Genomic DNA, 67,037 nt, shown 5'->3' on the forward strand with positions numbered 1-67,037 from the left:
AAACAGTTACATACAAAGGAAACTGCATAAGGTTATCAGCTGATTATTCAGCAGAAACTTTGTAGGCCAAGAGATAGTGCCATGATAAATTCAAAATGCTGAAGAAAGAATCTGCAGCAAAGAATACCCTATCCACCATAGCTATCATTCAGAATAGAAGGAAAGATAAAGAGTTTCTCAGACAAACAAAAGTTAAAGGAATTCAGGACCACTAAGCTAGCTCTACCAGAAATGTTAAAAGAGATACTTTAGGTAGAAAAGAAAGACCATAGGTAGGAATCAGAAAAATAGGAAGCACAAAAGCAGTAAAATCAAGTATATCTACAAAAATCAGTCAAGAGGTTCAGAAAATGAAAGGATATAAAGTATGACACCATATACTTAAAATGTATGAGGAAAAGAAGTAAAGAATGGGTTCAAACTTAACTGACTATCAACTTAATATAGACTACTACATTATATTATAGATATTATATACAAATCTAATGGCAACTATGAATTTAAAACCAGCAATATATAAGCAAAAATAAAGAGAAAGAAATCCAAGTACCTCACTAAAGAAAACCACCAAACTGTGAGAGAAGTGAACAAGAAAGGAACAGAGAAGAACCACAAAAACAACCATAAAAAAGTGAAAAAAAATGGCAATAAGTACATACCTATCAATAATTACTTTGAATACAAATGGACTATATACTTTTATCAAAAACATAGGGTAATGGAATAGATAAAAAAAGAAAGACCTATCTACTCTACTCATAAGAGACTCATTTCAGACCTAAAGACACATGCAGATTCAAAGTAGAGGGATGGAAAAGCATTTTTCATGCAAGTGGAAGTGGAAAGAAAGCTGGAGTAGCAATACTTATATTAGACAAAATGGACTTTAAAACAAAGATTGTAACAAGAGACAAAGGACACTATACAATTATAAGGAAGACAATCCAACCAGAAGACATAATAATTGTAAATACTTATACACCCAACATGAGAGCCCCCAAATATGTAAAGCAGTTAATAACAAACATAAAAGAAGTCATTGATAGTAATACAATAATAGTAGGGGACTTTAACACCCCACTTACATCAATGGTTGGACGATCCAAACAGAAAATCAACATGGAAACAATGACTTCGATGACACATTAAACCAGATGGATCTAACAGATATATTCCAAATGTTCCAACCCAAAACAGCAGAATACATACTTTTTTCAAATGCATATGGAACATTCTCTAGAATAGATCATGTATTAGGCCACAAAATGAATCTCAACAAATTCAAAAAGATAGAAGTCATATCATACATCTTTTCTAACCACATGCTATGAAACTAGAAATGAACCACCAGGAAAAATCTAGGAAAGCCATAAATACATGAAGGTCAAATAACATGTTACTAAACAATGAATAGGTCAACCAAGATATCAAAGAGGGAATCAAAAAATACATGGAGGCAAATGAAAATGAAAACATAATGGTCCAAAATTTGGGGGACACAACAAAAGTTGTTCTAATAGGGAAGTTTATACCAATACAGGCCTACCTCAGGAAGCAAGAAAAATCTCAAAAAAAAAAAAAAACCTAACCTTATACATAAAGGAGCCAGTAAAAGAAAAACAAACAAAACCCAAAGCTAGTAGAAGGAAGAAAATAATAAAGATTAAAACGGGAATAAATGAAATAGAAACTAAAAAAATAAAACATTAAAAAATCAGGAGCTGGTTCTTTGAAACAATCAACAAAATTGATAAATCTTTAACCAAACTTATCGAAAGAGAGAGAGAGAGAGAGAGAGAAGACTCAAACAAAATCAGACATGAAAGAAGAAAAATAACCAACACCATGGAAGAACAAAGTTTTATAAGAGAATATTATGAAAAATTATATGCCAACAAATTGAACAACCTAGAAGAGATGGATAAATCCTTAGAAACATATAATCTTTCAAAGCTGAATCAGGAAGGAATAGATTTGAACAGACCAATTACCAGCAATGAAATTGAATCAATAATCAAAAAACTCCCAACAAAGAAAAGTTCAGGATCAAATGGCTTCACAGCTGAATTCTACCAAACACTTAAGAAAAAGTCAATACTTATTCTTCTCAAAATATTTCAAAAAATAGAAGAGGAAGGAAAGTTTCCAAATTCATTCTAGGAGACCAGCATTATCCTGATACCAAAACTGGATAAAGACACTACAAAAAAAAGAGAACTATAGATCAATATCTTTAATGAGCATAGATGTAAAAATCTTCAACAAAATATTAACAAACCAAATCCAATGATACATTAAACAAACTCATTCATCATGATCAAGTGGGATTTATTCCTTGGATGCAAGGGTAGTTCAATATTTGCAAATCAATGAACATGATACATCACATCAACAAGAGAAAGGGTAAAAAAAAAAAAAAACACAAGAGAAAGGGTAAAAGCCATATGATCATTTCAATAGATGCAAAAAAAAGCATTTGACAAAGTGCAACATCCATGTAAGAAAGTAGTTTTAGAGAGAACATACCCAACAAAGTAAAGGCCACATATGAAATTCACAACTAAAATCATGTGGTGAAAAACAGAGCTTTTCTCCTAATATCAAGAATAAGACAAGGATGTTCACACTTAAACCACTTTTATTCAACATAGTACTGGGAGTGCTAACCATTAGCAATTAGACACAGAAGGAAATAAAAGGCATCCAAATAATTAAGGAAGAAGTAAAATTTTCACTATTTGCAGATGACATACCATATATAGAAGACACTAATAGCCACCAAAAACTACTAGAACTGATAAATGAATTCAGTAATGTTGCAAGATACAAAATTGCTACACAGAAAATTGTTGCATTTCTATATACTAATAATGAAGTAACAGTGAAATTAGGAAAGCAATCTCATTTACAATTGGACCAAAAATAATAAAATACATAGGAATAAACTTAACTAAGGAGGTGAATGACCTATACTCTAGAAACTATGAAACATTAATGAAAGAAATTGAAGATGACACAAAGAAATGGAAAGATATTCTATGCTTATTGATTGGAAGGACAAATATTGTTAAAATGTCCATACTACCCTAAGCAATCTACAGATCCAATGCAGTCTCTATCAAAATACCAACAGCATTTTTCGCAGAATTAGAACAAATAATCCTAAAATTTGTATGGAACTACAAAAGACCTCAAATAGAGCAATCTTGAAACAGAACAAAACTGGAAGTATCACAGTCCCATATTTCAAGATGCATTACAGAGTTGTAATAATCAAATTTTTGTACTGGCACAAAAATAGACACATAGATCAATGGAACAGGATAGCAACCCCAGAAATAAACCCACATATATATGGTCAATTAATCTTTGACAGAGGAGGCAAGAATATGCAATAAGAAAGACCGTTTCGTCAACAAATGGTGTTGGGAACCATGGACAGCTACTTGCAAAAGAATGAAACTGGACTACTTTCTTACATCAAAAACAAAAATAAACTCAAAATGGATCAAGGATCTAAATGTGAGACCTCCAACAACAAAAATCCTGGAAAAGAGGACAGGCAGTAATTTCTTTGACATTGACTGTAGCAACATTTTTCTAGGTATGTCTCCTGAGCAAGGGAATCAAAAGCAAAAGTAAACTACTGGGACTACATTAAAACAAAAGGCTTTTGCACAGCAATAGAAACAATCAACAAAACTAAAAGAAAACCTACAGAATGGGAGAAGATATTTGCAAATGACATATCTGATAAAGAGTTAGTATCCAAAATATACAAAGAACTTATACAATTCAACACCAAGAAAACCAAAACCACAACCAAACAAAAATAATCCAATTAAGTGACTATATAGATAGATAGAGATGTAGATATATAATAGGATATTACTCAGCCATCAGAAAGGATGAAATCTTACCATTTACATTGACATGGATGGAGCTGGAGGTTACTAGACTGAGCGAAATAAGTCAGTCAGAGAAAGACAATTATCTTATGATATCACTCATATGAGGAATATAAGAAACAGAGCAGAGAATCACAAGGGACGGGAGGGAAAACTGGGAAAAAATCAGAGAAACTCTTAACTATGAGAAAGAAACTGAGGGTTGCTGGAGGATAAGTGGGTGGGGGAATAGGGTGACTGGGTGATGAGCATTAAGGAGGGCACATAATATGATGAGTACTGTGTGTTATATGCAACTGATGAATTACTGAACTTTATATCTGAAACTAACAATGTTCTATATGTTGGCTAATTGAATTTAAATTTTAAAAAGAATAAAAATCCAATTAAAAAATGATCAGAAGACATGAACAGATATTTCTCTAAAGAAGAGATTCAGAGGGCCAACAGACACATGAAAAGATGGTCAACATCACCCATCATCAGGAAAATGCAAATCAAAACTAACTACAAGGAGATATTACCTCAGATGTCAAAAGGCTAAAATCAAAAACACAAGAAACAACAAATGTTGGTGAGGATGTGGAGAAAAAGGAATACTTGTGATTTGTTGGTGGGAATGTAAACTAGTGCAGCCCCTGTGGAAAACAGTATGGAAGTTCCTCAAAAAATTAAAAGTAGAACTACCATATGATCCAGTAATTCCACTACTAGGTATTTATCCAAAGCAAACAAAACACTAATTCAAATAGATATATGCACTGCTATGTTCATTGCAGCATTATTTACAATAGCTAAATTCTGAAAGCAATGCAAGTATCCATTGATAGATAGATGGATAAAGAAGATGTGGTACATCTATACAATGGAATATTAGCCATAAAGATGAATGAAATGTTGCCATTTGGAACAATATGGAAAGATCTAGAGTATAATGCTAAGTGAAATAATTTGTCAGGGAAAGACAAATACCATATGATTTCACTTGAACAATAAAAAAGAGATAAACCAAAAAAACTGACTCTTAACTATAGAGAACTTATGGTTATCAGAGGGGAGGTGGGTAGGAGGATTGGTGAAATAGATGAAGGGGATTAACAGTACACTTATCATGATGAACACTGAGTAATGTATAAAATTATTGAATCAATATATTGTACAGGCAAAACTAACATAACGGTGCATGTTAACTATAGTGGAATTAAAATTTTCTTTTAAAAATAACAGCAAGTTGAAAAGTACTTAGACTACATGTGAAAAATATTCATTGGTTTATCCTAAAGTGTCTGCCACAGGAACAAGTGTCTGTTGGAACTCTTTCTGAGGATGGAGGCACTGGCAATTGCCATTTTTGCACTCTCCTTTTACCTCTATACCCCTCACTCCAACCTTGAGCTCTTCTGCAGCCCCACCCTGCTAAAATTGGGTAAAACGTCCCCCAATCTGGTACTCCCCAGTAACCCCACACATCTGGTGGGTATACACAGACCACATAGGTAATGTCCCTTGAATGCCTAGTTCTGGTGACCAGGGGGCTTGTATTTCTGGACCCTGCAATGCTAAAACAATTGGAGAGATAGTTCTTGGCAGGCTACGAATCCCAGAGCACTGCACAGACAGCAGACTGAAACACACCCCCAGTCATTTTGTGACATTTTTTCATGACTGGGAGAGGTGGCTGTTTAGCTTAATAAATAGAAGCAAACAAACAAAATGAGGAAAGAGGGGAATATGTTCCAAATGAAAGAACAAGATGAAAGCCCAGGGAAAAAAATGATGAAACAGATAAGTAAATTACTTGATAATAGAGTTCAAAGTAATGATCATATAGATGCTCACCAATCTAGGATGAACAAAGTGAGAATTTCAACAAAGAGATAGAAAATATAAGAAAGAACCAAGCAAAAGTCACAAAGCTGAAGAAGAAGAAGAAAGAAGAAGAAGAAAGAAGAAGAAGAAGAAGAAGAAGAAGAAGAAGAAGAAGAAGAAGAAGAAGAAGAAGAAGAAGAAGAAGAAGAAGAAGAAGAAGAAGAAGAAGAAGAAGAAGAAGAAGAAGAAGAAGAAGGAGACTAGATGAAACAGGAGAAAGAAAGGAAGACAGGGCAGTGGATTTTGTTTCTAAACTAAGAAAAATGGTGGCCAGGGAAGAAACAAAAGATTCTTTTTTTTAAGATTTTATTTATTTGTTCATGAGAGACAGAGAGAGAGAGAGACAGAATGGCAGAGACACAGGCAGAGGGAGAAGCAGGCTTCATGCAGAGAGCCCGATGTGAGACTCAATCCAGGGACTCCAGGATCACCCCCTGAGCTGAAGACAGGCACTCAACCACTGAGCCACCCAGATGTCACAAAACAAAAGATTCTGGTTTATCAAAGCTCAACTTCTAATCTTGCTGTCACAACTTCGAAATTATTAAAAGCAGAACTGATGAAACAAAGTATGTCAGCAAAAACTTGAGATTTTTTAACAATGCTCTTGGAGCAAAGGAGACTCAGATGAGTAAAGCTCCCTAGAATATTCCAAGGAAAAACTCCTAAAAGTACAATCTCCTTTATAATGCCCTTGAACCTCTATTAAGTACAAGCAATGGCCTGAGCTTGGAATGTCCCAGGGTTCTGTGGAATGTTGGAGAATGAGCTGAAGCTCATGGGATTATGATACACCTTTGGATCCTTGTACAGAATATAGAGGAAATTCTCAAAAGAGGCAGCAGTTCTCTGGGCTCCCTGGGAGTAAGTATGCTTGGTACCAAGGGAGGTTGGCCTACTCCACCCACATTCCCTCAGGCTCTAAGAAGGTATATGTCGGGCCTGGGTGGTTCAGTCAGTTAAGTGTCTGACTCTTGGTTTCAACTCAGATCATGATCTCAGGGTCCTGAGATTGAGAATCGAGCTCTATGCTCAGCCTGGAGTCTACTTGTCCCTCTGCTCTTCTCCCGACTTTCTGTGTGTATCCAAAATAAATAAATAAAATCTTTTTAAAAAGGTACATAGAAAGCAACCTTATGTCCCTACATTGATCAGAGGGAGAAAGACTGAAAAATGGAGAAAAATAATGTCAAAGAAAAGTCAAAGTAAATTAAGAACTAGACTGAGCTTGACACTTGAAGCTTGAGTAATTTGAAAAGAAATTATATGACAACTTTGTAATAATACTACAGAAAAAGAATTTTCAAAAGTATCAGGTATCCCAGGGAGTAAAAGCCTGATGAAGAACTCAGAAAATATTATCAAAGTACAAGATACCCAAGACAGCTTTATCTACAAAAGAACTTAAAAGAATATCTATTCAAAGGTGGAATGGTACAACGTAATTAAACACAGAGAAGTACTAGATGAACAGATTAAGAAGCAAATAACAACTTTGAAGCTCTAATAAATTAAAAACAATAAGCTTATGGCAAAATATATCAAATTAATGTAAAGAAGAAGGGCTTGGGATGTTACATATAAAGGAAATATATGTATATGTTATACTATATAAAATACGTATTTTTTAAATGTAAAAGGAAAAAGACAAGCTATTAAAGCAATTACAAAGAAACCGTTAGATGTGAAGGAGAGATAAAACCTTTGCCACATAATGATAATTGGTGCCCTTCTATCAGAGAACTTAACCAAAAGAACAGAAACAAGTCAGCAATATGTAGGAATACTAACATGAAAGAATGAAATATGAAGATCAAAAGGACATATCATATTCCAGGAAAAATTGACACAAAACCATCTACATAAAGACAAATCCTGATTAAGTTATTGAACTTTAAGGATAAAGAAAGAATCCTTATCACAGAAAAATTAAGTCACCTCTAAGAAGAAAAATACCAACCTATCCTCTGACATCTATGCAACATCATCCAATGACTGAATTCAAAATTTTTCCCCTAAAAAGTAGAAGGGAAAAAATATCTGTGATCAAGAATATTATATCCATCATGTTGCCATTCAAAGAGAAAGGCAATAGATCAAATATATTTAAATTTTAAAGAACTTAGGAAATAAAATACTTACAATACTATGTGAAACCTAAATGAAGAAATCATTACATAAGATATGGTAAAGGGATTTATGGTGACATTTTAACCCATTTAAATATATACCAAAAACTATTCCTTGGGAAAAAGCTGGCTACAGAATAAAATGTATTCTGTACATTTTACAGAGCTCACTGAGAGAAAAACTACTAAAAAAAAATTAGTAAGAACATAAAAATGCTGAACAACACTATTACCTGCTTTGACCTAATGACATTTATGGAACAGCCCCAAATTTCAGAATATATACTCTTTTCAAGTACACATAGAATATTTACCAAATAATCTCTATATGCTGAAACATAACATAACTAAAATTAATAGCACAGGAAACAACAGGTGTTGTTGAGGATGTGGAGAAAAGGGAGCCCTCTTGCCCTGTTGGTGGGAATGCAAACTGGTGCAGTCACTCTGGAGAACAGTTTGGGCACTTGTTGCGATGAGCACTGGGTTTTGTATGTAAATGTTGAATTATTGAACTCTACTCCAGAAACCAATATTGCACTGCATGTTAACTAACAAAATTTAAATTTAAAAAAGTAAATTGAAGGATTAAAAAATATATCTTACTACTATTGATTTCTAACTTCTTTTATGGTTAGAGGATATGCCCTGTAAAGTTTTAAACTTTTGAAATGTATTGAGACATGTTATGTTTCAGCATATAGAGATTATTTTGGTAAATATTCTATGTGTACTTGAAAAGAGTATATATTCTGAAATTTGGGGCTGTTCCATAAATGTCATTAGGTCAAAGCAGGTAATAGTGTTGTTCAGCATTTTTATGTTCTTACTAATTTTTTATACCTCAGCCTAACTTGGTTAAATCTGCAAAAAAAAAACCTCAGCCTAACTTGGTTAAATCTGCAAAATCTTATTTCCAAATAAAGTCACATTCTTAGGTACTGGGGGTTAGAACTTCAACATTTCTTTGCAGGGTGGTGAGGGAGAAACAATTTAATCCATATAAGTGCAAACTGCAATGAAAAAATAAGTAAATGGTGGATGAAATAAAATTCTTCTTTGTAATAGAAAGCTAACTAATATAGAAGAAATGATAAAAATAGAAAATCATCAACAGATGCTAAAACTAATGGGCAAAATTTTGATGCCCTGGGATATTAAATAGTGTGAGAATATCTCTGATTACTTCACTCACAATTAAAAAGAGAGAAATTCCTTACAGAAGACAAATCTGGTGGATACCACTTTAATCATGTGATCAACATTATCATTACCAAAGTTGGGACAAACAGACAACTTGTGCCTCCTAATATAATGCACTGAGAAAGCACATAACCTCAGTGGTATTCTTAGCAGAAACACATAACCTGAAACAAATCATTAAAAAACATTAGACAGATCCAAATAGAGGGACATTCTACAATATAACTGGCCTAAACACAAAAATGTCAAAATCAAGAAAAACAAAACGCTGAAGAATTGCTTCAGATTAAAGGAGACTAAAGAGACATGATAGCCTAATAATGCATGATCCTAGATTAGATCCTATACTAGGAAAAAGATCTGTAAAAAAGAGTATTGGAATACCTGACAAAATTTGAATATGAACTGCGTGAGTAGATAATAGTGTAACATCCATGTTAAATTTCCTCCTTTTGAAAATAGCACTGCGATTATTTAAGAAAATGTTCTTGTCTCCAGAAGTACATATTTAATTATGTATTAAATATAGTTTAGAAAAAATAATGTGAATGTGTGTAAATTATAAAAAGAATAAAAATGAGGCAAAGTATAAAAATTTGATACAGCGTATATAGGAATGTGTCTCACTGTTCTTACACTATTGGAATAAGTTTCAGATTATATTAAAATTAAAATCAGAACAAAAAAATGACTTTGAAGGAAAGAGAGGAAGGGACGATAAGAGTACCTAAGTACTATGAAGTACTTAAGCCTATGAAGGCTTCCTTCTTCATAGCAGGAACTCAGTAAGCACTGTAGAAAATGGAACCTTTCAGTTTTAAAATGTGATGCTTCAAATGTCTTCTTGGCTTTCAAAATCTTTAAGTTTAGGATTTTTAAGGGAGTAATATTTCTTGAGAAGAAAAACATTTGTCAAAAATTCAAAAATCCTGCGTCTCAATTTCTAGTAAATTAGAACAAAATTCAATATATTTTAATAGCTGATAGGATGATTTCACTCTTATAAAATTGTCTATCTTTCTATTTATCTATCTACCTACTTACCTACCTACCTACCTATCTGCTTATTCCCTATCAATTCATATGTCAATCTCTATTGATGTATATAGGGTTAACTGAAGTAACGTTCACCAAATTTTATACTAGGTTATTTATAAGTAATTTTTTTCTATCTTCATACTTTTTGTGCTACTAGAAATTTTGATAATAAACATGTATTATTTTTATAAAAAACAAAGCACATGCTCTAACATATATAATGGCATTTACATTACATTTACATTTTGATTCCCAAAACATAATGATATTAATTTTAATTTGATAAAATATTAACATGCTAAAGTCATTTCCAGTTCTATAAACAAACTAAAAAACCAACACAAAGTATCTGCTCCACATTTCAAAAGTAATGAGTTCAATCATGTTAAGGTTATAATTTTGTTAGTCTGTTAATTTTTTTCCTCTCAATGCAACTAGAAATTAAATCTTTGTCAGTCTTAACAATTAGTGTTCTTATCTTTTTTCTGAAATAAAGATGACATTAGATCAAAATCTTTTCATTTTTCTTCTTTTAAAAAATTCACAGTAATAGCCTAGTCGTGACAAGCATATGATAATATCATCTGCAGAGAAAAATAAAATTCCGTGACTCCACAACCATCCCTACCAACTACCCCATTGGGTATATGGTTAAATTAAAAGTCCTCTCACATTTATCCTGATGCTTCCTTTATTTGAATTTTCTCCCACAATCCCAGCTTCTCTCAGAACATTTTCTTCATTCCTATACCATATTCCTTGTTTGCCAGAAATGTCTTAAAGTCTCAAGATTCTCCTCCAAGACCTGGAGTCTTAAAGTTGAGAAATTAGACTGCAGAGGAATGATGTCATAGATTATATTTCTGCTTGTCAATATTTACTGCCCCTTCTGTAGAATTTACTTAGCCGCTGAGTTCAGGCATGCCCATGTGACCTGCTCTGGTTGACAAAATGGGGGAAGTGATATATGTCACTTCCAGGAAGAAAAGCCAGGGCATGCGTCTGCCACAATGACCAACAATGTTCAAGGTAGAAAAGATAATCAATTCAGTCTGGGTCCCTCAGTGAAGATGTGGAGTGTAGCTGAAGCCAGCTCAAAACAGACATGTGAGGTAAGCAAAAAACCATCCTTAGGAACCACTGAAATATGGAGATTGTTGTTGCCACAGTATAACCAAGCCCACACTGATTAATACACATGGGTATCACCCTTTAGAAGTTGTAGTTTCCTTCTACATCCAACTAGTATAGCCAATGCACTCTCACCAGACTCTAAGTTCCTTGGGATGAGGCACCTTATCATAATCAATCTATATCCCCGGAAAATTAGGATGAGTTCCAATACAGGAAGACCTGCTCTTCTGGTTATCCAGGAGAAGTCTGCCTACTAACCCAACAGATACAATGGATGTATGCAACCCCAGTTTTGCCTTCCATAAAATGAATATCACATGTCATCAGGAGCTCAGTACTACTAGACAAATCAAAGAGGTTAGAATGCTTATTTATTGGTTATAGTCTCTCTTCCTAACCACCAATTATTACTTTTATGTCCAATTCAAGAAACAATTGAATGTTTGCTATATACCAAGCCCTGTGTAAGACACTTAGACTAGAGAGAGAACTCTGAATCCTCTCCCAGAAGGACCTCCCAGGCTGGTGAGTGAGATAAATAAGTAAAATATGACTTGTCCCGACTAGGTCAGAGCCTTGAATGGCTCCCTTGCTTTCCATAGAGGCTGCAGATACCCTTTAATAAACAGGTGTATTATCATTAATAAGTAGCTGTATTTATAGTCCAGGACTGGGGACTAAGCAAAGCCTGCAAAAGTCACTCCTTCAAGAGAGTCACCTGGAGTGCTCAGTGAATCCAACAGTTTGGGCAGTTTTCTTACAGTCAACGGCCATGGTATTTCTATTCCCTCTGCAATTGCTCTCTCATTCATCCCCTCCACCTTGTCCCACTGATAACTGTCTTATTTCGTGACTTCATAATCTTGTATCTTCATCACCTTAGTCCTTTCATGGAAATTTACATTCCTGTTTTGATTCAGCTCCCAGGATTCTGTTTCTAGGGAAGAAGATCCATACCTGATTGTCTCTGTATCTGTGACAAAGCCTATGCCAGATCGTTATGTCCTGTAAACATTCCATAAACTCTTCTTAAATGAAATCTGAATCATTACATGATACATTCACCTTTGACAATCAATATTGATTATGGAGCTGATCAAAAGGAATGATTCAGTCTAATTTGAGTCATCTGGAAACTTTACAATGACCCCAAATATGAGAACTACCACATGTACTACCGGGCCATAAAATTCAGCAAGCAAAAATCATCCAAGCTGCCCCATGAGTCATAATTCAGTTCATCAGAAGGATTGTGTATTTTTCTTCTGTAGTTTCTAAATTTCATTCCTGGATACCAGATTACCAGTTCCCTTTTGAAGTAACTTCTAATGTCTTCTCACATGATACGCATTACACCACCACTGACCTACCCCACCCTATGACACTACCTTCTGAATCTTTCCTAGAGCCTGATGATGAAATACACCATGCACCCATATTTTATTTCTGCCATGTTCCAAGTCTGGTTTTCACTTCCTGATAATATTCACCGGTCTTTAGCTTTAATTGTTTAACACTGATTTGTGTCCCTTTAAAATCTCATGGGCAAATATAGTGCTTAATGATATAGAACATAGGATCCTCAAATCAAATTTAAAGATGTTTGATCAGAATTAAGACAATACTTATTCTTTTACTAATATTTTTATTTGTAAGAATAATACATGATGACATGAACATAAAATTTCATAAGTATATCAGGTAATAGTAAATGTCTATTTTCACTTCCCCTTTACCCAATCCTATACCTTCCCCAGAGATAACTACTGATAACAGTTTACTATATAGTCTCCCAAACACTATTCTATATGCTGATGTGTCATAACATATACCTATATATATATATATATAATATATATAGTTGTTTTATATAAATGTAGTAGAATTATAGATTATTAATTAATCCATTTAATGAGTTACATTGACCTTCCCCCTCCCCCAACTATTTGCCCTGTACTGTTATAGACACTGAGACATAACAACTAACATAAAAGTGTCCCTGGCTTCAAGGACCATACCATAGTTACATCTTAGTGGAGGAGGTTACACTCTGTTCAGTATACATACATACATACACATATTGTGTGTAAATGGTTTACCAAAATGAAATCATACTATTATCTTAAAGTTCTGTATATTAGAAGTCTGATGTGGACCTCATTGAGATAAGATCAAGATGTTGGCAAGACTGCTTTCCTTTCTAGAAGCATTAGGCATGAATTCATTTTTCTGCCTTTTCCAACTTCTAGAGCCTGGTTAATTCCTAGGACTGTAGCTCCCTACTACCACCTTCAACGCCAGCAAATGATAATGGATTTGGCAAACATTTCTTAAATATAACACAAAAGGACAAACTATAAATCAATAAAGTTGATTTCATCAAAATTTAAAACTTCTGCTCTTCAAAAAGATGCTATTATAAAAGGAGAAAAAGAAAAAGGAGGAGATGATTATGATAAGCAACAGACTAGAAAAAAATATTTGCAGAACATATTTCCTGCAGATGACTTGTACCTAGAATATATAAAGGGTTCTTACAAATTAATAATAAGAATGCAAATGACTGAATAAAACCATAGACCATCACCAAAGAAGATATATGGATGGCAAATTAGCATCTGGAAAGATGCTCAACATCATTAGTCATTAGAGAAAAGAAAATTAAAATGGCAATGAGATACCACTGCACAACCATTAAGATAATAAAAATTTGACAGACTGAGTATTAGAGAGGATGTAGTTCAACTCTCACTGGGGAATATAAAATGTTAACAAGCACTTTGGAAAACTATTCAACCATTTTTAAAAGCATAGAGACACATAATTCTAACAGCCAAGACATTTGAAAACAAATGTAAATATCCATGAACAATTTCCAGTGAATGGAAAATAAGGTGTGGTATATCCATTCAATGCAATACTACTCAGCAATAAATAGGCATATTGACACACACAGCAACATAAATGAACCTCAAAATAATAATGCTGAGTGGAAGAAGCCAGACAAAAAAAAAGAAAACTATTTGATTCCATTTAAATAAAAGCCTAGAAAATTGAATAGAGACATAAGCAGATCAGTAGTTGCTTGGGGACAGTGCAGGGATGGGATGGGAGAGGTGTAAGGAATTATAGGAAAGTATAATTATAGGAAAGTACAAATTATAGGAAAGTACAATTATACTTGTATAATTGTATACTTGTTCCTACAATTATAGGAAGTACAAATTATAGGAAAGTACTCTAGAAGTAATAGCAATGTTTATTAGCTTGGTTATGGTGATAGTTTTCACACACACAAAGACACACACACAGAAAGACATGTGAAGTTTGTTGTATGTCAATTATACTTCAATAAAACTATAAAAAAGAGGGTGGGAGAACTGTTCACTCATCAAATGAACAAAGCTAGGAATCCAGTAGTGAAGACAGTATAAACTTACGAACTTCACGCAATGTTAGTTGGAGCTTAAATTTCACAGTATCTATCAACTAAAATGCACAATCTAGGGCACCTGGCTGGCTAGAGCATGTAACTCTTAATCTTGGAGTTATAAGTTCAAGCCCCATGTTGGATGTAGAGATTATTTAAAAATAAAATCTCATCGAAAGATGAATGGATAAAGAAGCTGTGGTCTATATATACAATGGAATATTACTCAGCCGTTAGAAATGACAAATACCCACCATTTGCTTCAACGTGGACAGAACTGGAGGGTATTCTTTTTTTTTTTATTTCATTTATTTATTCATGAGAAACACAGAGAGAGAGAGAGGCAGAGACACAGGCAGAGGGAGAAGCAGGCTCCACGCAGGGAGCCCGACGGGGGACTCCATCTGGGGTCTCCAGGATCACAAACTGGGCCGAAGGCAGGCGCCAAACTGCTGAGCCACCAGGGCTGCCCTGGAGGGTATTATTCTGAGTGAAGTAAGTCAATCGGAGAAGGACAAACATTATATGGTTTCATTCATATGGGGAATATAAGAAATAGTGAAAGGGAAAAAAAAATAAAGAAATAGTGAAAGGGATTATAGGGGAAAGGAGAGAAAATGAGTGGGAAGTAGCAGAGAGGGAAACAGAACATGAGAGACTCCTAACTCTGGGAAACGAACAAAGGATAGTGGAAGGGGAGGTGGGCGGGGGGGCTGGGGTGACTGGGTGATGGGCACTGAAGGGGGCACTTGATGGGATGAGCACTGTTATGCTATATGTTGGCAAATCGAACTTCAATAAAAAGATATACAAAAAAATAAAAATAAAATCTTAAAAAATGCATAATCTCTTTTTTAAAAGATTTTATTTATTTACTTATTTGAGAGAGGCGGGGGAGAGTGTGGGGAGGGGAGAATCAGACTCCCCGCTGAGCAGGGATTCTGAGTGAGGCTTGATCCCAGGTCCCTGAAATCATGACCTGAACCAAAAGCAGATGCTTAACTAACTGAGCTACTAGGCACCTTGCATAATCTCTCTAACCAGTAATTTCACTTTAAAAACTGAACCTTATAGAAATATTTGCTTGTGGATACATATATAAACATTGTTTATAATCACATAATAAATTCATATTAAATGTCCATTAATAGAGGAATGGTTAAATAAATTATCAATATTATGGAATATAATTCCTTTTAAAAACAAATATTGTGGGATGCTTGGGTGGCTCAGCAGTTGAGCATCTGCCTTCTGCTCAGGGTGTGATCCCAGAGTTCCAGGATGGAGTCCCACACCTGGCTTCCTGTGTGGAGCCTGCTTCTCCCTCTGCCTATGGCTCTGTCTCTCTCTTTCTGTGTGTCTCTCATGAATAAGTAAAATCTTTAAAAAACAAATATTGTTTTATTTTACTGTATACCTTTTTTATATTTATATAGTAAATATATAAATGTATTTATATTAGAGAGAGAGAGCATGCACTCAAGTGAGGAAAGAGGCAGAAGGCAAGAGAAAGAGAGAATCTCAAGCAGACTCCATGCTTAGTGGGGAGTCTGACATGGGGCGCAACCCCACGACTCTGGGATCATGACCTGAGCTGAAACCAAGAGTTTCAATCAGTTGAGCACCCAGATGCCCCTATAAACATCTTTTTAAATTTTTGTTGTTACAGGCATTGCATAACATAGTTGGTTTTGTACCCAAGTTAGATTTGTATAACAGGTGATATATATACGTGGGATTGAATTTTATTTATTTGACAGATGTAAGTCACTCAGAGGAGCTTATTTTGATTTATTGGGTACATAATAATATGCCTTTCAAAAGAAAAACATGTTCATATATATTTGCTTGACAGGTTGAAGTGCTGCAGAACTAGCACTTTGTTCTTTCAGAGAGATATATTTTAGATATTATTAGATTTTTTAGAGAGATATATATATAATTTTCTGAATGTGTTTCTGGCCTAATCATCTAGGTAAATCCAAAAAAGTTATTCTAGGTCCTCAAATAACTATTACTCATTTTATAAGTTTTCATTAAAGTAAAATATAAACATCACCTATACTTCCATACTTCATCTATAAACTAGTAATTGGAGTACAGATATATGGAAATTATTTACACTCAGGTACTCACATCTACTCTCAAAGAGCCAAACAATAGATAGGACATCAGAGTGGAATTTCCTTTTTGATTTTAAGGCTTCTATTACCCTTCTTTTCCCATATCAGTGCTTTACACTGCGTCTCAAGCAAGGACTCTTGTAAATTTGTTTTCCTTGGTTTATATTACCACCAGATTTTGCATTTTTATGGGCCTTAAGGTATTCAGTTATGAGGACATTATTCCCCAGGAAGGGTCAAGGGGACTCGAAATGAAATGCCTCAGGGAAGTGGTGGTGAATATCTGTAGAATATGACTGCAAGGGAACATGCCCCTTGAGAAGGAAAGGCAATCTGCCTTCTTCAGGCTCTGCTGGGATTTAGCTTCAAACTGCTTCCTCTGATGCCTTGCTTCTCCGGACTGTGGGAAGCAGCTGGCCCTGGAGAATATGAAGCAAGACCTAGTGGTTTAGGCCAGCATCAGGGAGAAAGTAAGGCCTTGACAAGCCAAAGTCATCCATGCAGTGATTCAAGCAGATGTCCAGAGTCTCAGAAGCTTGAAGCAAAGATGAAAAGCCAGAAGATTCCAATGAGAAATGGGAGGGCAATGCTCTTGTAACTCAGCTTTGTGGATTCAAGAGTGAGACCTCATAATTCTCTTAGCCACACACAGCAAGACAGGGCAGAGCAAAAGCTGAGAAAACCAGCTCCAAAGGTATTGGTAGATGAAGATCAGGGACATGAGTGTTAACAGGTGCAAGATGAGACTCTTCTCCAGTCTAGCGAGGGATGCTGGACTTTATCCATTCAACAAATATTTACTGAGCACCTTTTACATGCCAGGCATTATTCTAGGAACAGGGGATTCAGTTGTCAACCAAACAAAAGGCTCTGCCTTCATTGAGCCTATCCTCAAGAAGTAAGCGATCCAAAAATATTTTTTTAGGAAGTCAAGGAGTGATATATGCTAGAGAGGGAATGATACAGGATGATTTGACTGAGAGTGACTTCAGATGAAGTCCAGGAAAGGTCTTTCTGAAACGGTACTTGAGCTGCCACCTGAAGTGTGAGGCAGACACAATCATGCAAAGATATGAGGAAGAGTATAATAGGCAGAGGGAGCAATAAACGCCAAGGGCTCTGCTGTGGGAATTCCAAGGAATAGAGGAAAGTGTGAAATGATATCAGAAGGTGAGAAGGGGTTAGATCATGTGAGCCAGTGGGCCATATGAAGTTAGATATCATTTTAAGCACAGTCAACACCATAGGAGTTTTTAAACTGGGAAATGATACAATCTTGAATTTTGTTATTGAAAGGGCATTCCTCTTGCTCTATTAAGAATAGACCAGGGGGCTGGAGCAGAAGCAGGGAGGATTAGTTAGGAAGGTATGGCCATAGTTTGTAGCTTAAAGCTAGAGGAAAGCTATCATGCTGGAAATATGTCTTGAATACAGGAAGCTCCAGGACTCACTGATGGATTGGATGTGGAGATAAGGAAAAGAGAATAGCCAAGGATGATTCCTAAGTTTTTAGCCTTGGCAACTGGATGCAGCTATTTAACTTAGAGGAGGGAAAGAGCAAGCCAGGCTTCAGGAAAGAAATCCCAAATTTTAAGCCCTGGTAAGTCAAAGATGCCTTATTATACCCAAAATTGCTGATTAGGCATTTGGCTATGAGTCTAGAGCTTAGGAAAAAAAGGTCAAGACTAGGAAATACTACATGGAGAGATATCAGCATGTCCAGGTGGGTTTTGGAACCATGGAGCCAAGTAGGAGGGGCACCTAAGCAGAGGAGAGAAGGAAAGAAAGGAGCAGGAAAAGAAATAAGGCTGGCCCAGCACTGGTCTCAGTCTCCCCAACTCTTAGAGGCTAGGAAGAGAGGGCAAAGAAACAGCTAGTGAGAGAGGAGAAAAATGAAGTGATTTTGGTGTGAAGGAAGCTAAAAAGTGACTATAGCAGGGATCCACAAGAGCCATCTGGGCAGAATGTGTCTTGGCCCTGTGTCTTGGGCCAATGCAAGAGCCTCCCTGAAGGGAGACCACACAACTGAATTTCCTGAATGTAGTTGATGAGACAGATGTATGAAGCCCAGGACGTGCCCTTAGAGAAGCAGTTCCTGGATCTCTGGCAGCCAAGAAGTCAGTGAAAAACAAAAACCCAGAGGTCTGCATCAAAACATCTAGATAATTCAGTTCTGACCAATAGAACTTTAATAGAATTGCTGCATGAGCAAGTTGGGGAGGATTGCTTACATGCATTCAGCTTTTGTGGCATCAGCTTAGGGACTGGGCTGGGTTTGAGCCCACATTTCCCCATTAGTGGTAGAGACTGGGGGGCAGAGGTATCAATGACAGCTAATCTGATTGACAAAAATTAGGGAAAACAGCAATAGGAGAAATGAGATAGGGGATGACAGAGGGGAGTCAGAAGGTCCACACCCTAACCAAGAGAAACCAAGGGTTTTACACGATGTAAAGAGGATAGACAGGTGGGCAAGCACCAGGTAGTGCTCAGGCATAAAGGCCAGTCTGATACTGGTCTCCACCCAGTTGTCGTTACTTAGAGTACTAGGCTAGCCCAAGAAGGGAAAGGCAGCCCGCAGTTATAGCCGGGAAGGAAGATACTACAGTGGCAGAGGTAAAATACATAGCATGGTGCCGGCCACAAGGCAGGGCTGCAGTTCACAACAGCACATTCATTATCGTTGTTTTAACCAGAGCAAGGTCCCACTCTATAATGGGGTAACCACAGATCTTCACACTGACTGGTTTCCACATTCAAAGCCTACAAGGGAATGGCCTGCCTGGGACTTTGACCCCCAAATTACTGTCTGTAGAGAAAAACCTTTGAAATGGTATTGCAAACTGAAATTTTCAAATTTCACATTTCTGCTGGGTTTTTGTGTGCTAAGAATACAACTAGAGGATGTCCATGCTCTCTTCAAAAGTCAGGATGCTCTTCCTCTGTGTATACCTTCAACTCTGAGTCCAGCACCTAACAACGTTGCTAGGAAAGAAGATTAAATCAAAAAGCGAAGGTGAGCCTTGGGGATTATCCATGGATTGCATTCATGCAGGCTCTATTTCCTCCCATTAATATCAGGGAGAGACGCCTGCTCAATATGTTGTGTTTATGTTATAAAAGCCCTCTAATGGGCCAAGGAAAGAAACCCAGAACTTGGCTGCTGTGGAATTTAATACACTTTTTTGTTCCCTTAGCGTGAACCCCAGCTGCACACTAAAAGAATTTTATTACTTTTGAAAGAATATTTGTTTTAAAAGAATACTTAACCAGAGTCTATGTTAAAAGAATACCTAACCAGAGTGAGCCACTGAGTTTTTCTTTGCCCGGCCTCAAAAGTCCTTCCCTCCCCTCTCAAAGACTCACCTTCTCCGTTTAATACAGACGATGTAGATGTCTAACCAAAAGCAGATTTCTAAGTTCCTCCAAGGACTAGCAAAGCCTAGTTAATTTTGAGAATCTTTTGGGAAACAAACTTCTCTGTGACAGAACTTTCAGCCTGACATGTTGCCCAGGATTTCAGCCTGACACATCGCTCAAGGCTTGAACTTGCTGCAGACTTGTCCTCTCTCCTCTCCTTGCGGCTATCAAAACTCCAAGGTCATTTAGTTCAATGCATTAACCCATTGGCCAAGCTGAGCCAAGCGAGCCAATGGCAAAACCCAGGTGAGCTGCATGTTAGGAGGTAGATGCTGATGGAGTCAAAGACCACGCATCTGAATGACTATATTTGTCCAGAAAGATCTCTGTGGCTGCCTCACTTGCCAGAGAGAAGTGCAAAGGATATGGAAAGAACCAAGGGGCATGTGCCATGGATAGCTATACTACACCTACCTAGCAAATGCACATTATCTTGGTAAGGGGGCAATTTCAGAAAGTTTCAAAGCTAGCATTTAGCCTTTTTTCTAAATCCTGCCGATGGTGAACAGGGTTGCAGGAAATCCTAAAACAGCCACTGTTTCCTTTATATTGGCATTAACAGGCAACATGAAGGGTTTAAGAAAAACTTTGTTGGAAAATTTCCACTTTGAACAGCAAGGGATTAGGTGTCTATTCCAATTTCGCTCTCCCTCCCTCCCTTTCTGAGAGGGGAGTTCACTCTTAAGTTGAAAAGCAAACAGCCACAAAAGCATTTCTAGGTACAAAGCCACTGGGTATGTTCCGGCCTTTAGGTAGTCTCACAGGTTTCTGACCACAGCCGGCTTTATGTTCCGAGCATCAATCCACACTCAGAATTGTTACCATACACCTGTGTGTCATTCGGAGGTTCACCTAGCTCAAGCAAATTATATTTTAAAACTACACTGATAAAAAAAAAAAAAAAAAGTTCAGGGAAAGGGATTTCCTAGCTCTCAAATAAAAATGTGCAGTGGAGCGCTTACTAAGTAAACAGAAAACATGGGCAGCTGAGAAATCAATTTAGCTGAACAAACAATGTTCCATGTAATGAACTACTAATTATCCTTTTATGCCATGTCAGTCTGAGTGATTACAGAGCTGTGCAGTTTAATTTGACGTTTGAGCATTGCCTTGCTCCATTAGCTTCATATAAAGCTACAACACATTCAAAAAAGGGAGGGGGGCTCTGTATTTATCTGGAACTAAGTAAGCACCTGTATTAATAATAAGGAGAGCATCTCAGAATCTTTTTAAAACTATGTTCTTAGCATGAAGATAAATAAAGCAATGAGAACCTAAGGGAGTGAGATCAAATCTGATGCCTTCTGGTCAGTGGGTGAAACACCTTGCAGCAGTGACGTGTGCCAGGTTCTTCACAGTGACTCTAGCTACAGAAAACACCCCACCTTCATGCTCACACCTACCTGGCTCTCCAGCTCTCTCTCTCTCACACACACACACACACACACACTGATCTGCTGTAGGATTGCATCGCTGGACCAGCGTGGGGCCACAGAGTGGGGGTGGAATGAGGGAGGCTCAATTTCAAACCAGACTCATTAAATAGTATGAACCCTAAAAAATTAAAAAAAATAACCCTGTGTTGTAGTGAGACTCTGGTTGAGGGGGAACATACATTAGAACCCTCCACTTCACCTGCTCTTCACATTGTATCCCATAGTGAGTGACATGGCTGAGGGAAGAAATGGTGAGCTGGAAATTTTTTTAAGCCCATCCAATTCAACAAATTCATGTTGAGCTCCTGCCATGCACCTGTGCTAAGTGTTGTGGTAGATGGAGACAGAAATAAAGATACAGTGCTTATCCTTCAAGGACTGGGCAGCCATCTTCTGTTTCTTCAATTTGCTGAGCAAGAAGAACTGGCCCTTGCAAGACAGTGGTTCTCAGTCCAGGGAATCACCTGGAAACCTTAAAAAAAATAGCATCTGGATCCCATCCCAAGAGATTTCTAATTTGATTGGTCTTTGATGCAATGGAAGAGTTATGATATTTAAAGCTCCTCAGGTGACTCTAATGAGAAGCCACTGTTCAACCTACTGCTGTGTTGACTACGTTTAATCTTCAAATTATGCCATTTACTCAGTCCACAAATACTTACTGAGTACTTGGAGGTACTCACATAGTGGGTGAAAGAGATGCACTAGTGATACAATGATCTCCAAGAGAGGGAACAATCACCCCCTTTTCAGAAAACATTACAGCTAGGATTGAAGAGCACCTTGCAAAGAAGGATCTCAATTAGTGCCCACAGTGACCCTGAGGTGAGGCATCCCTGTCCTATTTCACAGATGGGAAAATGAGGCCTAAGATTAAGTGGTTCACTCAAAATATTTAGAAAGTGACAAACTGTGAGTTAAGAGAATCATAGAATTTTAGAGACAGATGAGCTCTCAGTAGTGACCTACTTCAAACCCTTCATTTTTCTGTGAGTGCCCTGAGTTCCAGAGAAATTAAATGACTTGACTAGCCAATGGTCAAATGGCTTTTAAAACCGTAAGACTAGGGATCCCTGGGTGGCTCAGTGGTTTGGCTCCTGCCTTTGGCCCAGGGCGCGATCCTGGAGACCCGGGATCGAATCCCACGTCGGGCTCCCGGTGCATGGAGCCTGCTTCTCCCTCTGCCTGTGTCTCTGCCTCTTTCTCTCTCTCTGTGTGACTATCATAAAAAAAAAAAAGAAAAAAAAAAACTTAGAACCTGCTTCCTGATTCCCAGTCCAGTATCTTTATCTGTGTGATAGATTAGCACCTCCAAATAGTCAGCTCTAATCACTAGATAGCTAAAAGCAGGAAAGCAGGATATGAATGAAGTAGGGAATAGAGTTCCACAACTCACTTGTTTTAGCCTCATGTCAGACTGATGATTTCAGGCACAAAACCACTCCTTAGCACACAGTTTTCAAGCTAGTTGAGAAAAAAGTCAGTAGAATAATACAGCCAATTAGATCTATGAGAAAAATACTCTGCCAAGATTTTAAACCCCAAATCCTAGTGGCATAGCTGGGGCCTCCACCTTTTCCATGGCTGTGTCGAGGGTACTTAGGCAAATATGTTCTTTACTGCTAAGTCTGCAGTTCTCAGTGCTGGCTGCACACTAGAATCACCTGCTATGCTGTTGAAAAATTACCCATGTCTGAGTCACATTTCCAAAAATTCAGATTTCATTGGTCTGGGGTGAATTCTGGGCATCTTTTTTTTTTTTTTTTAAGAATTTGTTTATTTAAGAGAGAGAGAGAGAAGGGGGAGGAGCAGAGGCAGAGGGACAAGCAAACTCCACGCTGAACCTGGTGCCTGACACAACCCTGGGACCATGACCTGGGCCAAAAATCAAGAATCAGCCACCCAACTGACTGAACCACCCAGGCACCCCTGAGCATCAGTATTTTTAAAAGCTCCCAAGTGACTCTGATGTGTTGTGGGGTTACACCACTGACTCCAGGAATAGCTCTCAAATATAGTGGACTACCCACAGTCCTCTGGTGCTCTTCCTCACCCTGAGCAGATGAGAGTGAGGGGAGGTACAGTATCCTTCTCCATGCCTTCTCTCCCCTGATATCCATCAGTTTTCCTCTCAGGCCTCCCAACACTAATCGATTTCTCCCAAACAAGAGAATTTCAGGCCTCATCTTAAAACACAGCTTTTTTTTGTTTGTTTGTTTTACATCATACAAAATACTCCTATTCCTATTCCTCAAAACTGTAAGGTATGAAAACAAGGAAGGACTGAGAAACTGTTCCAGACCAGAGGAGATTATGGAAATATGACAAATAAATGGAATATAGTACCCCGATTAGATCCTGGAGCAGATTAAAAGACATGAATGGAAAAACTGGCGAAATCCAAACAAAGTCTAGAGTTAATAGTAGTGAATCAGTATTGGTGTCTTATTTTTGACAAAGGGAACATGATACTGTAAGATCATAACATTAGGGAAGGTTGAGACTGCTTGAGGGATTTTTTTTTAAAGATGTATTTATTTATTTATTTATTTATTTATTTATTTATTTATTTATTCATGATAGACATAGAGAGAGAGAGAGGCAGAGAAACAGGCAGAGGGAGAAGCAGACTTCATGCCGGGAGCCCGACGTGGGACTCGATCCCAGGACTCCAGGATCGCGCCCTGGGCCAAAGGCAGGTGCCAAACCGCTGAGCCACCCAGGGATCCCAGCTTGAGGGATTTTAAGGGAACTCTCTGTACTATCTCTGGAATTTCACTGTAAATCTAAAACTGTGTCAAAATTTAAAGTTTATTAACATAAAAAGAGGGCTTTTTAGGTGCCCTGAGAGTTCAAGAGATTGCTTACCTCATGTAGTTTTAATGATGATACCACTGACCCTCCCCTCTCAAAGTTTTATTTCTTTTCAGCAAATTACCTGTACCTAAAGATTTTGTCCTTAACTATGTCGTCCTTAAATATTTCCATAGATCTAGGATGCAGCCTTGAGTTCTCTGCAGACATTGGAAGTTATCACTAACAATTCTGTCAGTGTTGTATATTAATCATATGGAAAAGACAGAGAATTATGGTGTTAGAACACAACAAATCTCAGCTCTAACGAATATAGCCTGGCTGCCATGTTCTGAGACATGGAGCCACAGGGTTGAGCCAGCATAACAAAGTGTTCCCACTGTGTTGGCAGCACCATTTTTATTGTCATGTTCTTACCACACTCACATGCATATTTTATGATCTTACCGAATGCAATGTGTTCTCTACATAGTACATATGTAGTCTCCAAACACATTAAAAACAGCTGCTGCCCAAATCCCTGTCTGTTTTCCCAGCCTATATGCCAAATTCCCAGGCTTGTCTTCCAAGACTGTTCCACTTAAGGAAAAAATGAATGAACCATTAGCAAGTGGTATTTTGCTACCAGATCTCCAAGATGAGTACTCATTGAAGCTGAAAGAAGGCTAACTTTTACTTAGAGGAAAGGAAAGCTACCTTCACTTCCACTGAATCCAAGAAAGGCAAGATGGCGGAAGAGTAGGGGTCCTCACTTCTACTGAGTCCAAAGGCAAACCAGCTCATGGTGAGTGCAGTAGTTTTGTTTTTAAAACTATAAACCCGCTGATCTGAGGCCCACTAGAATCATACTGCCTTCATTCCCCAGGCAAAGAATGTTCTGGAGGCCTCCTAAACAGTGCCTCTGGGAAGTGAAACAAAAAAAAGGAAGTTAGGAAGTAAAATTGCTGAAGTGAGGCTTTAAAAAGAGGAAATTTTATCCAGGTGGATCTGTTCTTCTCTCCCCAAACCAGTGTAGGATACCTCAGCTTTGACCACCCTGCTAGGTAATGTTTTAAATCAGTCCTCTCCATCCGGACTGCTTCTTGACATTCCATGTGGCCAGGACAGGATTTCTGTTACATTGTGTTCCAATTTGAACCTAGAGGCTGGGTGGTTCTGTATTTGGCCCATGCTCAAACTCGTCTTAATACTCAGCTTCCCACATCCTTGTGTTGCTTCTGTGCCTATCTAATTCTCCACTAAATTATAAACCCCCGTGGAGGAGAGAAGTGGTCTTATTCATTTTGTGTGCCCTTTGCTATGCCTACTACAATGCCTATCAAAGAGCAAGTGTCTAACAAATGTTGCTGAACTATGTTTTGTAGATCTTTAAGTGGCAAGGCTTCCTACAGAGCCGGTTTATGACTACAGTCAGGGTCCCTCTGGTCGCACCAGTACAGGGGTTTGGAGCCTCTCAATTAGAACTCAGCTGGAGGAGCTATGTTTCTCTTGCCCACCCTGGACAGAATAAGGGTTGATCCACTAGAGCTTGAGGCAGTGCTAGAAACACCTCAGAATCATGTACCATGGTCACAAATTTTTCCTTATCTTTAAGCCAAAGGGAAGTTATGGTTGTGGATGTACTCCATCGTATGGAATCCATTTGCTGAAAAGTAATGGCTCCAGTATGTCTCATAAAGGAGACACACCATCCAAGGGCATGTCCTGAAGGCAAAGAGAAGACAAGCTCTTTGGGCAGGATGATATATGGGTGACTTGTGAGTAGGAGACAAGGATGGCACTGCCCATCACCAAATGTCTTACAGACAGCAAAGCACAGCAAAATCAGAAGGAAATTGGACAGACAGCTTCCAACCCGAGTCCAGAGGAGCAGATAGTTAAGAAAGACCTCTCTATTCATTCCACCCAACGCTGGCCCCAGCATGTTCCCGTTCTAGATCCTAGGGCTTTCACAAAAGCCATGCCCACGTGGTCCTTTCCCACAGAGCCACCCATTCACTCAATTTGTTTTCTTCCATACTTCTTTTGCTTTTAAAATATTTTGTTTCCTCCCACCAGGGCTTTACCTTGGGCTAAGCATTCAGGTGGCTTGTCGATCAACAATATGCATTTATATTCCTGGATCCTGAAGGTGGAAAAGTAGAGAGAGTAGAGAACCTTTAGTAACCACCTGGCCTCAAGAGAAGGTATTTATGAATGAATTGTACCATTCATACTGCCATGGTAAACCCCTTGCTACTAGATGTCTTTTATGTCACTAAACTAAAGTGGTATCGGATTCCTCCTTTTCCTTAAATCCCATAGCTTTCCCATTTGCAAGAACTCCCCTTGTGTTTTCTGTGTATATGTCTATCTTACTCAATTGATAAGGTCCTATGAGAGAAGACCCATGTCCCTAATGTGGGACATGTGCTGGGTCCCACAAAAGGGACAAGGGAGAGAAGAAAAAGTACCAAAGACACTTTGTGCTTTTATTCCAGGTTCATAACTTTGTAGATTTTTCATAAATCCTATTTACGATGTCTGTAAAATCATCTTGGCTATTCTGGCAACCAAAAATCTGAGTCATTTTACTCACTTTCATGTCTTAAGTTAAAATCCTTCTATTTTGGGCAGGGGGTGGGGGTGACTGGGTGACGGGCACTGAGGTGGGCACTTGACGAGATGAGCACTGGGTGTTATTCTGTACGTTGGCAAATTGAACACCAATAAAAAATACATTTATTAAAAAAAAATCCTTCTGTTTTTACAGGTGCAGACATGCATGTGTAATCTTCAGCCAAACTGGACAATTACCTTCTCTTCTAATTTGGCCCATCCTTTCTGGTCTTGTATTAATCAGATTTTTGCTGAGATTGTGCTGCATAGCAAACCACCCCCCAACCCCGAATCTCAGGGATTTATAATAACTGGCATTTATTTTGCACTGACAGGTTTGCATGTCTGCTGAAGTTTTCATGATGTCAGCTGGGCTCATCTGGGCCAGGCTGGAGTCACGCCAGGCCACTTTCAAGTTGGCTTTCATGTGCACTGTCATTCCAGGCCCCAGGCTAAAGAAGCAATCTGAGACATGCTCTTTCCAGATAGAAGCCTGGACTCACAAATAGCATGATGACACTTCCATCCATATTCCATTGGCTCAAGAAAGTCACAAGGCCAAGCCCAAAGTCACCGAGGATAGGGGAGTATGCTCCATGCAAGAAAGCGGTCTGGGGAATAAAATGAATACCTGCTGTTCAGTGACCTAATCTATCACAAGCCTCTACAGTTTTATTTTTACTATCTCATTTGGCTGAAATGCCTTTACTATCCACAAAGCTATTTTAATCTGGCCCAACCTTCAAGTCCCAGTTCAAATGTCACCCCTTCCATCACACTCCTCCTGGTGTCACTGGACAGATTTTTTTCCAAACACGGAACTCTGTATCCTCCAATAGCATTTATTACACAGAGCATCACATTGCAGTCATTTGTCTGTATGTGACATCTCCTATAAACTCCTGAGCACTTTAAAAAAAAGCGACTATGAAAAAATCATTTTTTCATTACCAACATCATCCAATGCCTGTGGCATGCTAGATGCTTAGTATATGCTGCATAAAGAAATGAAAACAAAAAAAAAAAAAGAAATGAAAACATATGCATCTGTGTGTACATGTGATTATGTATGTGTAGCTGCATAAAAAGGAAAATACAACATAATGATTAAGGGTTTCAAGCTCTGGCATCAGACAGGCTTCGGTTCAAATCCTGTCTCTCTCTCCTTGGCTATGTACCCTGTGGAAAGGGCTTAACCTCCCCTGTGCCTCAGTTTCCTCAAATATAAAATGGAGATTGTAATAATCCAAGTAGAGAGTTGAGTACCAGATAAGCCCTGAGTAAGGGCTGCTATTTTATTATTGCTGGATACACAACAGTAAAACATTATTTCTATTATATACAATGTGATGAAAATATTTTTAAAATAAGTACATAATGACAGGGACTAAAGGGGAACATATGTTAGGGTAGTAGGATTGTAAGTAAAACATCCTCCTTTTTTAATTTCCTTCATGGATAATATGGTTTTGTTTATGCAATTAAAAAATTAAACATTTATTTTCCTTGGTGTTCAGCCAACTCTGGGGTGGTGACACCCATATGGACCTACCGCTCCATAGAAATGACTTTTTGAGCAGATGCTACATGCCAGAACCATTATAATTTTTTTTTCCAAATTCTCACAACAACCCTACAGGGTAAGCAATACTACACCCACTTTGTTGATGAGAAAGGTAAGCTCCCAAGAGGTTAAATTATTTGAGCTCTGCAGTTAATAAGTAGGAAATATATGGGAACTCAGACTTCCTTCTCCTCTCCACATTACTGTTCAGTCACTATTTCACAGATAATTTGTAGTGTGGAAAATAAACCTGAGTCACCCAGACAGGTCTTGGTTTCTAATACCATCCTCCAATAAAAGAAACCAGGGCTTCTGGGAGAAATGCTGAGGCTAGGACCAAAACAGAAAATAGGCAAGATGATCCTGGAGCACTTTGTAATGTCAGAAAGTAATGAAGTACTCCAAAAAAAATTACAAAATGAAAATACACACATGCACAGTGATGTGGTATGTGTAAGGGGCACAAGTGTCAACCAAAAGAGTTTCCTATGGCCAAAGCTAGAACAATTTGAGCAGTAAAATAAAGTGGTAATGGATTAGAACCCAAAGAATAAAATAAATATTCATGAGTTCATACTGATATTAAAAAAACAACTAAATAAAGAAATAAATAAGAGAGAATAGACAAATTTCCCATGCAGAAGACTATCAAATAATGTTTGGAACCTCTGCCCTCAAGAAGGTGGAACGTAACTCCTCACTCCTTCAGTGCAGATTGCATATGGTAACTTTCTCCCAAATAGTACATTATGGAAAAGGGAGAAAAGAGTAACCTCACGGTGGAGAAAGCTTAAAAACAGCGCTGCAGCCAGGTGATCAAGGTCAACATCAACAGTGGTGTCCACTGTAGTCCTTCTCCCCAAAACCCATAACCCTCTGTGATCACAAGAAAACCATCAGACAGATGGCAGTAAAGGGGCATCCCACAAGATGCTTGAGCAGTATTCCTCAAAACTGTGAAGGTCATTACAAACAAGGGGAGTCTGAAAAACTGTCATAGCTAAAGAACCTAGGGACATATGTCCAATAAATGTAATATGGTATCCCAGACAAGATCTCGAGCAAAAATAACATTAGGTAAAAAAAAAAAAAAAAAAGAAAAAGAAAGAAAGAAATCTGAATAAGAGGTTGAACTTTAGTTAATAGTAATGTATGTATCAGGGCACCTGGGTGGCTCAGTCTGTTGAGTGTCCGATTCTGAATTTTGGCTCAGGTCATGATCTTGGATTTCTGGGGTGGGCCCCCCACCACATCAGACTCATTCAGCGAGGAGTCCTCTTCTTTCCCTCTCTCCTGCCCCTCCCTCAACTTGGGCGCTCTCTCTTTCTCTCTGAAACAAATAAATAAATCTTTTTTAAAAATAGTAATGTATCAATATTGGTTAATTAGTTGTGACATATGTGCCATACTAAGGTAAAAAGTTACTAACAGGGGAAACGGTATGGAACATACGGGAACTTTCTGTACTTCCTTCACAATTTCTCTATAAGTCTAAAACTATTCTAAAATTAAAAGCTTATATTTTAAAAATACAGGGCCCGGATAGGAAGATAAGTTTCAACTCTGGGGTTACCCCCAGAAAAACTAGAATGCAGGCTAAAAATGAATTTTCTTGTTTTCTTGATGGTACTTTAAAAAGTACCACCTGACAGAATGCTTGCACACCATCACATTGAAAACGTACTCACCCAACCAAGCCAGTAGTTCACCTGGTGACCCTAAATGAGGGACCATTTTGCCAAGTCATAAAGCAATACATTCCATGGTTATCTGATGACAGCCGTCAAAGTTCCCACTACTCTATCTTCTTATTCTCATAGCACACATTGTGAATAATTATTTGAGCAATTATCTGTTCAATGTCTGTCTTCCCTAGTACCTGAGGGGTTCCAAGAAAAGAAAGGACTCTTTTCACCACATTCCCAGAACTTAGCAGAGTGGTACCTACTAGGTGCTCAGTGATTATTTACCAAGTGCATGAATGTCAGTGCAATTCAGAGGAACAGTCATCAACACTGCTAACTGTGGTCCATGGTGAATGACAAGCCCTGGCTTTCTGAAGATTGGGAGGCCACTGGGACAAATGCAGCTTCTCTCTTAATGTCCCCAGTCTCTTGGGTCACTCTTCAAGTCCACAAATATCATAATTTCTAAGCCTTTCAAACAAGATCAGAGTGAGAAATTTTACCTTTGAAATCAAATCTAGTCCTGGAAAACACTAAAGGTTCCTCAAATCCAAAGATATGATAAGATCCACATATTTTCTTTTGTGTGGCCCATCTATTAGCCTAAGAACTGAGCCTATCCCAAGCATCACAAAGAAAACTTAGACTCCTAAAAGCCACAGGAAATACGTAACCTATAGGGAAAAAAAAAAAAAAAACATAAGCATAAAACTGATTTCATTAGGAGCGCTTGGTATTAAGTCTCTCTGGTACATCAATCTTTATTATTGTTATTTTATTCTATCAGTGCATTCCAGGTCACAGCAAGTTAGTAATTTTGCCATATCTTTCAGTGCCTGGCTTTATGTAAGTGCTGCTAAGAATAAAATTAAGCAGTGGGAGAAAAACATCAGTTTGGTGTCTAAATTTAGAAAACTTGATGAATAAATCTATTAAATTCATTGTGGAGAAGAGAGATGAGCAAATCATCCCTTATTGGAAGGATAAAATAAATAGAAAATAAAAGGTGATTGTCTTTATAATTTAGAACAACAGATTCAAATGTAAAGCACCCCCCCAACCTCTTTTATTTACAAATGAGTATATTGGTTGATTGTGTATTTTCATTCATGTAACTCTTAACTTGAATTTTTAAAAAGACAATCCAAAGCAAGAAATCATGCAGAAAACAGTTGTAGGAGTCCTGGACTCCGTATTTATTGAGGAGGGGTAGGACATTTATGAGATCCTACTGCTGTGATATAAATCATCTTCTGAAGATCATGGAAAGCAGGTGCCCCAACATTCTGCACTAGAGACATCTGGCAGGCTTTCATCCTCACACTACACCCTCCCGCTCAACATCTGGCAACCCCTTCATCCCTGCACCCCACCCCCATCCCCAACTGCCTCCCAACATCTGCCACACACTTCTCTTAGGCTCAGAAGCAAAACTCAGTCAAAAGCTCAAAAGCACAATGTTTCAAGGGTGGTGACCTGGAGTCACATGCTGGGTGGAGGTGGAGCAGGGTTTGTTTTTATTTTTTTCCTAAACTTTAAATGAATACACAATTCACTTCGAAGTATGCTTTCATGTCTAACTGGTTCTCACTGAGAAGCTCATTTAATATTGAAATCCATAGTTCACTTTAACTTCTTCAAAAGTTTTATATCACCCTGGGAATTGGAAGATACAATTAAAAAAATGAGGGGGAAAAAAACAATGTTACGCTGATGACATGCATCTTGTAAGCAAAGAGAATTAATTCTGGCAGGGAAAAATATGAACAAAATACCTATGTCTTGCCTGTGAAATATGAATCAAAGAAAATGTCTTTCATCTAATCCAAAAATGTTTTGAAACCTATTTAAGGAAGTGAGTGCTATCTAAATTCCACAATAGCTTAGAAATTCCCTCTTAGTGACTCCATCTCCTTATGGCACTTAACTAGTTTCCAGAGATATCTTACATGTGGTCTTCCCTGGTTCTGAATGGAGCCCTTGGTTAGGCACTCCCTGAAATACTTCTTCTCACCCGGACTAAGTCACCTGAGCTAGGTTTTCTACTATCAAACCTATGTTCTGGGCTATATCACTTTGATAGTTTGCTTAACCATTTCATGGAGTTTTTCTTAGAGCTACACCTGAATGAGCTCACAGCAGAACAATTTCCTCCCTCCCACCTACCCCTCCATCCTGATACACACAATTCTCTACCCCCTCCCTTCTTTAGACCCATCCCTATTCCTTTCCTCCAGACGAAGATATGCTTACTCTTTCTTTATCGAAAGTAATACGGGCAAAGCCACATAACCCTGAGTTTTCTGGGCCCAGGTGAATTCCTGATGTGATCTTGGCTGCTGATGTTCCAAACTTGAAGCCTTTCTCAGCTTTGGATGGCTGCCAACCTGCTGGATGCTATCACAGACTCTGCAGTCCAGAGCCCTATCAAGACATGTTATCATTTTATTGCACACTTAAATTAGCAATTACTTCTGGGACATTATTTAGATTCTGTTGCAGTGTGCAATTTCTTATTTAAAAGTTTAAATATGTTTAGTGACTCTTCATCCATTGAAATTCCTCGCACATATGTTGTCTGTTTTATTCTGTTAATATTTTATTTGAGTCCCTAAGAATGCCATAGAAGGGAGTTATATCAATATCATTTACTCTTGATTGTTACATGGGGTGGGAAAATCTTTGTACTTATTAAAATCACAGGGACAATACGCTAAAGTTGGAAGTAGACTGGAGTCATATAAGTGGACTTTGTAGGGGTACCTGTATTGCTCAGTCAGGAGTCCAACTCCAGATTTCAGGCTCAGGTCATGATCTCACGGTCATGAGATTGATCTCAGGGTTGTGAGATCAAGCTCCACGTTGGCCTCCATGCTCAGCTCAGAGTCTGCTTGAGATTCTCTCACTCCGTCTCTCTCTCTCTCTCTGCCCCTCCCCCACTCTAGCTCACACACACACACACACACACACACACTCTCTCTCTCTCAAATAAATAAATAAAATCTTTAAAAATAAATAGATAAATGGTCTTTGCTTGCCGAACCTATCATTAGCAGGATGATGATAACACGAGTAATGTCTACAGGGAATGCACGATGAGCTGACCTAACACATAGCATGTTGGAAAGTACATCTAAGTGGGAGGGAGAGGACTTGCTTTACAGTCCAAGGACTCTATTATCTAGCTTCATGATGCTAGGCATGCCTCCTCACCTTTTTGCATCCTGGTTATTCCTATCTAGAATAAGTACATTTGTCAACATACATTTTTCTTAACTTCACATCATGAAAAAAATCATTCACAAAAGCAGAGGGAACAGTATAATTAACCCAACTTCAAAAATTATCAATGTATTTTGCTTCATCTATACTGCCTTAATTTCCCCCTATCCTTTCCTGCTGATACTTTTTAAAGCAACGCCTAGACACCATAACGTTTCATCTGGAAATACTTGAGTATTTCCAAGAGAAAAAGACTTTTGTCTTAACTATATTATCATCATTACATCAAGACAAACAACCAACAAAACCAAAAACAAAAGAACAAAAGCACTTAATTCCCTTAATCTTAAGCCTCCTTCAAGCTAGACCTTAGTCAGTTATTGCCACTCCTTTTTTTTTTTAAACTCCACTCTGTAAATGAGGAAGAATTTTAGCATTTTCACCTGATAGCTTCACTGATCTCCAATTCTGGGCTTCAGACCAAAGAGGAACATGAAAAACTTTGAGAGGATTGAGTAAAGAGTCAATCAAAAGGTTCAGATGTTCAAAAGAAGGCAGATTCCTCATGAAACATTAAAGAACTAGAATCATTCTGACTAAAAAGGAGACACACCAGTAGAGTAAATTAGAAGCAAAAATCATTCATTCACTCATGCATTTTTTCATTCATTCATCCAACAAACACTAATTGCACACTTGCCTTGTGCCAAGGACGGTGTAGGTGGTGGGAATACAAATGTGAATATGACACAATGCAACACCAGAGAAATAAGGCAATAAGCTAGTCTCCATCTTCAATTAGGGAAAAATTAGGTATAGTGGATAAAAAGTAGTTTAAATTATCTTTCAAGTTGAAGATTTTATAAATCTTAATTTGATAGTCTGGCAAGAAAGGTATAATATACAGGGCAGATATTAGAGTCATTACTAACATTTTCATCTGTTTGATATTGGGAGTTTTCTGATACGTAAGGCAAAATCACCTTGGTAATGGGGGTTTGCTTCTCTCTGAAGTTGAAAATGAAAAATATAACATAAAATATAACAACGTCCCCTCTCCCAACAGAAGTCCTACGTTTGTGAAACACAATTGGAAGATATGAAGGTTAATCAAAACTCATTTCAATCTACCTTACACCCAGTGTTCCTGCTACTGGGATATCAGGCTCTGTGAGCTGATAACTACAAGATCTCTCAGTTGCTGTGTCACTGCAGGATTTTGATATCAGCGGCTTGAAAGCCCAGTGACTAAGAAAGACCATGTGAGGTAAATCAGACACCCACAAAAGGACAGCCATGGGCCAAATGGTGGTATGAAAAATATTTGCCCTGAGACCTCTTCAGATTCTTCATCTATACCTCCAGCCCATGGCCATTGAGTAGCTGTTAAAATACTCCCTTAGATGATGCTCTGGCTCCTGACACTTCATTCTTCCCCTTGCCTCCCACTCACCCCAACTGAAGGAAACCCCTACCTATGTATGCCCTATTTACCCAGAGTCATCCTTTATCATAAAACTAAAGTTTTAAAAGATAATGTGAATATAAAAATAACTAGATGTGTTTGCTCTCCCAGAATGTATGTTCATTTTAGTGTGGACCTCCTAAATGCAGCAGTTGGTCATTAGTGGAGAACAGGTGTGCAGACAGTGCTGCATTTACTAAGAGCCTTCAGTTGCATTGTCCAGTCCAGCCTAATTGCCACAGCAGCCCCATAAGATTTATATCATTTTACAGATAAACTGAGGTCCATATATAGTGAAAGGGAATATAAGGGAAGGGAGAAGAAATGTGTGGGAAATATCAGAAAGGGAGACAGAACATGAAGACTCCTAACTCTGGGAAACGAACTAGGGGTGGTGGAAGGGGAGGTGGGTGGGGGGTGGGGGTGAGTGGGTGACGGGCACTGAGGGGGGCACTTGACGGGATGAGCACTGGGTGTTATTCTGTATGTTGGTAAATTGGACACCAATAAAAAATAAATTTATTTCAAAAATAAAAAATAAAATAAACTGAGGTCCAAACAGAGTAAGTGAAGTAAGCTTTTCTGTGATCACTCAACACCAAGAGGCAGAGTTCTTTCTGATTTCAAATCTCAGCATCTGAAAATTAAGCCCTTATCAGCCACCTGGTGGAGCACAAGAAAGGCCATCCCCTGCTTAACTGGGAAGGAAGGTTTACCCTCCAGTCTTGACCCTTTGCTGCCCAGTCCTCTGACTTTCTGATTCCAGATACTCTACAGTGGTGTTGTATTGTTGTTGTCACCATTGTTGCTCTTTGTTTATTTTGTTTTGCTGTCCACAATCTTGGCATCTTTGAAGAAGTGCCTGAACCTTAAGAGACCATCCTTTGTGGATATTTAAGACACCTGTGGTCCCCAAGTAGCAGAGAGGCCTCCAAATGGCACTGCAAAGTAAACCTCACACTCAACCAAAATCCAGCCAGGTCTTCACACCCTTGTTGTCATGTCAGAGGGCAAAGTTACCCACAGTCTGGCGCATGAACAGATAACTTTAGCACTCTTGATTGTGCTGGTCATAAATAGTGACGTATATACTGGATTGAGAGGAGTACCCCTGGGATAACTAATGAGCAAAAGGAAAGGTAGTCAGAATGCCCTATAAGTCAGACAGCACTAACACCATCTAGGGTGAGCCAAGCTGCCTTTGGCTTTCACAGCACCCAGGGCCTATGTCTGGGAGAACATAGCTGGACTCATGTGTATCCAAATTTGTGTGCTAATACATTGTCTTCTAATGGGGGTGCTCTAGACTTGGAGTCTAGATATCCATGGTCTAATCCTTCCAGCTAGCTCTGTGATCCTACGTAGTGACTTAACCTCTCTGGGCATGAGTTCCTTCATCTTAAAACGAGGTCATGGAGAAGAAGTGTGAACTGAATAAAAACTTCTATTTTTAACATCAGTCAAGGAACACTATGTTCTCTTCTGGAAGGACATAACTGTGCACAAAGAGGCAGAATGGTACATGCACTGGAGTTAGTTAACCTGGGCTTGATTCCTGGTTCTGCTGCTTACTAGCTGTATGTCTTTGAGCAACTTACTTATCTTTTCTTTTCTAAGACTCGAGGTTTTGTTTTGTTTTGTTTTGTTTTTATCTATAAATAGAAATCATAATTATTGGGAGTCCAAATGAATTAATGCATGCAAACTGGTGAGTGGCGTGCCTGGCAACACCATAAATGCTCAATAAGTGTTAGTGTTAGTTCATATTACATTTAAGCATGTTTTTCATCCTTTACTGTCAATAGTCCACAGATTCATGCACACCAAGAATGGAAATGATTCATTCTGCCTTTTAAGCTTTCCAGTTTCCATGTAAACCTGGAAAGATTGTTCTCCAGTTCATAAATTCAAAAAAGTCTGATTAAAAACTCTCTTTGCCTGATTGTGGAAGCTCATTTGCTGTGATACTGCATTCAAGCAGCTATGAGCTGGTTGACTGAGCACCCACTATGTGTCAAACACATCTGAAAGAAGGTAACTGTTTGAAAAAGAGCACTGAAGCAAAGCCTACATAAAGAAATATACTCCTAATTGCTTTATTTTCAACACTTTATTTTATACCATCAGCTCTTAGACCCAGCCATTGAAATTAGTCCTCAAGATAGTGTATATGCTTTATGTCATTCATTTACTCCAAACATATTTAATGACCACATATTCTATACATGATTCTGTGCAGGTCACTGGGGCAGATGCAGATGATCTAATCCCCAGTGCCTGGGAGCTTGTCATTTGGTAGGAAAGTTGCTGTTCCCACAGGTACTTACCAACTAAAGTAAGAGTTAAATGCCATAAAGGAGTACAGTGTTCCAAAAAGGAAAGATTACTTCTGCCAGGAGGCAGAGGGAATCAGGTAAAACTTCTCAAAGAAGGTGATATTTAAACTGGTCTTTTAGTGGTGAGCAGGCTCCTGGTGCCAAGAGATGGTTTTTAGAGAGGAGACCCCAGGAGAGCCTCCCAGGAAGAATGACAGGGCTCCAGGAAGACCGGAAGCCAAATCCAGCGTATGAGATCCAAGGGAGCAGGAGCACGAAGGCTGGAAGAGGCACTACAGGGCCAGAGGCCTTCTGCTTCCACGCAGTTTAGGCACTATTTAGTAAACAGTGACAAATCACTGAAGATTTGAAAAGCAAGGGCCCTTTAGGAAAATCAACCAACAACAAAAAACTTATTTTCTTTCTTCCAAAAGCTAAAACAGGACCACTGAGGGTCTGTAGCACTCAGATGTCACACATAATGGCAAAGCTTCCCCCCCACCCCCAAAGCAACCCCATTGTGTTGTCACCCATAGATCATACACAAATACTTCGGGGGAGTTTGGTAAAGATCTGCAGGTGTTCTTGATAAGAGCAACATCATCCACGTACCATGATCTGTTTCTCACTTTTCCTGAGAAAAGCACTACAACCCACGTCCCTCGAAACAATTTGTTTATTCTCAATGTTTCTACAAAGTGGTATAGCTCTCCCTAATACCATATTAACTGTTCAAATGACAGCTTGCTGCCTTTATGTCAAGGTAGCATTGAAGGTGCAAGGCACATGTCATAAAATTAAATAAACTCACAAAGCCTAACACCGCCCCACCCCCCCCACCCCCCCAGAGTCCTAGCTTTACATTCAGCTTGCGTCATAAATGAAATGGGCTTGGTGGCCTCCGCCTATCTCTTGGGAGCATTTGTTTGATTTATAAAAACAGGACGCGATTTGACACATTCAGCATAATTAGTATTTGTGATACTTAGGAGAATGCCCCAAAGTTAAAATTCAAATATGCTGAAGCCAGCCCTGAATTTCTCTCTGTCCCTTTCTCTTTCCTGTCACCCTCTTTTTCTTTCTCTGCTCTCTCATTTCTTCCTCAGAGGACCATGCAAGCTGGAAATGTGTGTGAGCAAATCCCAGATGTCATGGGTGCTCTACACCAAATCAAGGAACAAACTGCATGTTTCAGCCACAACTGTTCTGCGCAGCTAGCAGAGGCTGCTGTTACCTGCTCTGCTCCCCAAACCTCTTCATTCAACTGCAGATTACACAGTGTTGGTTCCACATAGAGAATTTTATGGAAGAGGTCCCATTTCAAAGAGGGGTGCTGAGCATTTAACAATGCTTTGCTAACGATCATTAAAGTTATTACTGTTATTTAAATAAAGTGGGGCATAAATATATGGAAGACATTCTGGTAACTACCGCTCACAACATATGAAAACGTCCTCTCTTCCCAAGCCAAGAAGAGTGCCTGTTCATTTTAAATCTGCTTAATTCCTGTTTTAGGGGGCCTTGTGACAGCCTTCCAAAAGTTGGCTGCCAAGACTGTGACTATATTTAGTTGTTTATTACACACCAACTCAAGGTGGTGCATGCTGGTAGACACACAGAAAAGCAAAGAAAATTGGAGCTCATTAGCAAGAGGGACCAGGAAAGCTTCAGGAAATTTCTGAACTGGGAAATATTTGTTAGAGAGTTTTGGTTATTTTACCTCGGAGGACCCTCCCAAAAAAATAAAAAATAAGCTATTGACAAGCATAACAAGCAGCATAAACAAGTTAATTTTAAAGTTATAATGGGCAGTGAAGAGGTGGTAAGTAGAAAAGACAGACCTCCAAGTTCTGAGGTAAATGGATGAAATTTTTGATTTCTTGATCCTTTGGTTCGACATGGTTGACACACTTCCCTGGCTCATAGCCTGGAAATGCAAGGAAAGAAAATCATTTTGATTTTTTTTTCCTATTCAACAGTTACATGAGCCATTTTGGAATCAATGGGGGTGGGAAGTATCCAGATAAGTGACAGCTTCCTCTAATTATGTGGCCATGAAGCAAGGCAAAAACAGGACCATAACTGACCTGAAAGGCAAGGGGGGAGGGGGCCTGCTAACTCTACACCCAAATGAGCACACTACATTTGGGTTCTTCTCAGCACTGACTAATTTTTATTCGATTTGAAGGCCCAACTTAAGCTTAACCTAGAAACTGCTTCAGCTGCTTATTAGTGGTCCATGCCCTAATTAACTATCACAGAAGAGCGGGAAACACAGACATTTAAGAGCATCTACTCAATTCTACATTCAAAGACCCAACATTTCATCCTTTGCTTTCATGAAGGCTTAGGAAGGGGAGCAGTCTATGTTTTCCTTCATTTCTTCAAAGAAACGTGAAACTAATTTCATGTTGCTCTTAAAATCAGTTTAAAAATAGTTTGAAACTAGCTAGTCCATAAAAGTCAAAAAACCATGGGTGACTACTGGCCCCTAATCATACCTCAAAGGTTGGTCATGTCAGTTTATTTATATTTTCTTTCTTAATTCAGTAACCCCCTTCCTTCACCATTACCCCAAATAAAACATGCTACTTGTGAATTAAGATTTGTGGAAAGGCCTAAACAGAGTAGTATAGATGAGTAAACACTGTCACCTAGTGGACAGAAAAAGAAGAAAATTGGTGAATTGGCACAAATGGAAATTTGGGCCAGCAGTCAGCGTTGGACCACTCTCCCCCCTCCTTCTGGCCCTCCATGACCACCCATGGTGAACAAGAAAGTTCCCTTAAGAGGACACCATAAAACAACCACAGACAAATTGAGACCTTCATAGTTTTCCCTCTCTAGCTCTCGAGTTCAATAACGAAGTTTCCAAATAAAAATAACAGCTAGCATTTATTGTTTTCTAAGAGCCAATATTTTGCAGAATCCTATACTTGGGTCATCTCACGTAGTCATACACATGGCCCAATTATTTGTTAAGGAATTTGGATGGCTTGTCCAAGGTCACAGAGCCTGAGTGTGAGAGCCCACATAATCTTGCACCGGCCCCCATGCACAGCCCAGGGGCAAACAAAGAGATCTTGAAGGGATAGATAAATATAATAACAATAATTAGATGTCTATTAAGCATTTACTGTGCCCCATACTATTTAGGGGATACAAAAATGAACTAACACAGATCCTGCCCTCCAAGAACTTAGAGTCTAAAAGATAAATTTGTAGTGTACTTCAAAGTTTGCATCATTTCAAACCATCATCACAGCTTTATAAAATAAGTATGGCCCTGACTTTAGAAATGAGGTTTTATGATTCATCCAAGGTCACACAGATAAGAAGTGGCAGCTCTTCAGATTTAAAAGCAAGTTCATCACTCCACCTCATGCTGACTCTTTCCCAAATGCAGCTGCTGGAGATTCCTGGTTTTATGACAGGGGGTGGAGGATGGAGGCAGCACAGAGCTGACTCAGGGACTAGTCATCATAGGAATCAAGGGTGGAATGTCCTTTCCCACTATACTTTCAAATCACTCTTACCCCAAAAGAAATGACCATGTTATCAAATATCTCAATAGAGTAGATTCAAACAAACCATTTGTATTCTGTGGATCTCCAAAAATGAGAACTATAAGGGAACTCACATAATCTAAAAACGAGTATACATGAAAAACCTACAGCTGGCATCATACTTCATGGTTAGAGACAGGATATTGTCCCCCAAAGATCAGTAACACTGCAAAGATATCCTCTCTCATGGCTCCTATCTGAAGTCCTAGCTAATACAAAAGACCAGAAAAATAAGTAAAAGATGTACTGACTAGAAAGAAATAATCAAGCAGTCTTTATTTGCCGGTAACATGATTGTTAATATAGAGAACCCTGAAAAATTTACCAAAAACTCCTGGAACTAATAAGTGATTACAGCAAGGTTGCAGGAAATAGCATCAGTATACAAAAGTAGTTGCTTTCCTATACACTGGCAATGAGCAGCTTGCACATGGAATTATGAAACAGTACCATTTATACTACTACCAAAAAGAGGAAGAACAACAGCAACAGCAACAATTTAAGAATAAATCCAACAAAATCCATATAGGACCTGCATATGAAAAATTACCTTCAATGGGGAGAGAAAATCCTCCTACTGTATAAAAATCAAGATATAAATCAGGAATAAATTATATTTCCTCTTTGTAAGAATGGGGAGGTTCTGCCAGAGGTGAGACTCTAGATTTCAAAATCCCAGGTTTAGAAGAGTTCATGAGAGGGTGTCTGGTCCCCTCTCCCTTCTTCACTCTCCTTACAGAATAAGGACACCATGATCATGTGTGACATACTCAGAGAGCCTTAACTCACTTAGGAAAGAACGCTAAGGAAAGCACTAAGACAGGAAAAGGTAAAGTTTTTCATTTAAAAAGCCCTAATGGCAAATTAACAAGGCAGGAAACCACAAATGTTGGAGAGGATGCGGAGAAAAGGGAACCCTCTTACACTGTTGGTGGGAATGGGAACTGGTGCAGCCACTCTGGAAAACTGTGTGGAGGTTCCTCAAAGAGTTAAAAATAGACCTGCCCTACGACCCAGCAATTGCACTGTTGGGGATTTACCCCAAAGATACAAATGCAATGAAACGCCGGGACACCTGCACCCCGATGTTTATAGCAGCAATGGCCACGATAGCCAAACTGTGGAAGGAGCCTCGGTGTCCAACGAAAGATGAATGGATAAAGAAGATGTGGTTTATGTATACAATGGAATATTACTCAGCTATTAGAAATGACAAATACCCACCATTTGCTTCAACGTGGATGGAACTGGAGGGTATTAAGCTGAGTGAAGTAAGTCAGTCGGAGAAGGACAAACATTATATGTTCTCATTCATTTGGGGAATATAAATAATAGTGAAAGGGAATATAAGGGAAGGGAGAAGAAATGTGTGGGAAATATCAGAAAGGGAGACAGAACGTAAAGACTGCTAACTCTGGGAAACGAACTAGGGGTGGTAGAAGGGGAGGAGGGCGGGGGATGGGAGTGAATGGGTGACAGGCACTGGGGGTTATTCTGTATGTTAGTAAATTGAACACCAATAAAAAATAAATTAAAAAAAAAGAAAAAGCCCTAATGTTACCAGAGAGCAAAAAGAAGTATTTCTCCAGGCTCTAAGGACATGGAGTTCTCCCTTTCTTCCAGCAGTTACAATTCCAGATCTAAATCCTTTAAGGATCTTTTTAAATTAAAGAGATCATTTTAGCTTATTGAATGGAGTAATAAGCTTCCCACTTCCGTATTATTAGTACTGCAAAGAAAATTTATGTGCATACATCATGCATCTTAAGAACGTGGTGGACCTTGACTTGTGTGATGCTTACTTTATATTACACCATGCCAGGCACATCCCTAAGTGCTTTCTACATAGTACCTCATTTAATCCCCATAACAACCCTATGAGTGAAGTGTTATTATTATCTCATCTTACATAGGTAAATATAAACTAAGGATTTGCTTAAATATTGCAAAACTTTCTTTTAAAGTTCCCACTCTGGGTTTCTACAGATAACCAATAACACTCAAACATGTGTCGACTATATCTTAATAATATGATTCCTTCACAACATTCCAAGAAGCTATATTTTGTGAAAAGCAAGGTATACTGGAGCTGCAGGGCCCTGTGTGGTGGTAGAGAGGCAGGAAGGATGACTCAGACAAGGGACATCTCTGTAAATTCAGTGGCGCTCTGGTCAGTGTTTAACAACCAGCTCTCCATTTAAATAAAAGGGGCAATGAAGGAGAAAAAGAAACAACAAAGAAAGCCCTGATTTGTAGTGTTTGCCAATTTTCGTATATAAATACTCTCACCACTGCTGATTACAAGGATCACAAAGTTCCTGAAAATTTAACAATGGGCTTTCAACCAGTCAGTAGGAGCTGGCTGTAGCATACCACTACAAAGCCCCACGCCCCACGAAGACAGGGTTCATGACTGTTTTGTTCAACCTAGCACCTAGGACAATACTTAACAGTTAGTAGGCACTCAAGAAATATTTGTTGAATGAATGAATTGGTGGATTAATTAAATGCAATTCAGTAAATTAGATAGAGATAAGTATACTGTCCTCCACTGGTTGTGACATAACTGGGACCTTGCTGCTTCAATGACATCACAGTCTCTATCATGACAGTTGTGATTTGTCCACAATCTATGGAGGCAAGGGGAGTATTATCTCAACATTGTGCTTTGTTGATCATAATGGGAGTGCTAAGGGAGATAAGACTCCTTACGTGTTTTCAAAAGCAGTAAAAAGAGACATTAGATTTGGTTTTGACCAATTTAAACAGAATATACATATAATTTTTAAATGTTATTATTTAAACTCCTGTAAGAAAAAAATAGCCTTACTATATAAATGCTGATACTCTGGCCTCTAACTTCTTGAAACGATAATTGAGACAATTATTTTGGTAACCAATTATTCTTAGGAACTCAATTGTTTCATTAGAACAAACCAAACAAGGAATTAGCTCTCCACTGCCACTGGGTAGTTCTTATAGCACACCTGGAATGTCAGAAGGGAACTAGACATTCATTCATTCATAATTAAGTAAACTCATTTCAGTTTGTCTAATACTGATCGTGCACATAAACTCCAGAACCTATAAGAGATGGATGCAGACATTGTATGATACCATTAAACTTTTATTTTTTTAAAGATTTTATTTTATTTATTTGAGAGTGAGAGAGGGCATGCAAGAGGAGGGGGGGCAGGGAGGAAGAGGGGGAGGGGAAGCAGACTCTCTGCTGAGCCAGGAGCCCAATGCAGGCTCTATCTCACCACCCATGAGAGAGTGGGACGCTTAACTGACTGAACCACCCAGGTGCCCCAATAGCATTAAACTTTTAAGTGGTGGGATGACTGAGTGGCTCAGTGGTTGAGCTTCTGCCTTCAGCTCAGGGCGTGATCCTAGGGTCCTGGGATTAAATCCCTGTGGGGAGCCTACTTCTCCCTCTGCCTGTGTCTCTTCCTCTCTCTCTCTCTGTGTCTCCAATGAATAAGTAAGTAAATAAATAAATAAATAAATAAATAAATTTTTTTTAAAAACTTTTATATGGTAAATGAAGAAGAGAAGTAGAGCCTTGACATGGCCTAAATTGAGAATCACACTAATCTAAAATGTTTAAGCAGATAGGCTAGTGGCTCCCAATGGTTGTCAGGTAAAATATAGGATGCTCAGTTAAATTTGAATTTTAAGTAAACAATGAATCACTATTTATTATAAGTCAGTCACAAGCAAAGCCCACAGTACTGCATGGGACACACATACTAAAAATGACTCATTGCTTATCTGAAATTCAAATTTAATGGGCCATTTGTATTTTTATTTACAAAATTTAGCAACCTTATCCCAAGGATATATTTGTTTGAAATGGTTTAAAAGGGAGCCTGAGATTTCAAATAGATTTAATATTTAAATGTAAAATAAATAAAGAAAAATTTGAGAGAATTATTTTATAATATTGAGTGTTGAAAGTCTTTGTAATTCACACAAAATCCAGAAACCATGGAAGAAAAGATTGATAAGATCCATTCTTTAAGAAACAAAAAACTTTTCTGGGGGAAAAAAATAAGCCAACTGGAAAACAAGTGACAACTAGGCAAAAATATCTGAACTTGAAACATAAACAAAGGGCTAATCTCTTAAATATATAAATAGTACCTATACAAATCCACTAAGAGTAAATGAAAGGGCATTTATCCAATTAAGAAATTAACAAAGATACAGAGTATTCAGAGAAAAGAAAATAGATATGGCTCTTTCTTCTTTCCATTCCAAGTTTTTATTTAAATTCTAGTTAGCTAACATATAGTATAATATTGGTTTCAGGAGTAGAATTTAGTGATTCTTCACTTACATATAACACCCAGTGCTCATCACAAGTGCCCTCCTTAATACCCATCACCCATTTAATCTATCCCCCCACTCACCTCACTTCCTGCAACCTTCCGTGTATTCTCTATAATGAAGAGTCTTTTATGGTTTGCCTCCTTCTCTTTCTTTTTTCTTCCCATATGTTGCTTTGTTTCTTAAATTCCACATATGAATAAAATCATATGGTATTTGTCTTTCTATGTTTGACTTATTTTGCTTAGCATGATGTACTCTCTAGCTCCATGTTGTTGCACATGGCAAGATTTCATTCTTTTTGATGGTCAAGTATTATTTCAATCACATCTTCTTTATCCATTCATCCATCAATGGATATTGGGACATATGATTCTTAAATAAGTAGAAAAATACATGCCCAGCTTTATTCAAGGTAATAAAAATGCAAATTAAAACTAGATGAAGTGGGACTGTTTTCCTCCACCTAAAAGACTGGAAAAATTTCCAAGATTTGATAATAAACTATGCTAGCAAGACTGCATAAAAATGGCACTTTTATATGTTGCTGGTAAGAATATAAATTGGTAGAATTCTCATGAAGGGCTATCTGGCAATATCTATCAAAGCTTCAAATACATATCCCATTCTACTTTTAGGAATTTATGCTACAGATATACAAACACAAAATGAATTAAGTACAGTGATATTACCTGCAGATTGTTGTAATGGAAAAAAAATTGCCAATAACTTAAATGTTCATTGACAAGGGCTTGATTAAATAAACTATGGTGTCCACACAATGGAATACTATGCAACTATAAAAAAGGAATTAAGACATAACTGATACATTGATATGGAAAATTTCTAAGTTATATTGAGTAAAAGCAAAATGTGTAGTATCTGGTGATTTTGGGGAAAAAAAAGAGTCAAAAAAGGAGTATATATTTGTGTGGGCTTCTATTTGCATTAAAAAATATCTCTGATAGGCTGGGCAGCCCCAGTGGCCCAGTGCTTTGGTGGTGCCTTCAGCCCAGGGCGTGATCCTGGAGACCTGGGGTTGAGTCCCACATTGGGCTCCCTGCATGGGGCCGGCTTCTCCCTCTGCCTGTGTCTTTGCCTCTCTCTCTCTCTGTCTCTCTCTCTGTCATGAATAAATAAATAAAATCTTTTTTAAAAAATCTCTGATAGGATATTAAGAAATCAATAATAGTGATTACCTATCAGAAGAATAGAGATGATTGGATGAGGAGCTGGTAAGGAAAAGAGTATTTATAAAGCTTTTATATGTTTTATATTCAAAATGTGAATGGGGGTGCCTGGGTGGCTCTGTTGGTCCAACTCTGATTTTGGCTCAGGGATGTGAAATTGAGCCCCATGTCAGGTTCCTTCCTCAGTATGGAGTCTGCTTGGGTTTTCTCTCCCTTTCCCTCTCCCCCTCCACCCTGTGCTGGTTCTCTCTCTCTCTCTCTCTCTCTCAAATAAATGGATAAATCTTTTTTAAAAAGTAAAATGTGAATGTATTACCTATTCTAAAAGTAATAAAAAAGTAAACGTATTATATTATCCCAAAACTGGTGTCATCCAAAAATTAGAGAGTTTGATTCTTGGATTAAGGCTGCAGTAATTTTTGAAACCCCCTCCCCTTAATCTTCTCCTTATCTCTCTGCGATTAGCTAATGCTCCAAGTATTATTTTTACTCTCAGAATAAAGATATAGAGATAGCACAGTTCCATGACCGGACTCAACTATTCTCAGGCTGGAATACCTACGCAATCCTTAATACACCTCATCAAACCTTAGCCTAGGTTATCAACAACAACAAAAAAAATAAGTTATTGCCACACACTGGTTTGCAGCAAGACATTGTTTTCACTTCTTTCCTTCAGAAAACCTATCAGCCCTTGAACTGACAGGCTTACAGGAAAGCATTGAATATAAATTTAAAAGGTAAAATTTGCCATGAATGGTATAAACAAGAGCATTGAAATCTAGAAGAAAAGTAATCACCATACTTTATGTAGGAGGAAAACTCCAATCTGAGCCTTGAAGGCTGCAAACTCAAAAGAAAAGGAGTCCAGAGGTATTTCAAACAAGAGAACATGATGAGCAAGGACACAGAAGTGGGAAAAGCTATATCAATCAACTAGATATCTTCCACACAAGGGTATAAAAGGGGTGGATGGTAGTGGGAAAAACTGGAAAAGTAGGTAAAACCTGTAGCAGATACTACTGGTTGTCTACACCAAAATACATTCTCCTTCTCCTTTTTTTTTTTTTTTTAACAAAATACTGATTTTTGGCTAGATACCTTAACACATGGAATAAAAGGCCACATTTTCCCAGTTTCCTTGGCAATGAGATATGGCCAGGTGACCAGGTTCTGGAAGCATTCTTTGGGATTCTGTGGCATTCTAGGGAACTCCTTAAAGGAGAAGAGAAATGCCCCCAAAATATAAACACACAAACAAAAGCCAAATGTCTGTAAAGAAGAGTTTTGGTATAGACATATAAAGCAAAACAAAGAAAGTTGAAGAGCAGAATGTTTTTCTTTACCCAGCTCAAAATACCATCTGTGAGCCTTACAAAAAAACAGAGCTTCAATCAGAACACACACAAAAAAAAATATTTTCATGAGGATTTTGTGAAACTTCAGAACACAAAGAGTGCTTTTTTTTTTTTTTATCATAACTGAGTACCAAAGGAAGAGAGGAGCTTTCTCCTAATTACCATGTGAGCCACCATGGTTCTAGTGAAATGAAACCTAAATATGGTGCTATTTTGGCATTTTATAGGTTTTCAGCCTTGGAACATACTAGAAAAAAATCACACCATCATGAAGATTGTCAGAAAATAAAGAGTCACTCTTATTTGACTTCACAAATTTGGTATTGATGGCATCAATGGAGGATCTAGAGCAGAAGAACTAGATAGACGTGGTCATGAGCTCTGGAAGCCTCCATGAAGTAATTGAGAAGCAACTGAATAATACCAGAACTGAGCAAGACTTTGAACAGAGGGTCTAAAGACATACATTACATGAAAAGACATGAGCTTAGCCACTAAAATGTGAGTTATTACTATTAACATCAATTTATTTTCTCAAAGTTTATTGAGGTACAGTGACAGCCACACTAACAGAAGTGTCAGTGCTCCACTATAGAAACAAACAAACAAAAAGCATAGCTAAAAAACTGATAAGCTGAGGCCTATTCAATAGTGTTGAGACTGCTTTCCTGCCCAGGAGAGGGTGATCAGTCATTAATGGTGACCCAAACAGGAAGGCAGCTGCGCTGCAGGGAAGACACTGGGCCTCGTCATAAATCCAGAGCCTTGAAAGAGCATGGTCTCAGGAGTCCCATGGGAATTTTTGACATCTCAGAGAAGACAAGAATGTACCTCAACTTTGAGAAGTAGTCATTTCTCTACACAAATTGATTTAACACCTTCCATAGTCTCAATGCCAACAGGTCTAAGTCGTATTTTTCCCTTAACTGCCAGTGCAGAAGGGAGCAGAGGGTTCACCTGCTTCTTCTATTTTGTCATAGCAGCTGATGAAATCATCATGGCTTCTGACCACCCAGATGGTCAGCTCAGGGAGACACTACCGCTTGGTCTCAGAGGATGTAGAGTCACTTCTTATTTGCTGTTAATTTTTATTTGTTTGGGGTGCCAGTTGTGCTGATCATCTTAAATCCAAGGGTTTTGCTTATTGTTAGAAATGAAAGCTCCTATTAAGAAGGACTGTGTCATTCAAATTTTAATTTTTAAAGTTTCTCCTTTCAAAGTCTGGTGTTATAAGATTATCACTCTAGGAAAAGGAGGGATTGGAAAAGAAAAGGAATGTAGGAGAAAAAAAAATAATTAGTGGAAAGAATATGTGTAATTGTACCTGAAAGCAATGGAGAACTTTACCCCAAAATACTATAGATTGGGTTACATACTACTCTGCAAGTATTGACATTTTGCATACAAGTATGAATATATTACCAAAGTAATATTCCTGCATTCAAAGCATTCTTATATTTTACATGGACCTTTTTTCAAACTAAAGTGATTTTGTATTTCAAAAAGATCTTTCTAGCATTCTGTTCAAGTTAGTTAAAATACTCAGTTGACCACTTCAAACTTCCTCTAAAGGAATACAACATGTAAGCACAGAATATTTTATTTTTTACTATTAACACTGGCTTTAAACTATACCACTAGTGTAGGAGAATGAGAGGAAGCAGGATTTCTACAGTTGATTTTTTATAAGGTCTCACTGAAAACTGGACTCGATTAAACATGAAATCTCCTTTAATTATTTAATTAAATTATTCTCACCCTTTGAACATTTTTCACACTCAAAGCAGAACCTTTGGCTAATCAAAGAAACATATATTGTTCTTGCTTTTGTAGTATCTACACATATTTAGCCAATCATTTATTAGTGATTCTCAGAAAATCTTTTAGATCATATCTAGGTATCTACACAATTGGAGTTGTTTTCAATAATTCATGTAGATAAACTCACTACAGCTGGTATATGGCTTTGACTGGACCACATTGACTCGTGGTCTGCCCAGTTAGATGTCATTTAGACCATTTATTCCTTCATATTCAATAACCACTTTTTGAGCACTTTCTATGCACTCTGCCATATGTTGAGTGCTTAGGGTATAGATACAGATAATATAAATATGGTTCCCACCTTCTCTGAGCTTAAAGTCTAGTAAAAAAAAAAAATGCAAATAGCTAATCTTTATGAAGTACTTGCTCTATGGCAAGAATTACTGCTACTTGCTCTATGGCACCCACTGTGCTATGCATTTATGCAATTTATCTTATTTACTTTTCACAATGATTCCAAGAAGTAAGAACCATTATTTGAACAGGAACTTGAGGGATAAGAAGTCTTTCAAGAGTCAAAGAATAAGGAGAATCAGCCCTGCACAGTGAAGAAACAGCATGAGCAAGGACAAGAAGGTAAAGATGCTGGGAAAATTGTATGACCATCTCATGAGGTCCACAGAGGGTTGAAAAGCTGAAAAGTTTATTTGAACCCTTAACTCCCAGGCTAAGGGCATTTGGAAATTTATTCCAATAAAACAGGCCCAGACAGTATGAGAAATTTCATCTTGCTTTTATTAGGGCCACTCAAAATTGCAGACTAGTTTTAGTGTAAGGACAAGAAGGAGGTCTCAGAGTAGAATTCAGCTTGAGAAAAACTAAGCTGGCTCTCCCAGATATCTATCTTGATAATGAAAACACCAAGTGATAGTTCCATTTGATAAGCACCTGCTAAGTGCTAAGCATTGAGCCAAGCACTAGAAATGTGACAACAAACAAGTGACAACTTGTGTGTACAAGCTGATATTGTAGCAGGAACAAGAGAGACTGTTATATGAACTATTACAGTCTAGTGATGTCAGTATTTGAGTCTGTGAAGGATGGAGCCCTGTGGGCACAGGGAGCAGGAGCATCTGACCTACTATATTGGAGCCCAGAACCAGATCCCAGAGGATATGTCTCTGAGACCCAAAGCGCAGGTGGACTTTAGCCAACTAAAGTAGGAGAAGATAAAGAACAGAATGTGTAAAGACATGGAAGTATGATTAAGCACGGCTTGGAGAAGTGAGAGAAACACAGTGTGGCTCAATGTGAAGGAGGATCAATGGGTTTCATTCCCTTACAATATTCTCTGTTTCTTTCTCTTTCTCTGTGAACTGCATGTCTCTCCCCCAGCATTCTTAGGAATTGAATAGAGAAATGGAAAGTGTGAAGGTATGGAATTTGAAAAAAAAAAAAAATGGAACTAGAAACAAGGAGGAAGAGCCAAGGGCAGGAGGAAATGCTTGAGGAGGGAAGAATGGAGAGGAAAGAAGGGACACAGAGTCTCAGTGGCAGAAGGGAAAGACGTGACATAACTGCAGATGTTCTGAAACCACAGGGTGCTACTGAAGATTAAAATGCTCTGAGAACAGCAAAGCTCAACAGCTTATTTGAGAGAATCCTTAAAATAAGAATCAGAAGGGAGAAAATAGTCATTGAGCATCTACAGTGTGTACTAGGCATTTTCACACACGCTATCTGACTTCATCCTCGCAAAAGCCCTAGTAGACGGATACTATCATGTTACTTAGGAAAACTAAAGTTTTGCAAGACTAAATGAGTGGCCCACATTTACACAATTCGTGACTGATAGACATGACATTCACACCTAGACATGTATTCTTGAAAATATTTGCCATTCAAGACAAGAGAGCATGGGCACTGAGAGGGGAGACACCAAACGACCTGCATCTTTCTTGTCATTTTGTTCAAGGCTTTGAGTTGAGGAAAGCAATCATCTGCATTCTAACATAAAGCCCTGGGAAATTGTACATTATTCATATTTATAAATACTTTTCATCTACTCCTGGTGGTAGATATTATCTAGGATCAGTGATCACGTGAAACAAGAAAGGAAGAGATATAGGAACTCTGACACTAACCCACAAGTTCAAATTCACCAATAGTTTCCCAATGATTTCAGTTTCCTGACAGACAGGCGCATACACACACACACACACAAACACACGCACGCGCGCCAAAGGAGAGAAAAGAGGCATAGGCACAAGTGCTAATAAATACAGAACTGAGTTCATCATTATTTAATTTAATCTTCCTCTAAGATACGTAGTCCAAAATGGCAGAAGGAAAGAGAAGATATCAAAGCAGTAGATGATCAACTAATTATATAACCATCCTATTTCATTTCTTCTCTTCATGGATATTCCTTCTTAATGATTCAGTGTATGTCCTTCTAGACTTTTCTCTATGCATATATTCACAAATGGCAATACATATAGATAAGTATACGCAAATAAAAAATACACATATATTTGCAGATATACACACACATATATATAGCTTAATGTGATCATACTATGCAAATTATTCACTCTTTTGCATATTAAATATAAAAATCAATCCAAATTTCTCTGATTGCTTTTACTTGATGAATAGTATTCTTTTGTGTGGATATAATTTATTTACCAATTTCCTTGTTCATGGATTTACAATGGCTTCTGTTTTTTACAATCACAAATAATGGGCACTAAGCATTTTTGTAATTATACGCCCTCATACTTATACATTTCTGTAAGTTAGATTTCTGGAATTGAAATTGCTAGATCAAAATGTTTACACATTTTTAAAATTTTAATAGACACAACCAAGTAGGCTCCTAAAAGCAGACTTTTTGCTCCTTCAGCCAGGACTTATGAGACCTAAAATTTTGATTAAAACACCCCCATACATGTGGAATCCCATATTTTTACAAAAATCACTTGTTTCACAAATAGTTTTCTAACAGGGCTACATTTTTTCCAGAATCATTTGGGGGTTTCATTGTAACTAAATGGAAAGCTGAGAATTTTGGAAGCAGGCTCCCTAAGAAGGACTTCCTCCAGAAGTCAGTGCAGGAAGCAGAAATAGAGGCCAGGACTGGGGCACTAAGGAGGACCCCAAAGCCAGGCAAAGCCTGAAGGTCCACAAATGGGAGCAAGATCAGAAGTAGCAATTGTCGTGGCAACCATCAAGGCCAGGCCAGCAGTTTAAACTGGGTGCTTGATCAGGGAAGGAAATGGCAGGTGAGGTTACTAAAAGTCCACACCAGTTTATTATCATTCCCTCAAGTATTTATTGAGCAACTACTACTATGTGCCTAGCACAGCACTCAGCTTAAAAAATATAAAAATAAGTAGATGTTTCTCCCTAACATTAGATTTGGTCACAATCTAGTGAGAAACCCTTTGCCTGGTCTTGCAGAACTCATAAATGTTCCCTGGTTCCAGCTTTTGTTCAGAGCCCCCAGCCAACCCCCAGCTCCCTTTCTTTTCTCCACAGTGCGCAACAGCTTACAATCCTGGTGCACCAACAGGTGATGGCCAGGATGGGACAGGAAATGCATTATAGCCCATCCATGGTCTCTGGCCAGGGCAATGGAAAGCCATCCACCTCTCCCTCTTCCCCAGCTATGAGTCAGTCTCACTCACCTACATTTTCTGTTCATTTGACCTGTTGAACATTTAAATGCCTCTTGCTGCCCTGAGTGGCTTAGGACAGCCAATTTAGGATTGTCATTCATACATTCATCCAAGAACTGAAAAGAGCAAGTTCTGTTTGTATCCATGGAGATAGGGCTAGGGGAGCGGTTCATCCACTGTGCGGAACAGGTAACCTAAAGCAGTCTCCAGGAGGACCTCACAGGGTGACACCTCCAGCTTGTCAGAACACCTCCTTGCACCATGATGTGGCCAATTTACAAAAGACGGGGGAAATTGTGTTTTCTTAGATCATTACACCAAACTTGCAGAATGACTAATCTATCCATTCAAAGTCATCACTTGTATTCTAAAGTAACCTCAGTCTTTGCTCAAGATCAAAATTCAAGGCAGGCTAGGCTCTGAGCCCAGAGTTAGAGGGGTTGGTGTCGCCCACCCAGAGCCCCCCGTTGAAGTGCTTCAGAAAGAGTACAGAGCCCAGAATTAGAAAGTCTGGATTCTCTTCCTTGCTCTGATGCTGAACATGTGGTTTTAAAGCCTCAGCATCTTCATATCTAAAATGGTGAGAAAAGAAACACCCTCCTGGGCCTCAGAGAACTGCCACGATGACCAAATAAGACAACGCACGAGAAAGTGCTTAGAACAGCAAAGCGCGGTAACTGTTTGTTGCTGCTGCTGCAGCTGATGATGATGATGACAATGACAAAGGGGGACATGACTAAAATCCATCAACTGGATAAGATTGGTCAGCAAAGTATTCGATTTTGTCAGCATAAATGCCTTAACTCTCAACTTTAAAGCTTATTTCATTTACTGTCCTAAGCACCAACTTTAGTCTTAGAAACCAAAGAATAACCAAAGAAACAGTGTATTATTTTCTTGGGTTCACAGTGCAACATTCTGAGGAACCAGCAGTTATGATTAATGAGGTCACTGGGCTGAGGGTAGGTGCTCATGGATATGTAAAAATAAAATTATGAAAGGTACAAGTGAGAGAATCCTGAGGCCACATGGTTTGCTTCATCTTTTTGCTACATGATTTCCAGCCTGGTAGCAAGTAGAAAAACAACTACACACTCTGGCTAGCAATTTGTCTGTGTGGGTGCAAGAGTTTGTATGAAAGCCCCCTTTATTGGGCAGCAGATAGAGTTGACCTGGCAAGACACGAAAATATAGTCCTCCTTCAAGGAATTCTCATTATAGACATCTGTAGTCTTTTTTTTTTTTTTTTAATTGAAAAAGCTAAATTCCAACTGTTTCAATCCTATGATTTCCACAGTGGGCCCTAAAAAACCTGCAAATAAAGTCCTGGGGCCTTGTTAAGCTAAGATTTTTAGAATTGGCTTGCTTTCTAGAACCCAATGGGGGGATAGAAAGAGTGTGAGGGAGACAGGGTTATGAGCAGATAGGAACACAGATATAATTCCCTTGTATAAAACTGTTGCATAATGGCACTTTTTGCAAGACCAGAGATTATATAAGACATAAAGCAATGATTCCAAATCAAAGCACTTTATTTGTCAAAGTAACTAAAATAGTTGTTTAAAACACACACACACACACTCACGCACGTACACATACTGTTTTCTAAAGCGTGATATTTTCTGCCTGAGTCTTTTCTTCTCACTTGGCAGCCCTGTTGTGTACACGATCTCTACAGGAATGCAGAAAAACCACCTGAGGGAGAAAATTACTAATCACTAAAAATTACTAATCACTCTCTCACACTAAACAAATCCCACCGGGAGGTTTTTAGTTACACGTCGGGATATGGGTTCTTTTTTTTTTTTTTTTTTTTTTTTTCCTCTCAGGTTAATGATACAAAGGCATACAAAATAAAAAAAGGAAGCATGTCACATCTTAATATGCATTAGCAGGGATATTTTTACATGATAGCATCTAGGTCTCAGTCCAAAATAAAGGCAAAGTAGACTGAAAGTCTCTAATGCCCACCACTGGGTCTCTCAGAAAGAAAAGAGGTTGGAGAGAGAATCACACTTCCCACAGCATTGAATGCAGTGCCTATCATCCCCCGGCGGTGGCCCCTATCACTTACACTAAATTCAACGACCTTATTTTCACATGATATTCAATTCACAAGCTCATCGGATGCCCATCATATATTATTTCATTAAATAGATTAGCGTGTTATTTATGGCAGTCCCCACCAATTTATATCATATCTTCATACTGTTTATCTCATATTTGTTTATCTTTTACTGTTTCTTTAGTCCATTGTAATAGCCTAGGCCCGTGTACCTACTTAGCTGATCAGAAGGTGAGTGTATCCAATTCAATGGTCATATTACAAATGAGAGAAATTAGTAGAAGTCGTAGAATTCAGAGGGTTTTTTTTTTCATTTCAGTGTCCCTTGGGTTCTTCTTCTTTCTTTATTATTATTGTGTTGGCTGATTATACAACATAACACCATTCACTATAAAAAAAAAAAAGCTTAGGCAAGTCAAAATTGTATTAAGTACAAAGTGAGGGTCCTTTTCCAATAACCTCCATTTCCAAAGACTGTGATAGACAAAAATATTTTTCATGTATATAAATATAGGGATAAATATAAACGTATCCATCCAAATGGAATAATATTAAACATATAGTTCTATAATTTACTTTTCACTTAGCAATATATTCTAGATATCTTTCCCTATCAGCAGAGTTACATCCTCCTTTTAAACAGAGTATTAATTACATTTGAGTGTATACCATAATTAATCTAATAATTTCCTATTACTGGCATGTATCTTATTTCCCATTTATCAGTCTTCTTCAGGAAGCTGAGATAAACAAGCTTATAAATATATTTTTAAATACCTTTCTGATTTTCTCCTGAAAATAAATTTCTAGGAGAGGGGTTACTCCATCAAAAATCATGATCATTTTAAATATTGAAATATATTGATGACCTTGCAGAAAAGTTGATTCAACATACCCACATTTCCACAAACACTACATATCATCATTATCTTTTACCTTTACCAATCTGATAATGATCAAATATACCATGATTGTTCTTTCAGATACATTTCTTTGTTAGTGAAGCAGAATATCTTCAAATCACTATGTCATTAATATTGTAAAGAAACCTAATTTTTTGAGGTTAAAATTCTTCACATGGTATTTTGCAGATTGAAAGTACCCCTTTTTTATTGGCTACTATTCATTGATCCCAATATGAAAGAATCGTTCTCATTTTGTAAATGAAAAAGGTGAAACCAAAAAAATTTTGGTAAATGGCTAAGAGAGCAAATAATTGACAAGACTCGTAATGCTACTGCTATTTCTGAAAGGGGAAAAAAAATAGGTGGGGCATGCTCTGTGCTCTAGACAGGAAGTGGAAAGCAAAAATATTAAATGACTCACATTAATCTCCCTTCTAACCCAAGCTATATAAAGTCCAATTGCATATCTAACAAAAAACAACCTGACTAACAAGAGTTTGAGCTTGTGTCCCAGGGCTCCAAAATCTAGATTCTTCGTTTTGCCTGCTGCACCAGTACCTAAAGTGCTAGTAAATGTATGCCGTGTTCAGCTCTCCTCTAGTGTGTGGTATAAAATTCGGGACAGATTATATTCAGTGATGAGAAAAAAAAGAAGTGATTCAACCGTGGTGAAAAGTCAGCTACATTTAAGGGGAATTTCCCTCTGAACTGTGGCTCTCACAATGCACGGCATTAGCTGGATGGAGTCTCTCAATCTTTAATTTTCTATCATGATGTCATGGAAGAGGAACTACCCGAGAAAGAAAATGTGCACCTGGTCAGGGGTGGGGAGGGTGGGGGGTAAGTGGGTCCGTGTGTGCATGCACACATGTTAAAACTCTACTTCTCTGTGACATTTGGCTTTCTAATTACATTTTGGTACTCAGAGCAATTAAACAACATCTGCTAAATACCCCGTATTTCTTTCCCCCATCCCAGCCCCCACTTCAACATACACTGGCTTTGTTTTTTTTCCCCCTTTATTTGGAGGCTTGTTGAGGCCTCCCAGTCACCACCTGTGTGGCAAAACCAGCCTTCCCTCAAGATCAGCCGCTCTGCAACAGTGCGCAGGTGTGTCCTCTAGCAATCTCGGCATTCTTGTTTTTCACTTAAGCAGAAAGAAAACAAAAAGGCAGAAGATTAAGTTATACCCAGGTAGTACAAGGATGAGAGAACATAGGAGAAGCAAACCATATAAGCTAGAACCAAATTTAGATAAATGGTACCAGAGGGTTCCTAGGGATGTAACTGGGATCAAAATAAACCTAATAAACAACTACAGAGACACAGAAATATGTCTTTTATGTGATAGCATCAATTGTAGTTGTTATGGAAATGGTAAGTCGATGGTAAATATGATCACATCATTGGAGAGGAAGAATAGAACTGACATATATTGTGTATACCCGCTAAGTGCCATGTACTTACGCCAAGACTTCTGGTGTTTTTCTTGTAAGGATGAGCTTTGCTCTAGACACAAAGTACGTGAATCTATAGAAATAAGGCTCTCTGGTTTCTTCTCCTGCCCCTCACAGATTTACTGGCAGTTCCTGATGCATCAGATCTGCTATCGTTCAATGTAAAAGCATTCATCTAATCAGGGCTCACTCACACTCTGTCTCTGTCTCTCATACACACACACACACACACACACACACATGCTCTGATAATAAATATGAAAATATTGTGTTCTTAGGAAGACACTACACAAACTCAAGAATCACTGAGCCCGACTGAACTAATGTATAAAGCCAGGGAGATGATAACTACAACATTATGTAGTACTGCAAGAAGGCAAATTAAAATCCTTAAAGAGGGCAGGCTTTTTTCAGGAGAGGATGGCAGGCTGGCTTGCTGGCTTGCTTTCTAAGGAGCTGACTCCCATGTTGCAGTAAGATTTCCACAACCTTGGGCAATCGAAATATCAGCTCCCAGCTACGGAGTATTACTCATTCTGTGGGTCAAGTTTTCTCAGGCATTGGCATGCCAAGGCATCAGGAAATCACAGAGAAAAGACCAGAGTAATTATTTTTTTTATGTCTAAAAGAAGAAAAAAATATTTTAAGTAAACAGCATTGGCCAACATGAATAATTAATAACAGTGTTTTAGACAGGCTTCCCATTCAAGGGAAACTCATGTTTCACTCTGTTTCTGGGTGTTTTTTTTTAAAGATTTTATTTATTTATTCATGACAGACACACAGAGAGAGAGAGAGAGAGAGAGAGAGGCAGAAACACAGGCAGAGGGAGAAGCAGGCTCCACGTAGGGAGCCCAATATGGGACCTGATCCCAGGACTCCAGCATCGGCCCTGGGTGAAGACAGGCGCTAAACCACTGAGCCACCCAGGGATCCCCTGTTTCTGGGTTTTTATTCCTGAATATGGAGATGGTGATAGCAAAACTGACATAAAGCCATTTCTGAGGACGCCTGGGTGGCTTAATGGTTGAGTATCTGCCCTCGGCTCAGGTCGTGGTCCTGGGGTCCTGGGATCAAGTCCCACACGAGGCTCCTTGTGGGATGCCTGCTTCTCCCTCTGCCTATGTCTCTGCCTCTGTCTGTCTCTCATGAATAAATAAATAAAATCTTTTTTTAAGCCATTTCTGGTAGAAATTTATTCTTGGTACCTGAATGTTTCCTGGCTGCTTTCCTACAGGCTAGCAGAGTGTAGGTGACCTTAGCTCAGAGGCTTCCGGCATGCTGCTGCCATCCTACTGGCAAATGGCATGAATATGGTCCTGCTCAGACCTTAGAGCTCCCACTGGATTATGACAGGCCATAGAACTGAGAATTGGGCGGTGGGAAGGGATGTTGTGGTTAGGACCACAGGCACAGTTGGGTTCAAATCCCACCTCAGCTACTTACACAACACTTTTACCTTGGACAAATTATTTAACCAGTTACTAACTCTTCATCTGTAAAATGAGAGGGGGAATAGTACTTTTGTTGTGAGTTTGCTGCTGTAATCGAATGGGATAATGCCTGTGACCCTACAGTTTTGCCGTCCCCTAATGAGTGCTTGATAGATGGCAGCAGAGGGCACTGCTTTCCAGGGTCATCCTCTGGGAGATGACCCATGACTTGCCTAGGGTTTCCCAGCTGGTTAGCCAGGACTATGACTCAAGTAAGTCCAACTCCCTCACTGCCATTGCTAGGTGGCACCTGTGCCACTACAAGTTGTGCCATCTCCAAGCCCAACCGATGTAGAGAAACAAGTCAGTCTCCCATGCCTAGCCCCACCCAGCTCTATGAGCCCCACCTTTACTTTACCCCCGCCCTGCCCTGCCCTGCCCTCCCAAAATGCCAAGTCTCAGTGGGAGGCCCTTGAACAGCCGGCCTGAGCCCTGGTCTAACAGGATAGTGAGGCCAAGGTCCAGAACCAAAACCTCCACCCACAAACAGAGGTTGAAGACTGCTGCCATGGTCAGCAGTAGATTGGGCCTTTAAAACTACGAGAAAGGGGGTGTCTGGGTTCCTTAGTTTAAGCACCCCACTGTTAATTTTTGGCTCAGGTCATGATTTCAAGGTCACGGGATCATGCCCTGCATAGGCTCCCGCCCCGAGGGCCGGGTCTGCTGAAGACTCTCTCCCTTTCCCTCTGTTCCTCCCACCCCCTCTTCCAGCTAAATAGTCTTTAACAGTAGGAGACACGGAGGTTTCCGAGCCAGCCCTTGCCAGCTACCTAAGAGGTTTACCAGGGTTTTGTCAGCAATAATCAGCCCAACAAAAAAAAAAAAAAAAAAAAAAAAACACAAAAATCCGGCTTCCACAAAGAGGGGAGCGGAGTAAAGACAAGTCAGGGCCCAGGCCGCCAGCTCCGGGGCTGCGGAGGCGCAGGGCCGGTGGTCGCAGCCTGCGAAGCCGCCGGGCAGGCAGCGGGCGATGGGGCGTCCTGCTGGTGCCAGGGCTGGCCCGTGGGGTCCACCGGGGACCCCGCCTCACCGCTGCGGCCGGACCTCGCGGCTTGCAGCCCGTACCAGGGGAGGCCGGTGCTGGGGTGCGCCCAGGAGATGGCAACAGGCTCGTGGGGAGAGGGTCGACACCAGGTGAGAGGAAGAGGAGAGAAAAGATTTAACGCGTTTGTCCTGCAGAAGAGACGTCCTCCGAGGGGTTCAAGTCTTCCCAGCTAAACCAACTTCGTTTCTGTGGCTCCAACGGGCAGATCCAGGCCGGCAAGGGGAGCTGGCAGGCAGGCAGTTCAGCATCGCTAGGAAAGGTCTGTCCCGCTGCCCGCCAGAGCAGTAGCCGCAGACGGGGCCCCCCAGTGGTCAGGGGGATGGTGGAACAGCATGGGCAGGACTCCCCTCTGGGCACGGGGCAGGGGCCCAGGGACCTGACTTCTGACCCCTGAGGTCCCTTTCCATTCTGACACCGTAAGGCGGGGGAGCACACCCAGAGCCACTTACCTTCAGAATTCATTTCAGTTTATGTTCCCTCCCCTCCTCCTCTTTCTAAAAAAGTAAATGGGACATAATTATTTCCTGACTCTCAGATTCAGGAACACTTAGAGGCTTATTTTTTTGTTTTGTTTTGTTGTTTTGGTTTTTTTTTTTTTTAAGATTTTATTTATCTATTCAGGACAGAGAGAGAGAGGCAGAGACACAGGCAGAGGGAGTAGCAGGCTCCACCCAGGGAGCCTGATGTGGGACTCGATCCCAGGACTCCAGGATCACGCCCTGGGCCGAAGGCAGGCGCTCAACCGCTGAGCCACCCAGGGATCCCCTTAGAGGCTGATTATTAACTCATCGAAAACACTGGACTCTCTCTCTCCCTCTAATGTGTTGGAAACAAGGATAATAAAGAAGTAATAAAAGACATTTTTAAAAGGGCAACACTGAAAGATTCAACTAGATACATTTTTAATATTCATATAAGAAACAAAACTAAAAGGCAAAATACATTGGAAAAGGATAATGTTTTTAAAATGGTACAAAAAGATAGTGTCTTAATATATGAAAAGTTCATATAAATCAATATGGGGAGAATCATCATAATATAAAACAATGCAAAGGGCATGAATAAAAAATAACTAGAATAAGATATAAGTAGATATAGATATGTATAAAAAAACCAATGACTGTGAAAAAATGTCCAGACTCACAAGAAATGGCAGTTAAAACAACAAATAGTATGTTGCGCCTATAATACTGGTTTCTATTCTTAAAAAAATCAATTATTCAGGACGCCTGGGTGGCTCAGCGGTTGAGCATCTGGCTTAGGCTCACGGCATGATCCTGGGGTCCTGGAATGGAGTCCCACATCAGGCTCCCTGCATGGAGCCTGCTTCTCCCTCTGCCTGTGTCTCTGCCTCTCTGTGTGTGTCTCTCATAAATAAATAAATAAATAAATAAATAAATAAATAAATAAATAAAATCGTTTTTAAAAAATCAGTTATGCATACAGATATGGACCCCCATTTTTTTGTGGGGTAGACACAATGAATTTCATACAAAGGGTGCTTGCTTCAGAGGGTAGGGGCATTGTGACCCCCTCTCCTATCTCTCTTTAGACACATTTCACAGCGGGGAAGTTCAATCATAGCATGATTACTCATTTGACACGAGTACAGTGGGCAGACCAGACCCTCTTCTGATCTTTAGTTGTAGCATTAAAAAAGTAGCTGACACAATTTTTGCACAGAGATTTCTTGCAAGGACTTCTTAAGCATTATGTGTTTTATTTGCTGAAATGTAAAATGTATCATTCAGAGAAAGGCACAGACAGACCTTGGTGAGACCATGTAAGAGTCACAGCTCTCTTTTTCTAGCTCACTGTTTCCAGTAAGAGAGAAAGGTAAATATCATTAAATACCTGTTAAGTGACAGGGCCCTTTGGGCCTGCAACAGGATATCTAGCCAGTGGTCTTGGAAACATTATCCCAAATAGCTATTTTCTCATCTATATTGCTCATAAAATTTTTTTTAAAAACACACATGCATTTAAAATTCCATTTTGATACTTATGAAGAGGTTTGTTTAGGAAAATTTCTAAGCACTAACTAAAAAGGCATTCCTGAATATCTTGAAATTCAATGTCATGAGCTTTCCTTGTCCACCATCAGTGAGTGGAACACAGAGAAAAAATACTGGTGAGGGAGGCGTGGAATAAAAGAGGAGGAACAATGTCATCTGAAGGAGGGATGACTGTTCAAGGGGGACTGAGACAATGGCCAGGAAGGCAGGTATGAGAAGTTAAAAAAAAAATGAAAGAAAAAATGTTTAAAAGAGAAACATCTCCTGGATGTCCATCACCTTGCAGGCAGGAAACAGTCTACTTTTTTTGAATTCTCCTTCTCCCCAACCCTCATTGCTTATTGAATCTCACTGAATTCAGAGAACATGAAGTTCTTGTTTTCTTTATAAAATTATAATAATTTGTTATTATTACAAAGTGCATTCATTGTAGAAAATTTAGAAAATGCACAGGAAGCAAAAGGAGTAAAATGAAATTCACTTTCACCTACCTCTCACATGTAACACTGGTAGGCTTAGATATAAATCTTTGTCTTTTTTCTATTGTTTTTGTTTACAAAATGAAGAGGGCTAAAATCAGTGAGCAATATCTAAATGCTGTACAATATTCAGAAAAAATTTTTTAAAGAAAAGTAGAAGCTATTTGACATTTTCTAGATTTTTCAATGGCATGAAAATTTCAACTCACTGTTTCTTCACACACACACACAAAAGTCAACCTTGATTTTGTCAAGAGCTGGCATGAGGGAAAAAGTAGCCAAAATGAGAAAAGGAAGAAAAAAGAGAACTTTGTATAATTCAGAAACTAGATAAACTACCTGGAATAAGCAAAGAATATAATGCATAAATTACTTTCAATTCATATTAAAAATTGCATACATATTATTTGCAAACAACAAGCCTACAATTGGTTAAGCAAATGCCATTGCAGAGTTTTCAGGGCAACAGTGGTTGAGTGTCTGCCTTCAGCTCAGGGTGTGATCCCGGGGTCCAGGGATTGAATTCCATATTGGGCTCCCCACAGGGAGCCTGCTTCTCCCTCTGCCTGTGTCTCTGCTTCTCTCTGTGTGTCTCTCGTGAATAAATAAATTAAATATTTTTTTAAAAAACATCATTAGAGACTGAACTACATTTTAACACTTTTTTTCCAAAACTGTCTTAGGGCATCAGGACACACCTCTCCAGGGAATGACATCTAAACTGAGACTTAAGGGATGTGTGGACAAGATGCAAGCAAGCTGACTGGTGAGCCTGGGGCTATGGGGACAAAGAAAGCATTCCAAGTAGAAGGAGTAGCACGTTTGAGAGAGAAGAGAGTATGTCACATCCAAAGAACCAAAAAGGCCCCGTGTGGGTGGAAGTGGAGTTCCAGGACTACAGAGCACCCGATGAGTTTGAAGAGGTGAACCAGATCTGATAGGGTCTCGCGTAGCTCCTTACCAGGCCTTGACATAGCACTTGTTCCATGTGGGAACTATCAGTCACTGAAGCCATTTCTTTGTAAGCCTCAAGGAATGCTATTTGTAGAGAAGAAGGCCATGATCTCGAGCTTTCTGCATTGTAGCACTCTACCGCAAAGCTTACCATTGCTCCTGGAAATTCTATCAAGCCTGGTCAAAATCAACTAGCAAGTGTAATGCCAGGTAGCACTTCTCTAGCATTTACAATGTTCTAGGCATTATGCTAAGAGCTGTGCATGAACTGACTCATTTCATCCTCATAATAATCTATGAGATAAATACTATTCTTATCTCATGTTATTGATTTCGAAGCTGGGACACAGAGAAGTTAAGTCATTTGCCCAAAGTCACAAGCTGGCAAGTGGCAGGGGCAGGCAGTGTTATGTCTCCAGAAGACCTGCTCTTAAGGATTATTCCCACATGGCCTCTTCATGGGCATTAGGTGCCCACCATATGGCCTGCACATCGCGTCAGTGTGAAACAAACAAACCAGTGTGAAGAATGTGCCCTGGTGACAAGAGGCCTCAGTCAGTGTTCTGCTATAGGAGGTAAAACTACACAGCAAGTCCTGTAGCTAAATATTTCAGGTATTCATCAACAGGTGTGTCTCACTCAGCAGCAACAAAGTAATAATGACTCCTTCTAGTATTTCTCTAATGCGTTGTCATTTACGAAGCACTTCCCCATGTTGTCCGGCAGTCATGGTTATCACAATAACCCAGTGAAGCCAGAAAGACAAGATTATCCTGAGAATTAGACTCTGGGGAGGGAAGTGACTGCAGAAGGCATTAGCAGGGAAGCCCAGTTTCAAACCCTGGGATATTGGCTCATGGGAAGGCCCTAAGGAGGCTTGCACCACCTGCCCTGGCCCTACGTTGGAACCTTGGCTTAGCCAATTAGAAGCTACTTAATTTGTGAATCATGTCACCTCTCTGCCTCGACTTCCTCACCTTAAAAAAGGGAATAATACTATCTGTAATATAGAGTTGTCGTGAAGACTCAATGATGTAGCAGGGGACAAAGGTCCCTCAACAAATCTGTGTCTCCCTTCTCCTGTCAACTACATACCAATAAAGATGTATATGTCACATTCATTTTTTAAATTAAATCATAGCCTAGAGGTTGTTATATAAAGGAACAAATGTGATAGCATAAATATTCAACACTCCCCCTCTGTCTCCCCACCAGCTTTTCACAAATTCCAACTCTCTGTTGGGATTTTCTTTGCTTTTTTTATGATTTATTTATTTATTTGAGAGACAGCATGCACAAGCATGGGGAGGGGCAGGAGAGAGAATCTCAAGCAGACTCCCAGCTGAGCAGGGAGCTCTCAATCTCATGACCCCGAGTTCGTGACCTGAGCTGAAATCTAGAGTCAGATGCTCAACTGACTGAGCCACCCATGTGCCCCTGTTTAGGACTTTCTCAAGGTACATCTTTTAAAGTATCACCTGGAAAATGTGCAGTGGGAGGGTAGAGGACGTGGTTTCCCGACCACATTTCTGAAAGCGACAAAGTCACTGTGGCTGGCTCAGACGCCCATGACCAGAAACAACCAGAGACAGGAAGGACTTGCTCCAGGATCCCTTCCCAGAGGCAGCACCAGATCCCTGTCTTTCTGAAGCCCTGCCCAGCATGCAGACCACTGGATGACATTCTCTTCTTCCCAAGGCCCTAGGAACTCTACTGTCCACAGAATCATAAAATCCTGCACATTGGGGTAAGATGCTCCAGCAAAGCATTTAAACCCCCAAGGACATGCATCACAATCCTGCCACTAGCCCTGGGCTTTGTGCTGTCAGCTGTGGCTGCTGAAGTATGTTCTGTGTTCCCCTGCAGAAGCAACCAGCAGAAAGTGCTGGGAATTGGGGAAACTCACTGTCACCTTAAAAACCATACAAGAAAGACAACATATGTCATGCTTTTTGTGTGAATAAATTCAGAAGCTGAAATGCCTGAGGAAGCAAATGAGTCTTTGAATGGAAGCGTGCAGCAGGGGGAGAATGGAGAGGAAAGGCCGCATTTCAAAAATAACCACATTTAAACACTGCCTGTTCAAGCAAGAATACACAGGCTCCAGCAGCACCCTCCCCTCGGCTCTTGCCAGGGCCTCAAAACGCAGGGAGGAAGGAATGGTAGAGTTAGCTCGGCACCTTTCTGCTGTATCTTGCAGCATCTACTGTCCTGATGGTGATCACCTCCCAAAAGCAGCCTCGTTCAGGCCAAAGGGGAGGCAAGGCCAGTGAGAAGGACCCCACGGACTAGAAGGCGAGCAGGCGGATGCCAAAGAGCGGATGCCCTTTTGGAGGTGATCCATGAGGCCTTGGCTGTGGAGGACTCGGTGTTTGCTGGGCGATGGTTAGAGAAAGTACAAGAAACAGCCAACCTTCGGTTACACATAAGGTCTGCGTTATCTTAGAGGGTGGGCCCAAGAATGGGTGGGCTCCCTCATCTGTGCTCAGCTGGAGCTCAGTTCCCTCTGCTGCGAAGGAGGAGGAGGAGAGCGTCGCCTACGAAAAGATCTGGAAAGTTTGCAGTAGGCTATCTTATTCCATCCTCTAGTATCCCACATCTCATGGCCTCTTCCATGGCACTGTGCTTTACATCCCATCCTTTCCAGGAGGTTTCTGTGGATCCCCCAGGGCAAAACTAGCATTCCTTCTAGGTCTCTCAGCTATGGTCTTACTAGCTGTTTCACCTCATTAGCAGCACTTCACTGGCTGTATTTTAAGTATCTTTTGACATATCTCTCACTCCTCCCTAGCTCTAACTTCCATTAAGTCAAGAACTAGATTGTTCGCTATTGGATCCCTGAACCCCGCTATGGCCATTCAGTAATTACTGGTTAAAGGCTGAAATTTAAAGAGAAAGAGCGATATTACACCTACTGACCAAGTAGGTGCCCTTAATAGTTCCTATCCGTAGTCCACGCCCATTCATTGCTTTCCCCAGAATGCTTCAGGTCATTGACATGGAAGGAAAATGTTAGTATCTGAATCTGACTCTGAGTTCTGACAAATAAAACATGAGATTTGGTGTCAGAACAGATATGGTTTTGATTTCTGCTTCTACCAACATACACTATCTGTACAAACTTGGAGGATTTTTTTGTAACTACTTTTAACTAACTTTTTCATTTGAAAAATGGCAATAAGAAGATGAAACTCCGGGATCCCTGGGTGGCGCAGCGGTTTGGCGCCTGCCTTTGGCCCAGGGCGCGATCCTGGAGACCCGGGATCGAATCCCACATCGGGCTCCCGGTGCATGGGGCCTGCTTCTCCCTCTGCCTGTGTCTCTGCCTCTCTCTCTCTCTGTGACTATCATAAATAAATTAAAAAAAAAAAAAAAAAAAAA

The 67,037-nt window shown here is 39.2% G+C and overlaps 1 long non-coding RNA gene across 3 annotated transcripts; it reads left to right on the forward strand.

Moving 5' to 3' along the window:
* The first annotated feature begins 6,536 nt into the window (after nt 1-6,536).
* LOC140622061 (uncharacterized) lies at nt 6,537-28,047 on the forward strand. Of its 3 annotated transcripts, none has more exons than XR_012021778.1 (5): nt 6,589-6,641; nt 24,274-24,385; nt 25,133-25,288; nt 26,563-26,690; nt 27,438-28,047. It is a non-coding gene; the product is annotated as an uncharacterized lncRNA (long non-coding RNA). The 3 variants fall into 3 exon arrangements; XR_012021776.1 differs by having other exon boundaries at nt 27,547-28,043; XR_012021777.1 differs by lacking the exon at nt 24,274-24,385 and having other exon boundaries at nt 6,537-6,641; nt 25,041-25,288; nt 27,547-28,043.
* The last annotated feature ends 38,990 nt before the right edge of the window (nt 28,048-67,037 follow it).

Source organism: Canis lupus, chromosome 31, assembly GCF_048164855.1.
Source record: "Canis lupus baileyi chromosome 31, mCanLup2.hap1, whole genome shotgun sequence".
Taxonomy (NCBI): domain Eukaryota; kingdom Metazoa; phylum Chordata; class Mammalia; order Carnivora; family Canidae; genus Canis; species Canis lupus.